The sequence below is a fragment of the Cetorhinus maximus genome, chromosome 5, assembly GCF_964194155.1.
Source record: "Cetorhinus maximus chromosome 5, sCetMax3.hap1.1, whole genome shotgun sequence".
Classification (NCBI taxonomy): domain Eukaryota; kingdom Metazoa; phylum Chordata; class Chondrichthyes; order Lamniformes; family Cetorhinidae; genus Cetorhinus; species Cetorhinus maximus.
Window position 1 is genome coordinate 19,179,950 of NC_135883.1, and position 72,089 is coordinate 19,252,038.

At 45.5% G+C, this 72,089-nt stretch overlaps 1 protein-coding gene across 1 annotated transcript; it reads left to right on the plus strand.

Annotated features, from left to right (window-relative positions):
• The first annotated feature begins 16,942 nt into the window (after positions 1 to 16,942).
• On the plus strand, positions 16,943 to 49,462 carry mep1a.2 (meprin A, alpha (PABA peptide hydrolase), tandem duplicate 2). Its single transcript, XM_078541374.1, has 13 exons — positions 16,943 to 16,970; positions 18,441 to 18,494; positions 18,689 to 18,729; positions 18,828 to 18,903; positions 19,602 to 19,719; positions 20,951 to 21,126; positions 23,191 to 23,412; positions 23,522 to 23,668; positions 37,655 to 37,870; positions 41,053 to 41,502; positions 43,631 to 43,792; positions 47,887 to 48,079; positions 49,309 to 49,462. Exons 1-13 carry the CDS (start codon positions 16,943 to 16,945, stop codon positions 49,460 to 49,462), a joined length of 2,037 nt encoding a protein of 678 aa, XP_078397500.1.
• The last annotated feature ends 22,627 nt before the right edge of the window (positions 49,463 to 72,089 follow it).

Sequence of the window (72,089 nt, forward strand, 5' to 3'; positions counted from 1 at the left end):
AGCTACTGAATATAGCAAGTATCAGTCAGTACAATTTCTGAGATAGGTCATTCATAAAAGTAATAAAATGTCCTCCAAAACGTTTTTATCACATCTGCACAAATTTGCAGTCAAGCAGATCAGGAGCCACTTGTAGGAATGTAACTTTTTTTTTTGCAAAAGTATACTTCGTTCATAAAATATCTAAAAGAACATTACAAAACATTTCAAAATGGCCATCACAGAAGTTGCAATGAAATTCAAATTATCTACTTACATGTTATACTCTGAGGTGCTTCGATACAGTAAAAACAACATGAATGACCATTTTGAAATGTCTGTACAGAAAGTGCAATTGTATTCAAATTTTCTGCATAGGTCATGTTGCACTTTGAGGTGCTTCAAAACAATTGTGATACATGTAATATTTACTGTGTACATTCAGTGGCAGGAACCTTAACTTTCACCTTCCCCCGTCCTCTACCACATGAAGTGCAAATTGAACCCTCAACCTCTTGAGTTACTTGTTTAACTCTTTCGGAGTCAACCAAATAAACTAAATTAACAAAATCAGGGACAAAATAAACACAGCCCCTAAATTAGGGAACTGCAAAACCAAAGACAAAATTCAAAGGAAACTTACAAACATCAAATCAAAATATGATTAAGAGGGTCGATAAAACACCCCAGTCCCCGCGGTGCCCACCGGGCATGGAAGGCCTCGACGGTGCCAGCAGACACTGTGTGCTCCCTCTCCAGGGACACCCGGCCGCGAACGTAGCCGCGGAAGAGGGGCAGACAGTCGGGTCAGACAACCCCCTCGATTGCCCGCTGCCTGGACCTGTTAATGGCTAACTTGGCCAAGCCCAGGAGCAGGTTCACTAGAAGGTCCTCCTCCCTTCTGGCCCCCCCTCCGCACCAGGTGCCTGTAAATCAGAGTGTGGGACTGAAGTGCAAACAAAGCATCAATAAAAGGTTCTTTAAATAACTGAAAAGGGAATGCAGCCTACAACATCCTACGTATACGTGGTCCACGGACTCCACAAGACGGCAAAAGGGCAGGTATCTTGGGAGTCTGTGAACCGACACATCCTGCGGTTGTACACGAATGCTGCTTGCAACACCCTCCACCCCAGGTCCCCAATGGAAAGCAGGAGGACACCTCCGCAGAGGGCTCCCCAATGTGGACCTCCGCCACTGCACCACAACAAGGCACGCCAGGGCGTGTCCGGGCGGCGGGCGAGGAAGTGAAGGGTGTGCAAGAGCCCATACAGGAAGCCCCTCCACGCCGTGCTAAAGGACACACAGGGCATTTCTGCGAGGCAGCTCGGGTTGCAGGGCACTAGCTCCCGAGGGAGGGTTCAGGGCTTGGGGCCAATGTGGAATTCCGTCCGAACAGGGGTTTGCTCAGATCGAAGACCACCACACACCTGCGCCACCTCGGGACCCAGTATAACGTCGGGGCCAAGCACGACCGTCCTGAGGTCTTGAATGGTATCGGCCGCGAGCCGGATGTTCATGGACGCGCGATGCACCAACTCCTGTGGAAGCTCTGCCACCAGCACGTCCCCGATCCTGGTCACCCCGGCAGCCACAGCCCTCCTCTCCACCAGCCACTGAAAAGGATGGAGGGGTGGATTCCTGAGCAGCGGCTCTCTGACGACAGCCGCTACTCCTGACGGGAGAGAGCTGCGTCGCGAGGTGACCATGTTTCAGACTTTGATCAGGTCCTGGTAAAAGATGGGCAATGCCTGCAAGGAGCCACGAAGGCCCCTCAGGTCTATAATCAACAGCTGCATGTCATAATTCAGGCCGTGCACCTGGCGGAAGAAATGCATCGCCAGGGCACACCAGCTCGGAGGGGGCTCAACGTAAAGGTATCACTGCAGGGCTTGAAGGCGGAAGGTCACCACCTGGATGCGTAGGCACACCAGTGCCTGACCACCCTCCCTAAGTGGGAGACTCAGAACCTCAGCAGTGACCCAGTGCAGTCTTTCATCCCAGAAGAAGTTGACGAGCATTCTCTGGATTTTCATGACAAAGTCCAGGGGGAGGGGTCAAAGTGACCAGCCGGTACCACAACATGGCGGCGATCAGCTGGTTTATGACCAGCACTCGACCCCGGTAAGACAGCACTCGGAGCAGTCCTGTACAGCACCGCAGGTGAGTGGTGACTTTGGTCTCCAGCTTCTGCCAGTTCGCCGGCCAGGATTCCTCAGCAGGACTGAGATGGACCCCCAGGTAGAGGAGGCTGGTCCTGCTCCAGGTGAAAGGCCTGATCTCCTCGGGTAGGGTATCCATCTGCCAAGGACCGACCAGGAATCCAGAACATTTACCCCAATTGATCCCGGCAGAAGACGCGGCAGAGTAAACCTCCTGGCACTCGCGCATCCTCCGCAGGTCAGCCGGGTCATTAAACATGAGGAGCACGTCATCGGCGTAAGCCGAGAGGACCACCCCAATGCCCGGCCCGCGGAGAAACAATCCTGACAACCTCCTCCGCAAGAGGCACAGGAAAGGCTCCACGCAGACAGAATACAATTGGCCAGACAGGGGGCAGCCCTGACGCACCCCTCTCCCAAAGTGAAGGGGCGCTGTCAGGGACCCGTTAACCTTAACAAGACACTCCGCGCAGTGTACAGAAGTCGGATCCGGGCGACGAAATGCATCCCGAACCCGAATGCTCACAGAGCCCTGAATAAATATTCGTGATCCACCCTGTTGAACGTCTTTTCCTGGTCAAGAGACAGGAAGGTGCTCGACAGACCAGCCCTCTGGGAATAGTGAATGGTGTCCTGGACCAGATGGATGTTATCAAAAATGGTACTGCCCGGGATCGTGTAGGACTAGTCAGGTTGGATGATATGGTCCAGAACGGTGCCAAGGCGAGAAGACATTGCCCTGGCAAAAATGTTATAATCTGTGCCGAGGACGGAGACTGGGCGCCAGTTATTAAGGTGGTGGCGATTCCCCTTCTTAGTTGGCAGGACAATGTCTGCTCTGCGCCACGAGAGGGGCATCTCCCCAGCTGCAATACTCTCCCCCAGTACCCCCGCGTAGTCGCTCCCCAGGACATCCCAGAATGCCCTGAAGAACACTGTCAGTCCATCCAGTCCCGGGGATTTGCCCCTAGAGAGGCTGTCGAGGGCGCCAGTCAGCTCCCCCAGACTTATAGGGGAGTCAAGCTTTCCGGCGCCCTCCGGGCTGACCTGCGGCAGGTCCTCCCACAAAACTCTGCAAGCATCCTCACTGAACAGATCCGGAGAGAACAGGGCAGTGTAGTAGTCTCGGGCAAAGGCCCTGATGCCCTCCGGATCTGAGACAAGGGATCCATTGTCGGCCAGCAGCGTAAGGAGTTGCTGACGGACCCCGTGCCTTTTTTGCAGCGCGTAGAAGAAGGAGGAGCCATGGTCCAGGAACCGGATCTGTGACCTCACAAACGCGCCCCGGGACCCGATGAGTTGCAGGTCCCGCAGCGCGCCCTTCCTCTCATCGTACACCAACCACAGGGCCGGGTCCGCGTCGGGCTGACGGAGATGTGTCTCCAGGTCAAGCACCTCCTTCTCCAACTCCTCGACCCTGGATTTCCACCTCTTTGTCGACTCGTGTACTCCTGACAGAAAACGCAGACGTGAGTCTTGCCCATGTCCCACCGCAGCCTCAAGGAGGGGAAGCCTCCCCGCTTCCTTCTCCAGCCGGCCCAGAAACGACGGAACAATTCCAGGAACCGCTCGTCCTCCAGCAGCAGGTTGTTAAAGGGCCAGTACGCGGACCCCGTCTGAGCACAGAACGGAGCGAGCTCCGCCCACACCAGACGGTGGTCCGTGCACGGCACCCACGGCACAGAAGCTGCCGGAACGCAGGACACGTACGCCCTCGAAATGTAAAGACGGTGGAGTCTGGACGCTCCGACTCCAAGTGACAAATGTGAAAACGCTGGAGTCAGGATGGAGATGTCACCAGACGTCCACCAAGTCGAAGGACCCAACCAGGTTCCGCAACCTACTCACACCGAGTGTGCGGTGCTGGGTACTGTGACGATCCCGGGCCTCGAGGGTACAGTTGAAATCCTCCCCGATGTTGATGCACTCGCCCACCTCGATGGAGCCCAGATGAGTGGACAATTCCCCAAAGAAGCTCGCTTGCTGCTGCGCGCCCAGGGGAGTGTACACATTCACAAAGTGAAGCGCCGCGCCCCCCAGGCGCACAGTCAGGTGCAGCAACCGGCCTGGCACCGGCTCCTTGACCCCCAAGATCTCCGGCTGAAAATATGGGGCCAACAAGATAGCCACCCCGCCAGAATTGGAGGCTAGGTGACTCATGTAGAACCCCCCTCGCCACTCCAGGAGCCACGTAGCTTCGTCTCCCGGAACGGTATGGGATTCCTGCAGGAAGCACAGCGCATACTTCACGTCCCGGAGGACCGAGAAGTTCTGGAACCTACGCTGTGCGTCCCTGCTGCTGTGGATGTTGAGGCTGGCTATGGTAGTCTTCACTGTCAGAAGTATGTGCTACCTTCACCTGAATAAAAGAAGGAGGGGACTTTTTTTTAAGCCTTCCTCTCCTTCAGGGGCCCAGCGAGAAACGTATGGACCCTCCGCTGGGCATTCCTGTCCAACTTGGGGACCTTGAGGGACTCACGATTGGACCAGAACACTAGAGGAAAAGAATACCATCGGTCCAAGGCCAACTGGACTCTGCCTCGGCGACTGCGATGACTCGCTAGAAAATCCTGGAGTTCCCGCACAGGGATGAGGGGAGAGTCAGTGGGGGGCACCAGAGAATCCACCCCGCCCGACAATGACTCTAAGCCATCCCCAGTGCTCACCACCGAAACTCCATCCTCCTCCAGGTCGTCGCCTCCGGCTTCCAACCCCTCCCCCCGTATTGAGTACGGGGGCTGGTTCAGAGCCGCCAATCGGCTCCACCTCCACCTCAATCCCACCCCCAGGATCAAGGCCAGAGGGGTCCTCTCTGGTCTCCTCTGTGGGTTTTGGGTCAGAGGGCGGTGGCATCTCAGATACCTGCTCCCCCCCAGGCACCGGGTCGTCCGGCGAGCTCAGGAGAATCTCCTGACCTAAAACAAGGACGCCCGGTGCTAAAGGTTGGGAGGGAGCGGGAAGGCCTTCTTCACCACTGCCACCCAATGACCCGGTTGCGGCGTTTAAAAACGGTGGTGCTGCAGTCCCCCTGACGGGCCAGATGAAAACTCAGGGGTACAAAGTGGGTCTGTGTGGGGCACCTCCTCAAGGGAGGTACCCTCAGCGACCCCCGAGGGGCTCTGCTCAGGGGACTGCAGCGAGATGATGGGGGAAACAGTGGGGATAGGGGTTACGGGGGTTTGGGCTCCCCCCAGAGGGCAAAATGAGGACTTCACCGGGGGAGGGGACACACCCAACCTCTTCTGCCAGGATGTCCCCCTCCCCCTCTTCCTCCTCCGAGGGGTGACGTCTCTTCCGGGGTAGGCCGGGGACTGGGGAGACCTCCATTTACGACGCCTCTGCTGCCTCGTCCAGCCCTCCCGTGCGCTCTGCCCTCTGGGGTTTTGGTGATTGCCCCAGCTCGGGGTCACGCACCTCAATGCTGCCGGACCAGGGAACCTGTGCAGGGAGGACGCCTGCCAGGCCCAGCACTTTGCGCTGAGGCGCACATGGGCCCGGGAACACACGAGGACACGACGTCAGGTCCAGATGTTTCTTGTTCCCCCGAGCCAGTGTTTTCACTGGGGGGTATCGGGCACCACTTTGCAGAACACCTTTGGTCTGTCCGCAAGCATGACCCAGATCTCCCTGTCGCTTGCCATTTCAACACTCCACCCTGCTCTCATGCCCACATGTCCGTCCTTGGCCTGCTGCATTGTTCCAGTGAAGCTCAACGCAAACTGGAGGAACAGCACCTCATCTTCCAACTAGGCACGTTACAGCCTTCCGGACTGAATACTGAGTTCAACAATTTTAGATCATGAACTCTCTCCTCCATCCCCACCCCCTTCTGATCCCCCTTTTTTTTCCCCAATAATTTATATAGATTTTTCTTTTCCCACCTATTTCCATTATTTTTAAATGTATTTCCATCCATTGTTTTATCTCTACCTTTTAGCCTATTTCGATCCCTTCCCTTCACCCCACCCCACCCCTCCCCAGTGCTATCTGTACCTTGCTTGTCCTGCTTTCTACCCTTAATTAGCACATTCTTTTGATAATATCACCACCTTCAACACCTCTTTGACCTTTTGTCTATGACATCTTTTGGCAATCTCCACCTATCACTGGCCCTCTATCCAGCTCTACCTGTCCCACCCCCCTTTAAACCAGCTTATATTTCACCTTTTTTCTATTTTTCTTTAGTTCTGTTGGAGAGTCATACGGACTCGAAACGTTAACTGTGTTCCTCTCCGCAGATGCTGCCAGACCTGCTGAGTTTTTCCAAGTATTTTTATTTTTGTTTTGGATTTCCAGCATCTGCTTTTATCTTATGGGTATTAATCACTTGTACATAAGTTCACTATTGTCAATAAATTCCCAAGAATGTCTCCCTGCCTGTGGCTCCTTGTTCTGATGAGCAGTATTCTTGTCACTCAGATGTGAAACCTTGGTTCCTATACAAGATAAAGGCAGGTGTCTCAGTCCAGGGCCTCTTCCCTGTGGTCTTTGCAGCCTTCAGATTAAAGTGATGGTCCGGCCTCACACTCCCTGGAAACATTACTGATGCCTGCACCTCAGTGGTGCTGGTCACTGCTGCCAGAATGTAGTCGGCAGGCACCACAGAGTTCTCTCACACTCTCTGTGTGCTCTCAGCACCTTTAAGGTGGGGCCCCCATCACACCAGAATCTGTGACCAGTGATGCTGTGCATCAGCTCCTGAAGGGCTGAGGTGCTGATGGCGGACACAGCATCAGATGCATCTAAAGTTTCATGGCGGTGTCTCTGAGATGGCCCTGATCGTGGAGCACAAGCGATCTGCCCTCAGCCAGACAGGAGTCAGACATTCTCAGAGGTTATGTGAAGATCTATGGAGTGTCCTCGCTGCATGTTGTCATCATCCTCCTGTGGTCGAGCGATTATTAGGGCCTCCACTGCGTCTCCATAACAGGAGCATTATCACAGAGGGTATTCGTGCTGCCGTAAGACAGACTGGAGTCAAACGTTCACAACTGCTGTGAGGATCTACGGTGACACCTCACTGCATGTCGTCATCATCCTCCACAAATTTGGTAGCTATGAGGACCTCCCAAGTGTGCCTGCCTCATCCAGCCAGTGTGAGAGCCACATCCCCGTCAGCGTCCTCCTCATTGGAAGATACATGCAGCTCCTCCATCTCCTCCTCAGCCAGCTCCTCACCCCGTTGCAGTGCCAGGTTGTAAAGGACGATGATGATGCATGACACCCTCTGTGGACTGTATTGCAGGGCTCCACCAGACCGATCCAGGTACTGGAACCACATCTTCAGCATCCTGATGGTCTGCTCCACAAAGTTGAGAACTGCTGCATAAGCCTCATTATAGCGTCGCTCTGCTGCAGTCTGAGGCCGCTGCACGGGTGTCATCAGCCAGGGACTCTGCCCCCAAGGAGCCAACCTCACAGCCTCCATGGACCCTGGAAGACTGCAGGGATCTGTGAGCGACTCAGGATGTAGGCATCGTGCACACTCCCTAGAAACCATGAGCATACCTGCAGGATGCGTTTCTGGTTATTGCATAGCAGCTGCACGTTCAGTGAGTGGAAGCCCCTGTGGTTGATGAAGTCCACTGAGTGTAGCAATGGAGACCTGAGCGCCACATGAGTGTAGTCAATGGCACCCTGTACCTGTAGGAATCCCGAGATCAGGGCAAATCCAATAGACCTTGCATCCTGGCTGTCCCGGTCCCGGGTGAAATGCACAAAGTTGTGTGCCATGGAGAAGATGGCATCCGTGTCCTCATGGATGCATTTGTGGGTGGCAGATTGTGATATCCCACAGAGGTCATCTGTGGAGCCCTGAAAAGAGCCACTGGCATAGAATTGAGTGCCACAATCACTTTCACAGCCACTGGCAGTGGATGCCCTCCATGTCCCCTTGGCACCAAGTCCTGCAGTAAGTGGTAGATGTGAGCCACCAGGTCCCGAGGCATGTGCAGTCATCGGTGACACTGGTTCTCAGTCATCTGCAGGAATGGCAAGCGGCGTTTATAGACCCTGGGTGTCGCTAGGCACCGACCAGCCACGGCTCGCTGTCGCTCCTGGGCAGCGTGTGTGGGAGCCCCTGCTGCCCCTTCATGAGGTTGCTGCTCCTGCCTTTGCATGACCAGGAGCCTCAGTCGCTCTCTCCTCCGTCTTCTATGGTCTCTGTAGGCCATCAGGCATACAGCTAGGTCACCAGGATCCATGATCCTCCTGCAGCATGAAAGAGAAAGAGATGTGATTATCATGGGTGTACTTAGCACCTTTCCTGGCCCTGTGTGACCGCCCCTTAATGCTTCCTGGAAGTGCTGATCACCCCTCGGATGGCCAGAGATGAGTGCGCTGCATGGCTGCCCTGTCAACCTGTGACATGGGGAACTCTGGTCCAAACCAGGATGTTGAGGTTGGAAGGGGCTGTGAGCGTCTCCAGCAGTGACTGTTACATGGCCAGCGTTGGCGAGGAGATTGTACAACGTGTGCAGTCCAACTGCTCCGCAGTCCAGTAAAGTGGTGGTGGACTCGAAGTCTGTGCCGGGGGGTGTGTGGGTGGGAGGGTAAGGGCGGGGATAAGGTATGAAGTGCTTAGTGGTCCTTTGGTGCCTCCGCTTTGCTTGTATGGGTGGGCAGGCTAGGAGCCTGACCCCAATCATATCACTGTGGTTGTGCCTGATCTGTCTTAGCTGCAGAGGCATGGTCAGTTTATACAGGTGTCCCTAATGCGTGGCCATTTTCCTCGCTTAGTCTGCCCCCCGCCTCAATTGCCTGTACGCGGGATGCAGTGCCAGGGCAGCAATTGACCACCCCCCCCTCTCAGCAGTCACCTCCGAGGCTGGCCAGCACTTGCCCGCAGACAACCCCCTCGCCCCTCAGCAGTTGCCTGTGGGGCCAGGCATCAGTTTTGCCCCCCCACCCCAAGCGTCCCTGGGGCCTGTAAACGACAGGTGAGCTGTGGAGAACATTGCTGCTCACTCTCCTCAGGTCCCTCAAAGTGAAGGCTGCTAAGTGCACGTTGCCTGCGTGCTGTTGTGAAACTATCTATTTCTCCAGTCAACCCTATCTACCAATTATTTACCTGCTTAATGGTTAAGTGCTATCATCCATGGTTGTAAAGTTAATGAACAATTATAAGCTCATGACTTCGTTGTCTGACTACTTTGATAATTGGCCAAAGGTATAGCAAACTAGTGCGACAACACCTATAGCAATTTACCCTCTCTGCCTTCGCTATTTTCTGCCATCTGCAAATTTGACCAGTAATAACATTAGTTTCATATCCAGGTCATATGTGTACATTTGGAACAACAGGGGTCCAAGCACTGGGCATTTGGGACTTCACTCAACAGCTTCCCAATCTCATATTACCCTTTTTCTATTTTTAATCAAGTTCTTATCAGTTCAAAGTTCTTGTCTCCATTCTGGAGTTAATTACAAATATTCCATGTGCAATGCTGTTGAAAGTCCACGTAGACTATACCATTTGCATGACCACTATTTGTTTTTATCCCAAAAATCCATGGCATTTTTAATGTACTCCAGGAGTTTGGCAGAAGGACTGCAAAAACGGGTGTTGGACAACCCCCACCCACCGCACACTCCCCCCCCAAAAAAAAGTGCCCTACTTCTTATTGTTATTTAGGGTTAACAATAATTCACAAATATGCCTAAAATGAAACCAAATCCAAGAGAAAATCATGATAAATGCACCAGCTCATCACAAAGGAATCATAGTACATAACGGTATACTTGGAAAGTTAACTGAAATTCAGGCTGCAGAGCTGAAACTGAGGGCACAGTTGAGTTACTGAATACCTCAGCAAAATGGGGGCATTAAATTCAAACATAAGCTGAACACCCCAGATTAATTAGAGACTGGATTTTGTATGTACAGTAATACTTGGCTAGATTTAATAACTAGTGTAGAATAGGATTTTGGACAGCAATTTACCAATTTACCATCTGTTCACATTTTATATTGTTACTAACAGGTAGTAATTAAGTAAGAGCTACTTAATGGACAACATGGATTAAAATAAACCCTTTTCCAGTTTCTGTGGGATTGGTTTTAAGTTGCTGAAATTGGTGGTGAACGAGGGGATATCTTGATACAGAGGAGATTTATTTTCATCATATCGGGGTTGAGGGAATTCAGTGATGTGGAGATACTAGAGTAGCTGGAATTGTTCTCCTTTAGAGCAAAAGAGGTTGAGGGAAAGTTTAAGAGAGATGTTTAAACACATATGGAGTTTTGTTGAATAGATAGGGAGAAATTGTTTCCACTGGCAGGAGGGTTGGTAACCAAAGGACACAGATTTAAGATAATTGACAAAACTGCTGGGTGAGATGAGGAGAGCTTTTTTTTTACACTCAGCTAGTTGTTATGATCTGGATTGCACAGGTAGTTGAAGAACATTCAATAATTGGCCAAATCTTTCAGTCTCTGGATCATCAGAGACTAGATGTACGACAGAAGGTGCGCCTCAGGAGCCCATGGACGTCCTGACACGCATACCCACGTGGAAATGCTCCCTGGGACCCTCCGCAAATGTCCCTGACACTGAGCTTAGAGTCTACAATACATACCTGGGTAGTTACCCAGGAAATGCTAGACAGATTAAAACCTAGCCTACATACCTGGATAACTATACAACTGACCCCCCCCACCCCATCACAACCTTCTGACCACCCTCCCACCTACCTGACTACCCGTAAACTAGACCTGACTAACCCCCAGACCCAACCCGACTACCTCCTGACCAACCGACAATCACCCTGACAACGATCCAACTACCCCAACCCAACTACCGCTGACCTGACTACCTCCCCACCCTGACCTGACTGCCCCCAGCAACTCAACTACCTCCCTGACCAGACCTTACTTGCCCCCTGACCTGACTACAGCCTTGACCACTCGGCTACCCCTGACCATCCAACTACCCCTTTCCGACCCGAACTGACTGCACCTCCCGAACTATCCCCACGACTGGCTGTCGACAGTTCCAACCCAATCTGACTACCCTCCCGATCACCTGACTAACCCCCAACCCAATCTGACCCGACTACCCAGTCAGACATCTCGCCCACTTACCAGCTCATACACCTGTCACCTCATTCGCCATCCCACCCTTCCCACCTCACTCACACAGTCACTAACCCACCTCACCCGCCTTCCCCGCCTACCAACCTATCCATCCACTCACCCACCCACTCGCCCATTCATTAAGTCTCCCATTCACTAACATTCAAAGACTGGACCTTTAAGCTTACCATATGGCAGTTAGTGTTGTAAAAACAGGCCATGTTCTGCCTTCCCCAGACTCTACTCCACTCAGACGGAGCCCCCTGAGGGATGCTGCACTACCCATTTCTGTGAAAGCTGGAATTGGAAGTCCTTGGAAGAAATGTGCAGCAGCATCGAATTGGGGGAATCTTCGAGCGCAGTGGCAATCCAGTCATCATTGTTGCTGCTCAGAAGATCCAGGCCAAAAACTTTCAATTTGGAATTGGATATGGGAAAGAGCAGTGGAGTGAAACTAATTGGTAGCTCTTTCAGAGACCTGAGAGATGCCTTGTGCTGCATTATTCTATAAATATTAGCATTCCCTGTGTTTACACTGCCTATGAAGTTGCTCTCTAAAGCCCAGTTTGCAAAATAGAGTTCCATTTAAGAACATAGGCCTGAATTTTTCACATGGTGGGCAGGCCCGGCGGGAGCAGGTGGGGGCGGGCGCAGACCCTCATGGCCGAGCGCAATGCTTCCTCCATGGAGAGAGTGGCGACTCTCATGGAGAGGCTCCTCCAGGAGAACAACCAGAGGTTCCTGGGGATGCGCTTGGACCTGCAAGCCCTCACACCAGCAATGACCTCAGCTGGTCAATGTCAGTGTGGGAGATGGATTGGGCACCCAGTATCCCAGCTAGGTGCCCGTCCATCAATGGTGAGCAGGGAGGTCCAAAGCGACCTTACATTGGCGCACGAGCTGCCTGTCATCTCTGTGGGCTCCTCTCAGGGCGCTCTGGATGATGGCAGCAGCTCCTCCACCCCTCTGCCAGTGACCATGGCATCTGATGAGGGTGCGGCGACTGGGGAGATGCCAGCTGTGGCACTAGCCGCTCCCTCCCAGGCGGGGCCAGCACAGGCTCCACGGGCCAGAGGATATCCGCCAAGGTCATCAAGGCCAACAGGACAGCAGAGTGAGCAGGCTGTCTCCAATATCGGTGCCAGCGAGAGATGAGCGCCTAGACATAGCACCCACAAGCATAAATGTAAAGCACCTTAGGCACAACACGGGCTTATCACTAGTGGTTTTCTTTTGCCCCACTTTTAAGTTACTTTTAAGTTGGTGTGCTGTTCAATACCTTTTAATGTACTTTGATTTCTATGTGCCCAGTTGCCAATCATTAAATGTTTTGGTTTTCAACAAGCCTCTGGGTGCTTCATTAGTTCTGCTGGTGAAGGGGAACCCATGATGTTTTGAATGACTTGTTTGTCAGAGTTTTATTGAAATGGCACATAGTTGCACCACACTGTGGGAGCTCACGTGCATGTTGTTGACCAAGCAAATGTTGCTCTCAGGGGCAGAATTTTCTGCGTGTTGGGCGGGCGGTGCAGGAGCAGGTGTGGGTGGGCGTGGACTCAATCATCGCCTGCGATCGGGTCCGCGCCACCATTTTACACGGGTGGGCCAATTAAGGCCTGCCTAGTGTGAATTGCGGATCCCGAGGACAGCGGGAGTGGGTGGGTGGCGGCCGGGCTACAGTGACCGCCGGGTCCAATGGCGACCCTTCTGGCCTGTTTTAAAAAGTTGCTGCAGCCTTTCAAAGGCTGTGAATCACGGCCAGTGGAAGGGCTCCCCAGAGCGCTGCTGGTGAGCAGGCCAAGCAGGAGTGAGGGCAGGAGGGCACTGTGCCCTTCGTTTCTCTGATGATTGCCTTGCTGCTCTCCTCGAGGAGGTGGCAGCACACGGGAGGTCCTCGTAACCCAGGACGGGAGGAGCAGGCCCCCCCCACATGACCAAACGTGCCTGGGAGGAGGTGGTGAGCTCCTGCGACGTGGTGCACCTGGATCCAGTGTCACAAGCACTTCAATGACCTGTTGATCTTTGGGTAGGGTGAGGACAATGTTGCCATTGGTCACTTAACCCAGCAGGTAGGCCTTCCCCCCTGGCCACCTGCCATCCCTCCACATCCCCCCCACGCCGAGCCTGAGTGTAGTGACTGCATTGAATCATTGATGGCATGTGTCGTTCGCTGGGTGGGCCAGCAGATATTGCCCATGCTGAGGTTGCCCTAAGAGGGTGGTGATGAAATGGGTTCTGCCCCTGCAGAATGTGGTACACTGAGACCCACATTACTGTTTTGGGGGGCAACCTGGAGGAGCTGCACCCAGGCGCAGTGCTGGAACTCCAGGACATGTCCAAGTCAGGGTGATGACATGCTGGGAGGGGAGCTTCAAGGTGGCGTGGCACCGATCGATCTGCTGCCCTCTGCGCTCCACATGCTTGCGCCTCCTTGCTATGGAAGGTTAGACCATGTGGTGCCTAATGTGATGTAGGCAGTAGGCAAGGGGCTGGGGGACAGGTCTAGCATCTTTGTGTGAGTGTTCGGCAGCAGCGAGGTGAGGAGACACTGGAGCCCTGCAATGTCCCACTCTGGTTGGGGTGGGCAAAGAGAATCCAGGTACAAGTAGCACTAATCAATGTTCTTCTCTCCTTTTCAGGAGAAGAATGCACATGATGCCACTGAGTGGGTGAGGACTGGCGGAGAGCCGGCCCAGGTGGCGATTCTCAGCCTCTTCGAGCAGGAGACCTAGATCTGGAGAGGCACCATGTGCCCAGGTCCACCAGTGTCGGTGAGGCTGGGGTGCCACGGGCAGGTATGTTTGCTCAGCAGTGAGGCCACCATTGTTCTCCCAAAAGCCATGGCAGTGCTGAATGTTCAGTGATTGAAGTTTGCTACATGGCTTGACCATTGCTTATGGAAGGATGAGCGCATAATGATCCGGGGGACAGGGATGCACATTGACATTGTCTCCATGTTAACTAATCCAATGTCCTTGTTCTTCCTTTCAGCATCAGTGGAGCAGGGCCGGGAGGAGGAGCAGCAGAGGCCCCCTCTCACACCTCAGTGCCCTGAAGTCACGGACTTACCAGTGTCACACCATCTCTGCCAGGCAGTCAATAGCGCAGATCCTAGCACCTCAGTGGGAATTTGAACATTGGCTAGTGTCCTGGGGCACAGTGGTGAGAGCACATCACCATTGCTGGAGGAACTGGCAGAGACAGAGAGTTCCCATGGAGCCAGCAGTCGGAGGACTGTAGGGGACCAGGCACATGCTAAGTCGGTACCTGATGATGTGCCTCTGGAGTCGTCTGCGACGTAGCAGCTGCAGGAAATGCGGCCGGGTGTGCGGGAGCATCTGGGGGAGATACATGAGACTATGCTTGGCTTGGTGTCCGTGGTAGAGGAGTCTACATGGACTATCACCAAAGCAATGAGCCTCATGATTGAGCGCCATGCGTCCTCCATGGAGCGAGTGGCGACACTTGTGAAGAGGCTCCTTCAGGACTTCCTGGGGATGCACTAGTGACCTGCGAGCCCTCACATTGGCATTGACCTCAGCTGGTCAATGCCAATGTAGGAAATGGTCTGGGCACCAACTTTCCCAGCTCAGTGCCCATCCATCCACGGTGAGCAGGGAGGTCTGAAGTGACCTCACATCAGCACAGCAGCTGCCTGTCGTCTCTGCGGGCTCCTCCCAGGGCGCTCCGGATGAGAGCGGCAGCTCCTCCACCCCTCTGCCAGTGACCAGGTGGAGGAACCAGAGGACGACCGCCAAGGTCATCGAGGCCAACAGGACAGCAGAGTCAGTAGGCTGTCTCAGATGCCACTCCGAGCGATGGGGCAGCACCAAGACATAGCACCCGGAAACAAAAACATAAGGCACCTCAGGCACAACACGGGTTTCTCACTGGTGCTTTTGTGTTGGCCTGCAATGAGGTCTTTGTGAGTGGGTGTGATTTTTAACACCTTTGTCATTTTGTTTTCTTAAGTTCATTTTGTTATATCATTACATTCAGACATGTCACCATGGCTGAGGGAGCCTCTTTTCTTCTGCAGGTGGGTGGTTACCAATAATGTTATGAGTGATTTGTGGAACATTCAGCTTTATTAACAAAGCCCTTAGTTAATGTTCCTAACCTGGCAGATTTGGCACTTAGGTGTCGAGTATGGAGCCTACAGCCCAGGCTTGTCCTGGAGGTCCATATGTGGTGTTCTAGCTGAAGGTTCATTATATTAAAGCCTCCTGTGTCCCTGCCTCCCTGGAGTATGCCCGGGTCAGCGTCTACCCCCTCAGCATTTCCCTGTGCATGCTCATCCTCGGACTCACTGCTGGACTCATTGTGTGCAGCCGCAGCCATTGCGTCGACGTCTTCATCGTCCAAAGTGTCCCCCCTTTCCAGCGCAAGATTGTGCAGAGCGCAACATGCAACCACTATCAGTGACACACGATCTGGGGGTGCTGAAGTGCGCCCCCTTGAGCGGTCCAGGCATCAGAAGCGCATCTTGAGAAGACCAATGGCTCTCTCCACCACAGCCCTTGTGGAGGCGTAGCTCCTATTGTACCGCTGCTCAGCTTCTGTTCTTGGATGGTGGAGAGGTGTCATGAGCCACCTTCTGAGGGGATAGCCCTTGTCACCTAGCAGCCATCCATCCAGCCGGGCTGGAGCACTGAAGAGACTCGGCGCCTGGGAGTGTCTGAGGATGTAGACGTCGTGGGAGCTCCCTGGGTACCTTGCACAGACTTGTAGAATCAGCATCCTGTGATCACACACTATCTGCATGTTCATGGAGTGGAAGCTACTTCCTGTTGACAAAGGCACCGGCTAACCTGCTGGCACCTTGATGGCCACACAGCTGGAGCTGATCTCAGGGCCGATCATCTGACAGATAGAGTTGACTGTCTCCCTTGAGAGGCAGAGCCTCCTTCGGCACTGCACCCCAGACATATTGAGGTAGCTGCTTCGCTGCCTGTAAACTCTGGCAGCAGGATAGTGGCATCTTCTGCGACCCCTTCCGCCTTGGACTTCCTGTTGGCCCTGCACCCCTTGTGCCTGCACCTGTCCTCCCACAGCTGGCTCCCCTGGAGGCTGAATGTGCACTGAATATGGGGTGGCTTTTCAATGGCTGCAGGTCTAGACCCTACTTGGGGAAGGGGAAGAAGTGGCCACAAGCAAGGGATTAGCAGGGCGAGAGCTGTACTGGGGAAGGATGGGTATCCAGGGTGTGTGTGGGGGCACATGTTGATTTGTGCAAGTGGCCTCAAGATGGTGAGGGCTGAGCAGGCAGTCTCCAGAGGAGATGAGGTCAGATGGACATGTGAGGCTGTGTGTGAAAGAGTGAGTGGTGATGTCCCTTGAGCTGCCAGTGAGTGAGATACCAGTGAATGCGCGATGGGCTTGTGAGCAGGTGAGTTTAGAGTGATGAGGTGGTTGCCATACCCTGGCAGCACAGATGAGATCATTCATCCTTTTTCTGCACTGGATGGCCCAGCTTTTGTGTGCAGTGTTGACACTGACCACCTCTGCCACCGCCTTCCAAGTCAGAGCTGTGAGATTGATATGCCCCCTGTGGCCACAGCAGGGGTAGATGACATCACGGTAGGGCCTCCACAGCATCCAAAAAGTGTCCCAAGGATGTGTCACTGAATCAGAGGGCTGCACTCTCCCTGGCTTTTGGAGCATGTCTTCACCGGAGCAGCCCTGGGCTGCGAGCATTGAGAAGTGCGCATATGGCTGCAGTTGATATATGGCGCCCGGTGTGAGGAAGTGGCGGGGTAACAGCCTGGCGGGCAAATCGGAGGCCAGCTGCCAGTTAGTTTCCTGTGGCTGCATGATTAATGGGACGGGAAGGGGACGACACGGCGCAAAAACCCGCCACTGCAGCCGGCGGGTAAAGTGTCTTTTCTCACGCCTGCTACCATACTTAGTCCAAACCTGGGACGCTTCAGAACATAAGAACATAAGAAATAGGAGAAGCAACAGACTGTTCTGCCCCTCGACCCTGCCCTGCCATTTCATATGATCTTCTACTTCAAGTCCACTTCCCTGCCTGACCCCTATACCCTTGATAACCTGAGAGATCAAAAATCTATTGATCTCAGTCTTAAATCTGCTCAAGGTTGGAGGATCTACAATTCTCCAGAATAGACAATTCCAATGATTCACAATCATAATCTGGGATAAATTGTTAAACATAGGCTACACTAACTAACCCACATGTAACAAAGGATAAAGGTGCAGGATTCGGTTCATAACGTGCTTATGAAAGTTGCACTCTAGGTGAAAGCAGGTTTGGGAAAAGGCCGATTATTCTGGTTCTTGTGGCATTATTTGAAGGAGGAGCGTTGAATAGGGAACCTTCTTCAATCTCCAACATCCCCCAGAACAGATAGAAAGAACTTGAGACTCAGAAAATGGAGCACTCTGTCAGTACTGCACAGGGGTGTCAGCCTGGACCACGAGTCTAAACTCTGAAAGGAATTCCAAGGCCACCACCTTCTGGCCCAGAGGCACACATGCTACCAATTGAACAACAACAACACACAATTACCTTAAAATCATATCTGAAATATTTCCTGGATGATGTTCAGAATTTATGCCTGCACTCTTCATTGGAAAAAGAAATACTTGTAAGCATAGCACACTTTCTCAGGTAACTTATTAATTGTTCTTTTATATTGTTTTCATAAACTACAAAAAATATCTTATGTACCCTGAAGGCTAGGATCATTTGTATAATACAGTAAAACTCTAAATGACCGTTATAATATTAGAAGTATGATTGTTTGACTATTGCCCTCTTAACATACTGCCAGCACTGCAATTTTATTGGCATGGTACAAGAATGCTGTAAAGCTAAATTAGCTGTACAAAGTCCAGGAAAATGGGAAACTAAATTTAAATGCATCTGTACAACACAGTACACCTGAGCTCTTTGGTTCTACTACTTCAACTATGAAATCCTCTGGATTGTTTTCCCTTTGCTTAATGTTACTGATCACATACTGTAACACTTTGGTGGTAAGATACGCTACTTGCACGTTAAAGATGTATTTGTTATTCTTTCACCATTTCACCAAATGTCATTCTTCCTTTTCCAGATCAGAGAGACTCCTTCCGAAAATGGTATACGTTGAGATTATTTGCATTTTATTTTATCTTTTCCTGTTATACATTTTAAAACTCTTTCGTAATTTCTCAGATTGCAATAGTTAAAGTGTTAATTTCTTGTTTTTTTAAACCAGCTTATGACGTAGATCCTGGGGATTTTCGTGATGACATTCCAAAAATAAATTTAGGTAGGTTTAAAATTTCAACCAAAAAAACACATTCTCCATCATCTTTCAGGTTATATTCTTTCAAACTTAATAAATACACCCTGCTAAAATTCTTCATCTTATTGCAATTAATATCTTGTTATTTTGTGTGACTTCTTTGATCAGGAGGCAAAGTATTTTATGTTGCTGTACTTTTCTCATTACCTTTTTGTTAGAATCCCAAAGGTTTCTGTTTCAAGGAGACATTGCAGAAAATGTAAGTGCGATACACATTAAGCTGATTTATAAAAAACCTATTTATAACGCTATGCTTCCAGCTGTGAATGTATTACTGATTTCCTCATTTTGTTACAGCTGGAACGGAATGCTGTTAAAAATCTAACATTGAGATGGAAATTCCCTATTCCGTACATTCTGGGTGACAGCCTCGGTAACCCTTTATATTGTCAATAATCGGAAGGCATTCAAGTACTATTGATTTACATTCTGGTTTGTGTACCTACTGTTGAAAGTGTAACATCATTGCCTTGAAATTACTTATATTTGAGCTATAATATACTTCTAAATATCCAATAATTCCTACCTATACAATGACTACATTAATGATTTACTTATCACAAGCTACTAGAATTCAAAGGTAAAGTCACATTAAATTAAATAAAAATAAACCATTTGATTTTAGTTTCTGCTGATATAATTATTCATTGCTGTGTTTCAATTTGAACACAAAAATATTAGTAGTGGAATAATTATTTGCACAGTAGTGAAAAGTTGTTGTTAGATGTGTTGGAGCACAGATCTAAGGCTCAATGTTTTACTGATGTCTTGGCATGAGACCCACTATTGATTCAATTGAAGCATTTGGCTCAGAATAATTTAAAAAATGGCCTGCCTGTTACAATATGCCTAGTTGTAAAACAAAATCTCACACGTAAACTGTAGAGATTATTGGGTGTAATTTTTGATCAGGGTATGTTTCTCTGTATATTTTTTTAGATAGGCTTTAATCTCTTTAAAATAATGGCTTTATACCTCAATTTTAATTACTTGGAAAATAAAGTTCACAAGGGTTTATTTTATAGCTTTATTCAAACAAATTGTTCAATTTTTTAGTGCTTTGATTTTCAGATTTAAATGCTAAGGGTGTCATCTTGAATTCGTTTGAAGACTATCGCTTGAAATCATGCATTGATTTCAAACCATATGAAGGAGAGGAAACATACTTATTTTTTCAAAAATTAGATGGGTATGTACAAACTCACACAATTGTATACATATATAAAGGTAGAAATCATGTTCTCATGCAAAAACTTGATGCCTTCTTACCAAATTGCTCTGTGTGCTATTTTATTGCAGATAGGAATTTTGTAGGAGCACGCACTGTGCTTGTGCAAGGACAGAGTAATTCATTATTTCACCCCTATAGTAGGCAAAGGTATAAAATAATGTGGCAGAACAAAACTGTATCATATTTTGTACCAAGTCCCCACAATCTAACAAATCTATTCGCACTGACCTCCAGGACTCCCCATTCTCCGGCGCATTTACTTTAAATTCCACAATTTTATTTACAAATTATCACAAGGCCTCATTCCAGCCTAACTCTTCAATGTCCTCTAATCTTACTTCCCATTTCTTCACTTTTTCTGGGTCTAGACTACTGACTGTTCAGTTGCCTCTCGGTGGAAGAACTTTCAACTGCTGTATTCCGTCACTCTGGAATTCTCTCCATAACACCTCCGCCTGGCTCCATTGCACCCTGACTGCTAAAACTTCCTCAAAATCTACATATTTAAATTTACATTTACGTCACCTTCTCTAACTCTTCTGTTAAATCTTGATAGGTGTCCCCTCCCCATTCTTTTCTGAAGTGCTTTGTTATGTTAAAAGTGGTCCACAGGGTAAATGGTCATTGATATTGTATTGTTCAGAAGAGACAGTGAGAGTCTTTCAAAGGCGGTGTCTTCATCATTTAACTAGAGAGCTTTGGTCCGAAAGGAAAATGGGCGCAGGGAGGTAAAGGAAGATGAGAATGAAACAGAAGCACAGATTGACTGCTTAGACTAGTGAGAAAAGGAGGAATGAAGAAGGGCAACTGTATCCAGAACAGAAAAATATGATCAGAAATGTAAAGAAGTAGATAAGTAATCCAAATCAATTGACTATTTTTAACAAATATGAGTATGGTGCCAACATTCAGCATAATGTTTTAAAAATTGTGTAGGTTACGTTATTACTTCAGGGAAAGTGACTTTTCTTCCAAATGTTCAACTTGCTTCAAACCTGTAAACTTTCAAGCTGTGACGATGCGTGATTTTATAACATATTTCCTACATTGCAATAGTTACCATACTTCAAAAGCACTTGATTGGCTGTAAAGTACTTTAGGACATCTGGAGGTTAAAGGTGCCATATACATGTAAGTCTTTATTTTCTTGTTTATATATAAACTACTAAACACGATCTTCATTGAACAGGTGCTGGTCTTTTGTTGGTGACTTGCACGGTGGCCAAAATGTGTCCATTGGTGAACGTTGTGACTATAAAGCTATTGTTGGGCATGAACTGCTACATGCATTAGGATTCTACCATGAACAATCAAGGACAGACCGAGATGACTATGTTTACATTTTGTGGGACCAAATTATTCCAGGTCTGATTTCAAATTCTCCGTATTTTCAATTATAGGGACATCCACTTGTTTCTAAAGTAAATAATGTAGTTGCACAGCGAATTATTTCAACATTTCAAAAGATACAATGGCCTGAATTTTTCAGGTGACAGGTGGGCTTGGAGGGAGTCGGTGGTGGCGGACACGGAGCCAATTGCGATCGGCTCTGCGCTGCCATTTTATGGTAAAACGCGAATGGGAGCGCTCATTGCTACCTGTGCGGGCAGGAGGGTCAGGGCCAGCGCTCTTTCACACATGCGCTGGAGCTGCCTCAGGGAGATTGAAGGGCTTTTGAAATTATTAAATAAAAGGTTTCAAAATTTATTTAAACATGTGACTGTGTCACATGAGATGGGACATGTCTCTATATTTATGAAATTTAAAAAAATTTATTAATAAAAGCTTTAGGAAACCTCATCGCGCTTGTGGATGAGGTTTCCTAAAAAATGCAAAGGCTGCTTGGCCTTTTTGCCTGCCCGCCAACTGTAAGGTTGGATGGGCAGCATTTACAATTACCTTATTTAGTTTCTTAATGGCCTAAATAGGCTGTTTACATATCGGTGGGCGTGCAGCCAACAGCTAAACTTACACAGTCGGACCAAATGTGAATCTAGTCCCACACTGATGTGATTGACTTTCAACAACCTCCTGTAGTAGCCTGGCAGGTAACTTGGCTTTGTCAAACCACTAGTAGTTCCAATAAGATAATCACGGTCCCCTTTTTAGGGCAACTAGGGATAGGACTTATAAATCAGTTTTGCCAGCATTTCCCACACCCCTAGAATGAATTAAAAAAATATTCTTCCCAATTTTGAGCGAATATGAATTGAAACTGCTGGCTTAATGTTACTAAAGTCACAATGCAAAACACATGTCTCTGAAAACGTTAGCTTGGGTTTTGTCTTCGTAATGCTGGCAAAACTGTTAGTGTTCAATTGTGCCTTTGAAACTGACAGCAACTTCTGGAATCTGCACAGTTGAACACAGATATCCAGAAGCTGCTTCCCTACTGGGTACATAGATGATATACCCGATATTGCAATTGCTTAGAAATCATTGCTCTGATGAGAACTCACCCTTTTATGTCAATAATCTCACTGTAAGAGCCCTTGGAAAAGTTACACCCTATTGAATGAGGATTACTGAGTTCATGCTTCTTGCTGAAAAGTATTTCTGGCCCTGGAAAACTAATTTTATATTTGTTGTAAGTCAAACTTCTCTATTACCATAAAAAAATTCCACATATTTTTAAAAAATATTTATTTTGTAAAGTTTGTTTATACTGCTTTAGCTTCTATTCCCATTCGTACATTCTAAACATTTATTTCCCTCTTGGCAAAAGTTAATTTAAAGTGAAAGATAATTGGTATGTGAGAATCCTTTAAAATGATTGGTTGCTAACCGTGCTTGATAACATCACTGCTGCTGACACCTTGAGATCCCCTTGACTTAGCACCAGATTCAAACTGATGTCTGAAAAAGGAGAAATCCATGCCAAAGAGATTGCTAGATCTTTATTGGCAGCTTTCTTTGAGTTCAGCAGGAAGTTTTGCCACTGATCGTGAAATATCACCCTTTTTCTATCTGATTCTAAGTATGGTGCGCCAAATAAATAGCTAAATAACTCAGCTCAGTTCTGCACTGAAATTGTAGGCCAAATTATAAATTCAAGGACCTGCACTGGGACTTGAACATTAGCGTCTTCAGTTTCAAAGATGAGAGCCCACACATCATTCATGAGATATTACATTGCATAGATCCACAAAGAACCGTCAACTTTATTTCAAATGTTTGCCCATCAATGTTTATCTAATTAGGGATATTGCACTGATTGAAGGCATATTATGATTCTTTTCAACTCAACTGAACCTGGAGTATCCATGAGTTGTGAAAGAAGATGGGAATGGCAATTATTGATGTAATATCTCAGATAGAGTTTAGAAAAATGTGTAATTTGATAGAGTACATCTAAAATTTAATCAATAAATTTGAACATAAAAATATTCTTCACTACAGCTGAATGTCAATTATTGCACTTTTATTTAGGCATGGAGCATAACTTTGTGGTATATCCTGACGATTATATTACTGACCTGAATACTCCATATGATTATGAATCTGTGATGCATTATGCACCATTCTCCTTCAACATAAACAAAAGTATTCCTACTATCATTGCAAAGATACCAGCATTTGATGACATAATTGGACAGCGCTTGGACTTCAGTGCTACTGATTTGCTAAGGCTAAATCGCATGTATAACTGCAGTAAGTTCAGCTTTCAGTCTTTATATGTAATGGAAATAGGACTCATCAGAGAGTTCAGCATTTAAAGTCCAATTAGTTAAATCGATTTTCACACAAGTCTTTTTCGCAGGTTCCCCTCTCACACTGCTGGATCAGTGTGCATTTGAGTTCATTAATATCTGTGGCATGATTCAGAGCAAAATTGGAGAAGCTGATTGGGTTCATGTGAAGAGCAATCCTGGAAATGAGGATCATACTGTAAATGGCAAATGCAGAGGTGGGTGCACACTCTCTAACCCTCTTTACTTACCATTACTGCTGCAAATCGGCCATAATGTCAAGAACAACAACTTGTATTTATATAATGCCTTTAGTGTACTCAAGCATCCCAAGGCACCTCACAGGAGCATTACCAAACACAATTTGACACCAAGCGGAATGAGGAGATATTAGGGCAGAGAAGAAGCAAGTTTCAAGGACTGTATTAAAGGAGGAAAATTCTTAGATAGACACAAAGGTTTAGGGAGGTAATTACCAAGCCTAGGGCTTAAAATCAGGTAAGAGGCCAGATTGGAGGAATGCAGATATCTTGAAAGATTGTAGATCTGGAAAAGATTATGGAATTAGGGAGGGGTGAGGGCATGGTGGGACTTGAAAACAAGAATGATAATTTTAAAATTGGGGCATTGCTTAACTGGGAGCTAGTGTAGGTCATCGGGCACAGTAGTAATGGATGAACGAGACTTGATGCAAATTAGGATATGAGCAGCAAAGTTTGCGATGGTCTCAAGTTTACAGAGAATAGAAAATGGGAGACTAGGTCAGGAGTACATTGGAATAGTCAAGTCTAGAGGCAACAAATGAACGTGTGCTTCAGCAGTAGGTGAGCTGAAGGGGCAGAGATGGGCGATGCTACAGAGGTGGAAATAGGCAGTCTTGGTTCCTCCACCAATGGGAGAATAGTGGTGCAAGTACGACTTTTCTAGCTTTCTCTGCCTTAGGATCATAGGAAGTAGAAAAGGGCATTCAATCTGTTGATCCTGTTCTGCCACTCAGTTAGACCATGGCTAACCCAAATCTTAACATCAGCTACCTGCTTTTGTTTCATGACCCTTAGTACCTTTGCCTACAAAATCTATCAATCTCAGCTTTGACTTTTTAAATTGATCTAGCTTCAGCAGCTTTTTGGGACACAGAGTTCCAGATTTTCATTACTCTTTGTGTGAATGTCTGCTTTCTGACATCACACCTGAATGTTCTGCCCCTTGGTCAGGATCCTCAATCTTCCGTATTCAAGGGAACATAAGCCTGTTTTGCATGTAGTGCCAAGTAGGGTGGAGGTCTAAGATGAATTGTTTTGACTGCATGATTGCAAATGGTTCCTGGTTGGCCTAGAGGTCTATACCAATCTAGAGGAAGCTTGATTGGGATACAGAACATGTCAAAGTACCGACCTGCTTGGGTGATAAGCCTGAATAGTTGCAGTTGTTGAAGACTGATAGTTTAGGAGACAGCATGTGGTTCTACGCACCTTGTTTTCTCTGTGTTCCTGACATAATTGCACCAGTGGATTGTAAGTATTCATTGGAAACTCCAGTGGTCAAAGGCCTGATAGGTCACAAACTAGGAACTGCTACAAAGGTCAACAACAAGACAAGACAGTTCTATGATCTGAATTTGTTTGTTAGTTGGATGTTTCACTTCTGCGTATTCTTATCAAGACATCGCAAAACACAGCTGGTGATCTCTATTTGCTAGTGAAACTTTACTTCTGAGGCATGTGAGTTGTGTATCAAACTCCCATGGTAGTTAAATTTGTCAGCTACCTCAATGGTTTCTATGTGCACAGTGGTGGAAACTGGAGAATTTAAGATTCCTAATGGTTCAGCCTCACCTTTAGGAGCACCAGCGCCAGATTTAGTGTTGCCTATTTCATCATTCTAAAGCTCTAGTAGAGGGGCCAAAAAAATAGGAAAAAAACGTTGGAAATATCCTTGCAAATAGAAAACTTAGAAATGCTAGCCGAGCACATTCATATCTGCTGGAGGCGGTGCCTAGGGATGTGTGCTGGTCCTCCAGCTGCTTCTGGAGCTGCCCGGGCGTCAGAGCACTTGACAAGGGTACTTACATGGATGTCCCTTGCATGTGGCGGGAACACCTAAATCGGTGCTATCCTGATGTCACACAACCCAACCAGCCCAATGCCCTAATTTGACCACCATTCAACAAACTCGTTCATCACTCAGCAAAGATCAAATGTTCAGTTGTGAGAGGGGCCAAGCACTAGTATTGTTTAAAGAGCTAAGTATCCAACTTGCAGGTAAGGCAATTTTGAAGGGCTTCTGCTATTGCAAAATGTTTGAAAGTACTCTGGAGCGTTTTTGGAGTTGGTTTCTGAGAGCTGGTGTTTACAGTCAGCGAGGATAGAGGAATACCTAACTCAGGTATGGGAGCTATGGTAGCAGTGCCCCTTGGTCTGCAACATGACCATGAAATGGAGGAGAGGATGCTGGCGGGGAAGCTCTGTGAAGGAGGAGAAGGAAAAGGAACAGCTGGAAGCAGGGAAGAGCCCTTGTATGTGGAGATGCTATTTTAAAGCAGATTATCAGGTTCTGTTTTCTGTGATACAGCTTACCCTGATCAGCATGGACCAGTATTCTCCACCCTTACATCCAACGGGGTTGCTCCATCACAGCCTGAGGCTGCTTTTTCTCTTCCTCCTGTATATGTTGCAGAAGGCCAGGTGGCAGTGCTTGGGTATTGAAAGCCTAAAAGTTCAAAGGAAGGATTGAGGAATGGGGATTGGTGAATGGGGGAGAATAGCAGGAGACCCATGGTCGCACCATCTTCAGATTTCACTTAATGTCACATTTCAGGACGAGGGTGAGAAGGAAATTGAGAAGGGGCAAAAGGCAGCAACTTAGGTCATCCTCGATGACCTCAGCATCACCGGATGCCACAGACCTGTCACAGCCAGCCCCATGATTTTCCATCATGCTCAGGGGATGCAGTAATGGTAGCCCACCATCTCTACCCCCCCACCACCCCCGAAACTCCGGGCCTCCCTCCTGATATGTGTAACCTTCACCTGCAAGAGAGAGGGCAGAATGCCAGTGATGATGTGGCACTGTGTTTGGGTGATTTGCCTGCCATGGCAGCAGAGTTGGAGGCATGTGGAGGCTGCAAGAGGAGGGTATCATCAGAAGGTGTGTGTGGATGAGGTGGAGTCTATGAATGTTAGGCATGAGTCCTGAGTGCTAGTGAATGCTTTTGGGGATGTGGATCATCAAGCAGTGTGAGAGGCTGATGGTCTGTTGGGGATGACTAGTGATGTGAAGATGCATTCACTGACCTTGGCCATGTGTGTGAGATCACAAAATTACTTGCAATATTGCTGCCAGGTCATCGTGGTCAGTCTCTGGGTATTGATCCACCCCACCCCTTGTCATCTGCTTCCACATCCTTCGGTAGGTAGGCTTGAGGTCTTCTTAGCCTCCTGCAGAAACATGGCCTTTCTCCTGAGTAGTGCATCCAGCGCCTCTCGCAGCCCTCTCTATTTCCTTTTACTTTTAATTTCTCTTCACCATCAATCTTCCAATATGATTTTATGACAGCTATCAGTTCTGCAGTACAACTTTCCAAAAGAGGGACAGCGTGCCTATAAAGAGCTGGATAGCTAGAACATGTGCTAATCTTGCATGCCCTTAAGCCTCTATTGTGCATGCAATCCACCAACAGTTTAGGCTGCACAAATCAATGTGCTGCCTGTCTCTAATGGAACCAGCATGGGCAAATCATGAACACATTGACCAAAAAACAGGGCAATCCAGTTTTTTGCTCTTAATGTTCATAAGCAAATAATAGAAATGATCATTTCTAGATTATAGAATGAACTGACAAAATTCAGGTTACTATGTTGTCAGAAGCACCCAGCTTAACCTGTAAGAGATGATTTTTTTCCATCAATGGGAGGTTAGGGCTTAAACATATGAAGTACTAACCTTCAGGAAAACCTAAGCAATAAGAAAAAAGTAGTAAATTGGAAAAATATGACCAGAAACAATAGCTCTCATTTTTTGCTCTGTACTGTTCAAAAGGTCAAGGATCCAAAGTTTTGCAAAAATTATAATCAGTGATGTTGATGAGAGCATTGGCTACTTAATTATAGAAAAGAAATGATTCCTCAGTTCCTACATACCAGCTCGCTTTCATGGGAAGTAGGAACACATAAGGCAACATGCGAAATGTACTCTCCAGTTTGGTTCATTATAAACAAGCTGTAAGCTGTTCTTTGGATGTGATTAAGGTGGTGAATTTTTCTAGTGACAATGCTGGAAAAATGTTGGCTTAGATCATTGTACGTATTATGGGTTCAAATATTTTAAAGCAGAGTCCTGGCCTACATCGTGATGATAGAGATGCTAGGCAGGTTATACTATATATTCACCGGTTTTCTGTGTATTTCACATGGGAAATGCACTTGTGCCAATAATAGGTCAATGAGTTTTCATTCATAAAAAATGTGTAAAATTAGAATTAATGGGCGGAACCTAGTGAAGCTCCTGGGAGTGTGAAATGAGGCATGTGGGGCACATAATTGTGTATCAGCTTCCCGATGGCGAATGAAAGTTGGGAAATAAGTTTGTAGGGCATTAAAGACAAATCATGGTTCCCAACAGCAAGCAGCAGGAACCTAATCTCGATGTATTAGCCCATCCTTCATATTCAGTAAAACACACGGTCACCAGATTAAATTGTACCTTTGTGATTAAGTTGGCAGCGACAGAGAAACATGTGCCTTGAAACTCAGGACTGGTTAAAGGTGGCATGGAGCTGGGAAGGTTACCTTCTTGGTGGATTTAGACTTTTCTTGTATGGGGAGCTTTGTTGGACCAGGGAGAGGAGGCTTAGCTGCTGATTTGAGCTGGGGTGTCGGCTGTCCAGGGATATCGGGGCATAGCTGTCTGACGGAGGGAAGTCGGGTTGTGGCAGCCCTAAGAAGGGTTGTTGGGGACAGAAGGAAGGAACTGGATGACAGAGGGAAGGTCAATCTCTTCTGAAGGCAGCACAAGCATGATAAAGAGGAGATCAAGGGTGATTGAGGGCAGGTCAACGGTGAGGTTGGGAGAACTGAGGGTAACCAAGGGCAGGGCAAGGGTGATAGAGAGTGGGTCCAGGAAAACGGTTAGCAGTTTGGGGATGACAGGGGCACATCCAGAGTGCCGGGGGAAGCTCAATGGTGTGGGGGGTGGCAGTTCTGAGTTGACAGGGAGTTGATAAGGGGAATTGGCTGATGACTTGTGGGACACAGAAGGCAGGGTGTTGAAGGGAAGGTCGAGGGTGATGGAGGGAATGTCAAAGGTGACTGAGGAAGGTTGCAGGACGATGCCTTGCAGCTCCAGGGATCCAAGTGTGGCAGGTAGGGTGGGAGTGGCAGCTGTTGAAGTTCAAAATCCTTCTCTCAGACAAGCAGAGTGATGATTCTGGCTTGCAGGGAGTGGATGCCATTTAAACATGGCGCCCAGATCTTCGACCACTGTGAGGTAAATTCCTGCCCACCCCTGACACATAATTGGGTGGGCTCCTTGACTGTACATAGCTGATTGGCTGGCCACCCTGTGATTGTGTGTAGCTAGACATTCCACCTCGGAGCGGAAGTCCAGCTCAATTCTGGCCTTGCCATCACGATACTCGCCGATGCAACAAGAATCCTCCTATAACTCCAATCTTAGAACAGCTTTTATTTTTATGGCATTGTATTTTCTATTTATCATACTACTTTGCCTTTTAAGATCTACTGTCCACCATAGTGAAATCATAAATATGTGTATCAAGATTTTTAAAAATTTTACTACATGTAATGGACAGTGGAAATCTTCCCCTTTATTCAGGTAACCCAGTGAATGTCAATTAGCTGTGGATTATGGAGCTCAGGGTTACAGAGGAAAAAAAGAAAGACCTTGGTCTATGTTTTCACTCCTGGGCAGTTCCACTCTTTTTGCCATGACTGAGAGGCTTTCCATCATGGCTAAAATTTGGGCGTTGCAGTTATAGAGTGCCTTTTATGTTTTCAGCACACTCCAAAGTGCTTTTCAGCTAATGTTACCCTAGAAAACTGTTGTTTTTTAAACAAATACAGCAATCAATATGTGCACATCAAGGTCCTACAAACAGAAATGAAACTAATGACCAGGTAATCTGGTTTTGTCGTTGTTTGTTGAGGGCGATGTATTGGTCATGACACCGGGAGAAATCCACTTCTCTTTTTTGAATAGTGCCATGGGATGCTGTAAAGCTCAAATGGAGCCTTGGTTTTAATGTTTCATCTGAAAGATAGCACCTTGAAAAAGAACATTTGTTCATTATTATACTTAAATGTGAGCTTAGATTTTGTGCTGGAGTGGAGTCTGGACCCAAGACCAATGGACTTGTAGATGAAAGTGTTACCACTAAGGCATTACTGGGCTTTATTTTGAGAACTGGTTTAAGAATTGGATTTATATTTCAATTGTTATTTTACACAATACCCTTATCAGCTTTCACAAGCATGAGATATGAATTTTAAATCTCATGTTGATTCAAAGTAGGTCAGTCCCAGTCATGTTGTCTATAAATGATAGAATAACATCAAACATCAGTTTTCTTGGATGACATGTAATGATATCTGATCTTCAGATATGGATGCCAATTGGTGACAATGCTGAATATTATTAACTTATCTTGTTATCCAAGTACAAATTACAAGGCGCTAGTGAAACCACTTGAGAATTGTTTTGTGGAACACCACCTATTATGAAAAACCATAAAATGTTGCCACATATTTAACGACTATTATCTAAGTGCACCCAATGAGCAGTGAAATTATAGTATTTAGTTTACTTATTGAAAGACTTTGCTCGACAATGATAATCCAAAACATTTGAAGAAACCCTGTACATTGTGTTCGCTTGTCAGCATTTTATCTGGTTCCTTCCCCAAAACATTGTGATCTCTGAGACGTAAGGGTAGACACCTGCTGTTTGAAATAATTTTTTTGTGAAATGTGTGAAGGTTTCATGGCCTCAAAGACATTACTTTGGGCTCACTTTTGTTCAAGATTGGGAAGTGCTCTGGGCCTTGGTCCCCTCTCTCACTGTTGTTCATCTTCCTCATTTGTCATGACTACTTCAAGCTGCACAGCCTCTCAGATCCTATGGCGCCATGCCCCTCTTCGTCTCACTTACAACCATTGGCTACTCTCCTGTCGATTGTCTTTTGTGTCACAGTCCAACCCTTGAATCCTTGAAAGATGAGGGCTGAACCGCCGGGTCTGGTTGGTGGCGGGTGTCATGGAGGGTGTGAGCGGACAATATGGCGAGAAGACCAAAATGGATTTAGGCTGTCGTGAAACCAGTTTGCGATTGTCCACCCCATCTGTCAATGGCTGGCTGCATTTCCTGCTGCCGCACATCGGGAATATAATTTCAATCCCTTAGCATTTCATCATAAACCCTGCTTGCAAGAATCATCCCCCCATGCTGGATCATCCGGGCACATGATTGCACGTCGACATGTTTCACAACTGTACATAAGTGACGTGCACCTGGTGAGCTGCACTTCACTCGGGACTTCGAGGTTTGTTTGCCTACTTTGATTCGGGCAGCACCCGTGGTCATCAGCGTCAGGCTTCGCAGGAAGCTTCGCATCACTTATAGAGGAGCTCACGGGCAGGTCTCTACCCTCCAGACCAGCCATGAGGCGGGGGTGCCTTTTCAAGAGCTACAGGGCTGGGACTTACATGGGGAAGCAGGAGAAGAGACCTCAGGCAAGGGAAGAGGCTGCAGGGCGAGGGCTGTACTGGGGAAGGAGGGTATCCCAGGGTGTGTGTGGGAGCGCATGTTGATCTGTGCAAGTGGCCTCAAGATGGTGAGGGCTGGGGAGACAGTGTCCAGAGGAGATGAGGCCAGGTGGACATGTGAGGATGGGTGGTGATGTCCCTTGAGCTGGCAGTGAGTGAGATGCCAGTGAATGTGTGATGGGCTTTTGAGTGTTTCAGTTTAGAGTGATGAGATGGTTGCCTTATCCTGGCAGCATAGGTGTGAAATTTCAACCATTTTCTGCACTGAATGGCCAATCCCTTTTGTGCAGCATTGGCACTGACCATCACTGCCACTGCCTCCTAAACTGGAGTGATGAGACTGATGGGCCTCCTGCGGCCAGAGTGGGGGTAGACCATCACGGCGGATCTTCATGGCATCCAGAAGGCATCCCACGGTTGCGTCACTGAATCAGGGGGCTGCACTGTTCTTGACTTTTGGGGCCGTTTCTTCACCAGAGCAGTCCAGGGCTGGAAGCGTTGAGAAGTATGCGTGCTGCTGCATTTTAAATATGGCGCCCAGCGTGAGGAAGCGACGTGACTGGAAAATTGGAGGCGCCCCACCAGCGAGATGGAGTATTTCCAGTGGCTGCAAAATTAATGAGGCGGGAAGGGTGTGAAAACCACCATTGCAACTGGCGGGTGAAACATCTTTTCTCATGCCCGCTACCGCACTTAGTGCAAATCTGTGATGATGCTCCTTAGAATTACAACATCCCTCTTCCCAACCTTTGACATCATCTCAGAGTGACAAGGTCATCCCATTGTATCATAGGGGAGGCAATGGTGTAGTGGTATTGTTGCTGGACTAGTAGTCCAGAGTAACCCTGGGTTCCAGCATGGTAGATGGTGGAGTTTGAATTTAATAAAAATCTGGAATTAAAAATCTAATGATGACCATGAAACCATTGTCGATTGTTGTAAAAACCCACCTGGTTCACTAATGTCCTTTAGGGAAGGAAATCTGCCTACATGTGACTCCAGACCCACAGCAACTTGGTGACTGTTAAATGCCCTCTTAAATGGCCTAGAGAGCCACTCAGTTGTATCAGACTGCTACAAAGCCTCAAAAACAGGAATGAAACTGGACAGGCCACCCGGCATCAACTAAGCACAGGAAACAACAACGGCAAACTTAGCCCTGTCAACCCTGCAAAGTCCTCCTTACCAACATCTGAGGGCGAGTGCCAAAATTGGGAGAGCTGTTTCACAGACTAGTCAAGCAACAGCCTGACATAGTCACCCTCATAGAATCATAACTTACAGATAATTTCCCAGACACCACCATCGCCATCCCTGGGTATGTCCTGTCCCACCGGCAGAAGTGGTGGCACAGTGGTATACAGTGGGAGGGGGTTGCCCTGGGAGTCCTCAAAATCGACTCTGGACCCCAAGAAGTCTCGTGGCATCAGGTCAAACATGGGCAATGAAACCTCCTGCTGATTACCATGTACCACCCTCCCTCAGCTGAAGAATCAGTGCTCCTCCATGTTGAACATGGAGGTTGGTAAGGGCGCAGAATGTACGCTGGGTGGGGGACTTAAATATCCATCATCAAGAGTGGCTCGGTAGCATCACTACTGGCCAAGTCCTAAAGGGCAAAGTACAGAGGGAAAACATACTTAACCTCATCCTCACCAACCTGCCTGCCGCAGATGCATCTGTCCATGACAGTATCGAGAGGAGTGACCACTGCACAGTCCATGTGGAGATGACGCCCCGCCTTCACATTGAGGATACCCTCCATCGTGTTGTGTGACACCACCACGGTACTAAATGGGTTAGATTTTGAACAGATCTAGCAACTCAAGACTGGGCATCCATGAGACACTGTGGGCCATCAGCAGCAGCAGAATTGTACTTGCACACAATCTGTAACCTCATGGCCTGGCATATCCCCCACTCTATCATTACCATCAAGTCAGGGGATCAACCCTGATTCAATGAAGAGTGCAGGAGGGCATGTCAGGAGCAGCACCAGGCATACGTAAAAATGAGGTGTCAACCTGGTGAAGCTATAACACAGGGCTACTTGCATGCCAAACAGCATAGGCAGCAAGTGATAGACAGAGTTAAGTGATCGCACGACCAACGAATCAGATCTAAGCTCTGCAGTCCTGCCACATCCAGTTGTGGATGGTGGTGGACAATTGAACAACTCACTGGAGGAGGAGGCTCCATAAATATCCCCATCCTCAGTGATGTGGGAGCCCAGCACATCAGTGGAAAAGTCAAGGCATTTGCTGCAATCTTCAGCCAGAAGTGCCAAATGGATGATCCATCTTGGCCTCCTCCGGAGGTCCCCAGCATCACAGGTGCCAGGTTTCAACCAATTTGATTCACTCCACGTGATATCAAGAAAAGGCTGAAGGCGCAGGTTACTGCAAAGGCTATGGGCCATAACAATATTTCAGCAATAGTACTGAAGACTTGTGCGCTGGAACTTGCCGCACCCTAGCCAAGCTGTTCCAGTACAGCTACAACACTGGCATCTATCTGGCTATGTGGAAAATTGCCCAGGTATGTCCTGTACACAAAAAGCAGGACAAATCCAACCTGGCCAATTACCGCCCCATCAGTCTACTCTCAATCATTAGTAAAGTAATTGAAGGGGTCATCAACAGTGCTATCAAGTGACACTTGCTTAGCAATAACCTGCTCACTGATGCCCAGTTTGGGTTCCGTCAGGGCCACTCAGCTCCTGACCTCATTACAGCCTTAGTTCAAACATGGACAAAAGAGCTGAATTCCCGAGGTGAGGTGAGAGTGACTGCCCTTGACATCAAGGCAGCATTTGACCAAGTGTGGCATTGAGGAGCCCTCGCAAAACTGGAGTCAATGGGAATCAGGGGAAAACTCTCCACTGGCTACAAGAGCAGGTCAGAGGCTAGGAATCCTGTGATGAGTAGCTCACCTCCTGACTGCCCAAAGCTTGTCCGCCATCTACAAGGCACAAGTCAGGAGTGTGATGGAATACTGTCCACTTGCCTGGATGAGTGCAGCTCCCATAACACTCAAGAAACTTGACACCATCCAGGAGAAAGCAGCTGCTTGATTGGCACCACATCAACAAGCATTCACTCCCTCCACCACTGATGCACAGTGGCAGGAGTGTGTGCCATCTACAAGATGCACGGCAGGAATTCACCAAGGCTCCTTTGACAGCACCTTCCAAACCCACAACCATTACCATCTAGAAGGACAAGGGCAGTGGATAGATGGGATCTGCAAGTTCCCCTCCAAGTCACTCACCATCCTGACTTGGAAATATATCACCGTTCCTTCACTGTCACTGGGTCAAAATCCTGGAACTCCCTTCCTCAAAGCACTGTGGGCGCACTAACACCACATGGACTGCAGCCGTTCAAGAAGGCAGCTCACCACTATCTTCTCAAGGGATGGGCAATAAATGCTGGCCCAGCCAGCGAAGCCCACACCCCATTAGCGAAAAAAAAAATCTTCTGTGCATATATCCTCCACTTCTAACCTGCAGGAATGAATATCTGCAACCTCTCCCCTAGCGCTCCTTAAATTCCTGCATCACTCGACCCTTCTATGGTGCCCATTTCATATACACCTGCAAATGTTTGCTCCCTCTGTCTATGACTTGACCCTAATAATTACTGAAACATGGTTTACTCATTCCCTTTGACTGCATCAGTTTTGCTCAGCTACACCTTTCACAGAATTCCATGGGCAGGACTTTTAGGTCGATGGGTCCAGGATCAGCCGGGGAACGGACCGCCAACCGCGATCGGCCTCCGACCGCGATTTCACGCTGGCTGGCCAATTAACGGCTCGCCAGCGTGAAGTGCGCGCACTGAAAGGCTCAGAGCTGCGGGGGTGGGGGCGGGAGGAGGGCGAGCACTGAAGTCAGTGCGTGCGCAGGCAAGCGCTCACAGGAAGTTCCCTGAAGGTAGAGGGCTGCTTCAGGGAGCTGGGGACCTGAGCAAGCTAAAATAAAGATCACAGAAACCAGAAAAAAAGTGTCCAACCTTCATAATCAGTCACTTGAAAATGTAGGTAACGAAAATGCTGTCCACAGAAATTTCTTTTTATTTAAGTTTATCACGGAAACCTCATCCCACCCACGGATGAGGTTTCATGAGAAATCCAAAGGCTGCCTGGCCAATTTGCCTGCCTGCCAACTGTAACGTTGGATGGGCAGTGAAAAATCTTAATTGTGCCTTTAATGGGCTTAATCGCCCTCTTAATTGTCGGCTGGTGTGCGCTAAACCCGGAAGTGTGCCTGCCGACCGAAATATTGCACGAGTGTGCGATGACGTCGGGATGCCCGCTTGACATCGTCATGCGCTATTTCACCCTCGAGCGGGTCGGCGGGTGCCCGCCCACTCAGCGAAAAATTCTGCCCCATGTTTGAATCCTTCCAATCAGGCTTCCACCCCTGCCATCGTACATAAACGGCCATTATCAAACTCAAAACTGACTTCCTATGTGACTATGAGAAAGATAAGCTATCCTTCCTCATCCTTCTTGACCTATCTGTAGCCAATGACGGGTTTGACCATACTACCCTCCTGAAATGCCTCTCCACTATTGTTCAGCTGGGTGGGAGTGCTCTCGCCTGGTTCCATTCTTATCTATCGCATTGTAATCGGAGTATCACTTGCAATGTCTTCTCTTCCTGCTCCCCCACCATTAGCTCTTGTGTCCCCAAGGATCCATCCTTGGCCCATCCTATTTCTCATCTACATGCTACCCTCTGTGACTTCATCTGAAGGCACCGTGTTAGTTTTCACATGTACGCTTAAGATATCCAGATCTACCTTAACATCACCTTTCTCAACTCCTCCACTGTGGCCAAATTATCAGACTGCTTATCCAAAATCCAGCACCGAACGTGCAGAAATTTCCTGCAATTAAATACTGGAATGACTGAAGTCATTACTTTTGCTCCCTGCTCCAAAGTCCATCCCCTTGAAATTGGCTCCATTCCTCTCCCTCGCAATTGTCCAGGACTAAACCAGCCTGTTCACAATTTTGTAGATGCTGCAGTGAAGTTCATGTTACCGGCTGAATTATTGTTTTACATACGGCTGAAGTGGCTAGGATCACTGGCCTGGATTCTCATGAAGTCATGGAGACTCTGCAGAGACTGCAAAATGGTGGGTGGACCCTGGATCCAGAAGTACTGCCCCCATTTCCACCAGATCCTTTTTTCACCACTAGGAAAAGGGAAGAGGAACATGCTTCTCATGAGGGAAACCCAAACTCAGTAGGACCATTTGAACTCAAACAGGCTTCATTTTCACTGTAGCAAGGGACTTAGACCACAATGCAGGATTATGACTTTTAGAGTAGTCATAAATGCACATCAAGGGAAGATATGGTCTGTAGAACTGTCAAGCGGTGAAGTTATTTAATTCCCCAGCCCTTTAAAAAAGGTTGCTTTCTACAACGTGAGGGAGTCCAAAGTTCATAGTTTGATTGCCAGCTCAAAGAGGTTATTAAAGGATCTTTGATGTGGGGTTATGTAAACAACTGTTTGTTTTTACAAGGCATTAAGTACTTGAAGGGATTTAAATATCTTGAATGGGCTTTCATGAATTGAAGTGTTTTTATATTGTGAAGTTTGTAATAGATATTTAGAACTTCATTTGATTTCATTTCAACATGGCTTCTGAGGTCTGTCCATGGTGAATGCTGGGTGAATTGGCATGGAGGTTGTAAGGGTGGGTAGTTTGGCATATGTTTTCCTGAGTTGGCATTAAGTTGGGATAGGGGCTATAAGGGGCCATGGTGGTGGGTGGGATCCATAGGTTGGTATGAGTTGGCATGGAGATGGCATAGAAAGTGGGTGGGGAGGCGAGGGGGTGTGAGGAATTGGGGTTAGAGGACCTAATATTTAACAAAACAACAGAGAACTGAGTTGAGCCTTTTAAACAGCCCGCCTTGGCACTCAGCGGCACCGGTGGCCGCCTCGTGACTGGCGTCTGGGGGTGGCGGGTCCGACTCCATCCTGCACTCACCCCACCGGAACAAAGATCCCACCACAAGTGGCCAAACCACAAATGTTAAGCAGTTGCTACCAAAACATCTTTTACATTTTTATTCTCATTATTTAAATACTGCCTTTTTTAGTGTCTTATGCTGGGCTTCTGTTACCTTGGAACCAATGAAAAATAAATGTTCAGCACAATCTTCAAGTTATATATAGGGTATTTATTTTCTTTGTCAGATGTTGTGTGTTGCCAGCTTGATTCGGCTGGGTGCTTCTTGATGGTTGTGCTTTGACGTAAATGTGTGGAACTTAACCTAGCCCCAGCCATATCAGTGACTGTTGTTACATCTTAATTTCTCACGTATTGAATCAGATTTAAAAAAAAAATATAATGTTCAAGAATAATTCAATTTTCTTCTGTTGCTAAAAAATCCTTCATGTTTTAGACGCTGGATACTTCATGTACTTTAATACTGCGAGTGGAAAGGCTGGTCAAAGTGCCATTCTGGAATCCCGGATCCTTTACCCCAAAAGGACTGAGCAATGCCTTCAGTTCTTCTATAAAATGACAGGAAGCCCTATGGATAAGCTTGTTGTCTGGATGAAAATGGATGATGGAACTGGAACTGTTCGAAAACTAGTTAAAGTCAAAACTTTAAAAGGTATGGATTTTTGAAGTTTATAAAAAGTCACTTTAAGAGTTTAACATCAATTAATTATGGCCCATTAACCGTGAAACTGTTGCTCGAATGTATTGCTATGTAAAGAGTTAAGGCTCTTCTGGTAATTGTGGTGTGTGGGATAATACCTTGGTCCAAATGTTCAGGCTGATTTGATAGCTGTTTCGTGCCATCAGATGGATGATTGCTCTAGAATGAGAGTGTCCTACATTTTCAGGAAAATAACAATATCATGAAAATTTTCCACTGTAGAGAAATTTATATGAGATAAGTATGCTTATAATTGCCGTTCATTGCTCCTTGATAATGCATCAGATAATACTATCAGTCAACCAAGTAGAAGGAACTTAGGACAGATAGTGGGGGAAATACAACAGATATGGATCCTGTCCAACAGGTACTATGTATTCAATACATCTGCTGATAAGGAGAAAGGCAGAATTTTACAGGCCTCTTCTGGTGTATTTGTAAGTGGGAGGCCCATAAAATTCCCCATGCGGCCTTCCCACTGCCTTCTTGCTGCTCCCAATCTGTCTGCAATTTTACGTTAAGCAGACAAGGCTAAGTTGGATTCCCTGCTCTCACTCCAAATCAGGCCCTTAAGTGGTCAATTAATGGTGATATAAAGGCCACTTCCCTCCTGATCTTGATTTTGAGGTCAGAAGGAGGAGCTCAGGGAAGCAGGAAGGTCTGGCAGGTTACCCTGCTCAGGCTTTGGGCTGGAGAGTTGGGGTGTGCGCCTCCCTTGCTGGTCCCTTTCCAGGTTGGGTGCCTTCCCCAAGATTTCCACCCCCCCCCTCCCCCCCACCCCCAACATCCTCTCCCTACCAGGTGCTCCCTCCCTATCTGGCCTTGCCATCAGGAAACCCCAGCCCACGGGCCTCCCCTCCCAGCTGTGAGATCCTGGACTTATCTTATCCTGTTGCGTCTGGCGCTCAGGCTGCTGGGGGCTGTTTGTTGTTCCAACAGTGTCTACCATTCCTGGCCAAACAGATTAGCCAGCAACTCTCTGAGATGGAACTTCCTCCTGACTGAGGGATGGAAGACTCGCCTCCGGGTAATCAACACTTCCTCAAGCGTTAAATGGCTGCTGGGTAGCCAACATCCCTGTCGACTCTTCAGGTGGCAGGGCGTGAAACTCTGCCACCTGTTAGATCCTGACTTATGAGAAGGACACCTAAAATGTCAACCAAGGCACCATGGAGCAGGAGGCCGTCAAGGGGAAGGTATATAGTAGAAAGATTGTGGTTGTAGACAATTCTAAAATTAGGGCTATAGGCAGTATCCTTTGTAATCAGGATTGAGAGTCCCAATGGGTGTGTTACACACCGGTTTCCCTAATAAGGACATTTCAAAACAGATGGCACAGAATCTGGAAAGGGAAAGGAAGGATGCGGTTATGCTTCTTTTCAGCACCAAAGACATGGGAAAGATGAGGGAGGCGATCCTGCTAAAGGAGTATCAGGAATTAAGAGCTAAACTGAAAAGTGGGGCCTCATAGGTGATAATCTCAAAATTATTATCTGAGCCGCATGCAAATCCACGCAGGGTCAAATAGATTAGGAAAGGGGGAGGTGGTGGCATAGTGGTATTGTCACTGGACCAGTAATCCAGGGTATGCTCTGGGGACTTGGGTTCGAATCCCACCATGGCAGATGGTGAAATTTGAATTCAATAAAAAACTGGAATTAAAAGTCTGATGATGACCATAAAACGATTGTCATAAAAACCCATCTGGTTTACTGATGTGCTTTAGGGAAGTAAACCTGCCATCCTCACCTGGTCTGGCCTACATGTGAGTCCAGACACACAGCAATGTGGTTGACTCTTAAATGCCCTCTGAACAAGGGCAATTAGGGATGGACAATAAATACTGGCCTAGACTATGACGCCCACATCCCATGAATGAATAGTGTTAAAAAAAAAGTCAACAATGAAAACTGAAAATGCTGGAAATACTCAGGAGGTCTGGCAGCATTTGCACAAAGAAACAATTAATGTTTGAGGACCATGACCTTTCATCAAAACCATTTGTATGATTCAAACATATGGATTGGAAATATTATGGTGGGCGGGGCGAGGGGACACGTGTCATGGAGAAGGCAGACAGTTCACCATCCCTCCAGAAGCAAAAGCTCCATGCTGGCAATCACCCCCCTCCCCTCGTCCCCGCACCCTACCACCACATACCCCCTACAGCATTAACGCGCTGTGGGAAGGCTAAAAAAAGGGTCAAATGGGACTTCCGCACATCATTGGGGAGGTAGCCCCACCCTTGGGAGCTGCCAGCCAATCAGATTGGCTGGCAGCTCCATCAGTCCCGCAGTGCCAAGAGTGCGTTAGTAGGCGCTGCCAGGACTGCAAGAGGAGAAGGAAGAAGGCGCATGGATTCTGGAGATAGTTAAGTCCGGGGTCTTGAGCTTGGAGCATCTGGGCAGGTCAGGGAGGGGGTAGGGGGCTGGGTATAAGGCTGCAGTGGGTAGTCAGAAAGGTGGGTTGTTGTATCTTAGGGGGACCGTTCCCAATCCACATTGGGCATTCCCCTAAGATAGGACCCTCCCTTCCTTCCTGTCCTTTGAAGAGATTATTTTTAAAAATGGGCTGCACACTCCCACCCAACTGCCACGCCAATGGTTTTATGGTGTGGGCAGCATATTATCAGGGTCAGTTGGCTTGGTAACAAGTCTAATTGACCCTTAATTATCTATTCAAACATGGCGGGCAGGCCACCAATTTTGGTGGCTGCCTAACCCCACCCCCCTCCCCCAACCCCCGTGTTATGGGGGTGAGCTCAGGGGTGGGTGGGAAAGTAGTGGATTGGATGCCTGCCCCTATTTTGCGTGCTGCCCCCACCACTGCACCGGAAACACGCCCGGTGGGGGCAAGTAAAATGCAGCCCACTATTTTTCTATTTTATTGTTCAAGAGTCACAAAGCCATCTAATTGAAAATTGATTTATGACATTCAAATTCATTCAAATCATGTCCTCTATGAATACTTTCCATACTCGAAGCTGCAAACAGCATGAAAACCCCTGTAATCAGCTTTATTATACTTTTAAGCTGTAAGTAGGTCAGGGTGCCTACAGAAGCCTGCTGAAGTTATGTGACAAAACTGGCATGTCTCAATTTTTTCACTAAGCAACACTTTCTGCTTTTCTTTAGCCGATGGTGCTCATTCCTGGAACATCGCCCATGTGACCTTTCATGCAACGGTCAAGTTTCGTTATGTCTTCCAAGGTATAATTGGTAATGCCACAAATCCTACGGGCGGTATTTTCCTGGATGACGTTGCTTTTACTGAAACACGATGCCCTAATAGTGTCTGGCAAATAAAGAACTTCACTCATGTTCTTCAAAACACTGGAAGGAATGACAGTTTAAGAAGTCCACGGTTTTATAGCCCAGAAGGTTATGGCTATGGCGTCACTTTAACTCCTCATTCTCGTTTTGAAAACTACATTGGGCTCCATTTCCATCTGTGCAGTGGTGAAAACGATGGCAACCTCGAGTGGCCAGCTGGGAACAGGCAAGCCATTCTCACAGTAATGGACCAAGATCCTGACGTAAAACTTAGAATGTCATCCAGTAGAAGCTTCACTACAAATGGAAGCCAAGTAATAGCAGGTGAGAAAATAAAGTTGTATATCTCCAAAGGAACTCCTGCACAATGCTGTAGGGTTGGAACATTACCCGCTAGAAAGGAACTGCTCATTGGGCCTAATAACCTCTCATTGTTCTCGGTTAACATGACCCATGTCTGGCAAAAAGTTCAATTAATTTTGTGTTACATGAGTGAAAATGATCAATTAACATTAAACAATGTTGTTGAGAAAAGCAAGAATCTCAAGCCAGCAAAATAATCTTTTTTGCTAGTTCTACTGAGAACTGCATAGCCCCTCGCTGTAGCCTTGAGCTTGTTCCCTTCTCTATCTCTCCCCTCATGCCCTCTCTGAACACAGCTTGTCCATGAAACCTATCTCCTGTTCCCTCAACCCTATTCCCGCCAAGTTGCAGATCATCTAATGTCCCTTCCCAATCACCATATTAACTGATATGGTGCCTAAGCTCACTGTCTTCAGGCACTGTCTCCTCCCTCTTCAAATCTGCCATTATTATAAACCTCCTCAAAAAACACAATGACTCCTCTCTCCTTTTGAAACACTGCCCACTTTCCACCCTCCCTTTCCTCTCTAAAGTTCTTGAATGCGTTGTCACCTCCCAAATCTGTGCTCAGTTTTCCTGCAACTCTACCGTTGAACCCTTCTTATCAGGTTTGTGCACCGGAACAGCACTGACATGGCCCTTACCAAAGTCACAAATGACATTCTATGTGACTGCAACAAAGGTAAAGTATTCCTCCTCATCCTTGTCAACCTGTCTGCAGCCTTTGACACAGCTGACGCTATGATTCTCCTCCACCACCTCGTCTTGTTGTGGCAAGTTGGGTAGGTCTGCCCTCACTGGGTTGCATTCCTATCTGTCCAGCACAAATGATGAGGCTGAAATATAAGGTATGCTGAGGAGTGGGATGGGAAACTGCACTATTGACACCATCAAGAATGCTGGAAGTGGAGTAACAGTTATCATTTCATTGTTTGGAGAGTTTCAGACGATAATAACAGTATTAGAGTATTCCTCTATCAGAGAATTTCTATTTTTTAAATTCTTTCGCGGGCCAACATGTGTTACCCATCCCTAATTTTCCTTGAGTGGCTTACTAGGCCATAAGACAATGAAGAGTCAACCACATTGCTATCCATGCGTGAGGCCAGTCTGATTGCACAATCTCTGAAACAAGAGCAAGCTTGCCAATTGTGCATAGTGTTATAAAAAGCAGCAACCAAACATCAGACTTTTTAAAGGTCAGTGTTTCAAGGTTGTGCTGTTGGGAAGCTCTGCTGCCAGTCATGATTATTCCGAAAATTACAGGTGAACTGACCACGGTTCTTCACCTAGAATCTTCAAAGGCAGCGCAAACTCAGAAAATTGTCCCATTGTTGTCTATTTGATGACAAGGATTGTCTAATGGCTACTCCCAAGTTGATCACCTAGTTACCTTATTAGGGCATAATTGTATTTTTCTGTTCCCTAAAATTCTTATGATCATAGAGCCATATGGTATCAGTTGAATTTTACAAATGCTTATTAGCTGTTTGATATAGAAAAATAGCATGCCTAGTATATCATCCATCAAACAACAAACCCTTAGCAACCTGTTGAGGAAAACCATTTGATTATTTTGTCAATTAGGTAACAATATAATTTCATAGTGACAATATGATAATATATTATTGCACCCGGTTGAATCAAATAAAAATATTATCTGCATGATGTGTTCCATGCAATCTTTTCTCTTATAAGAAAAGCCTCATTACTTAGCCCTACAGCTTTCTCCTCAATGGGCTGTGAAGAGAAGATCACTAAAAGTGCAATACCATCGGTGAATCTATAGGTCACCATGTATATTTGTACAAGTAACAACTGCATAAGGCTCCAACAAGCCAGCATTTCTTCAATCTAATGCAATATTTAGTTTTAACATTTTTCTGAATAGTGCAAAACCTAGGTGAATGATAAAAATGAAGACAGTCACACCATTAACTTGTCAGACATTTTCTATTTTTATTTTAGATTTCCAGTACTCAGGATTTTGTTTTTAACTATAATGTTTAATGTGGTATGGAAGTCATTTAATATAACTACAGCTGTATGAATTTAATTACAGGCAGAAATGACACCTTCCTATGGGACAAGCCTACCCTCACCGGAACCTATGATTCTACTTGCGACTGCTACTGGAGTAATATCTCCTGGGGTTGGTCAGCGTTCATATCACAGAAGCAGCTTCAACGTAGAAGCTTCTTAAAAAATGACAACCTGATTATTTTAATTGAGTTTGATGGTAAAGCAAATTTTCTTCCCTTACTTTCTTTTGCTGCTGCTAATTAATTTTTCCTCAGAGTTCATGATCTTTAAAAATGCTTATTGCTGCCTGTACCTTTTTCAGTATTAACAGTGAGTGACAGTTATTTTGACATAAAGCTCTTGCAGTGAAATCGGGTAAATATAGAACTGATAAATCCTTTAAAACAATGTGATGATCTTAGTGATAGCTAGAAAGAGAACATATGCAAGAGCTCCAATTTCAAATGCAGGTACCTATGAGGGATGAATTTCGATACATTTTGTAAGGTGAAGAGTCTCGCTGGATGGAAGTATGGACTGGAGAATTGCTACATTTAAACCAATGAATGGAAAACCTTGAATCACTGTAAATTGGGTGCACTGCTATCTGTACCTATTCCCCTGATCCGGTTAACCTGATGAACAAGACTCACAGGCCATCGCAAAATTTACCCACTTTTTATTATATAGTATTAAAAGGAAATGCACAATGATGTAACGTTGTTTTCCGAGTAGCAGCCCCTTTCATGATTTGGTGAGGCAAATGTGTGGATTAATAGTTGACCTCCAAAAACAACATGTTGCCTTAATGTGCTACTTTATCAAACACATCTATAAAGTCCTATACGAGATTGTCATATTACGGATATTGCTCTGTTTAGAGTCTCTGACCAATGAATACAGAGCTATGTGCATTGCCAATTAAATTTTAAGAGATGTTAAGAGAGAAACAGCTATCTCATTTCAGGATAATGTTTGAAAGGGGCTACTTGGGAAGATTTTGTATTTGTTTTGTGCTGTCTACAGCTGTGATGCAGCTACTGTGTTGTGAAGTGGCATGAGATGATCGTTTGGAGAGAGCCCTGTACCTCTTTCCTAAGATCACTTCAGATAGCTTCACACCTAATTGCGCAAATTTCAAGGAGGATTCTGCAATTTCAGTCGGCAATGCAGGGAGACTCACCCATGAGGGCATGTGATTTTCCTTTTTTCTTAATTTTAATGGACCAAGGAATATGGGCTGTGAGTGCCGCAATCTGTATCAAAATCACTGAATTGTTCCTTTTATGTCAGTGTGAATCTAAAACTGCATGACAATGACCCAACCTACAGACTAACTACATGACTATTGTCATAGTTTGCCAAGCCCTGCTACATTTTCCTTGTTGCTTTGCGGCAAACTGGGATATCCATAAGCAGATAAGGACCAGAGCAAATGTTATTCGTGCATTAGAGGAAAGACTTGCAGTTGCATAGCGCCTTTTAAACCTCAGCACCTCTCAAAGCACCTTATACCCAATTATGAACTTCTGAAGCATAGTCACTGCCAGAACTGCCTTCAAGCAGGATTCCAGAGCATTCCGGATGTATAGTCAATGGACATTGGTCCTTGCTTTGTGCATGGAAGCTTCTTAAATTCTCTTTGAAGTAACTTACTCCACAGAGTCTTCTGCCCAATTGCGGAGAGATGTTTTGCTAAGGACAAAATCTATGCTGTGTTAAGCTAACATTCGGTGACTCACGGAATGACTGAAAAATTCCAATCTGTTGGTTTATTAACCCAATTACCCTCGTAAAGTTCAGACAATCTTCAACTATCAAATTTTAAAGGGGACAACAGCAGTCTATGAGCGGTGCTGGAGTCCAACCACTGCCCATGGAGGAGCCACTGCAAGAGTCAGCACTTTCAAGAGAGAAAACTGGGAGATAAAAGACAAACTAAGGGGTCTAAATTAGATAGCCCCTGAAAATGGGCCTGGGGATCATGATGCGCGATTAAACTGGATCCATTATATTGGAATGCAGGCAGCATGCCAATCTTGTACTGTCTGCTCATTTAATGATTTCAGTTCATTCACCAAACTGTTCATTAGCTGCACCCGTCAGCAGGGGTTGTAAGATTGTAACTTACTTTCACCACTTAAAGCCAGACTGCACCTCTTAAAAGGACAGCCACATTGCAGCTGGAGGTGCTGGGAGTTGTGCAGCAAGAGAATATGTCCTGGGAAATAGTAAGGAAAGGCACCAAATGGAAGAGAATGGGCTTCAGATGCTGCACTGCAGACCTTGGTAGAGGAGGTGGAAGGAACGAGAGATGTCCTGTATTTGTGGGGGTGCAGGACAGTCTCCAAGCATATGGTCAAAGGCAGTGGAAGTAGATAGTCTGGAGATCAGTGCCAGGAGTCAAGTCTCCAGGACCTAGAGGGCCGTGCCACAAGTAGTTCCTTCGCCTCCGTCGCATCTGTTCTGATGATGCTACTTTCAAAAACAGTTCCTCTGACATGTCTTCCTTCTTCCTTAACTGAGGTTTTCCACCCACGGTGGTTGACAGGGCCCTCAACCCTGTCCGGCCCATCTCCCGCGCATCCGCCCTCACACCTTCCTCTCCCTCCCAGAACCATGATTGGGTCCCCCATGTCCTCACTTATCACCCCACCAGCCTCTGCATTCAAAGGATCATCCTCCGCCATTTCTGCCAACTCCAGCATGATGCCACCACCAAACACATCTTCCCTTCACCCCGCCCACCCCCCGGCGGCATTCCGCAGGGATCGTTCCCTCCGGGACACCCTGGTCCACTCCTCCATCACCCCCTATACCTCAACTCCCTCCCACGGCACCTTCCCATGCAACCGCAGAAGGTGCAACACCTGCCCCTTTACTTCCCCTCTCCTCACTGTCCAAGGGCCCAAACACTCCTTAAGTGAAGCAGCATTTCACTTGCACTTCCCTCAATTTCGTGCTCCCAATTCACTGCTCCCAATGCGGTTTCCTCTACATTGGAGAGACCAAACGCAGACTGGGTGACCGCTTTGCAGAACACCTTCGGTCTGTCCGCAAGGATGACCCAGACCTCCCTGTCGCTTGCCATTTCAACACACCACACTGTTCTCATGCCCACATGTCTGTCCTTGGCCTGCTGCAATGTTCCAGTGAAGCTCAACGCAAACTGGAGGAACAGCACTTCATCTTCCGACTAGGCACGTTACAGCCTTCCGGACTGAATATTGAGTTCAACGACTTTAGATCATGAACTCTCTCCTCCATCCCCACCCCCTTTCCGATCCCCCTTTTCCCCAATAATTTATATAAATTTTTCTTTTCCCATCTATTTCCATTATTTTTGAATGTATTTCCATGCATTGTTTTATCTCTACCTTTTAGCCTATTTCGATCCCTTCCCCCCACCCCACCCCCACTAGGGCTATCTGTACCTTGCTTGCCCTGCTTTCTACCCTTAATGTCACCTATTAGCACATTCCTTAGCTAATATCACCACCTTCAACACCTCTTTGACCTTTTGTCTATGACATCTTTTGGCAATCTCTACCTATCACTGGCCCTCTATACAGCTCTACCTGTCCCACCCCCCCTCCCCTTAAACCAGCTTATATTTCACCTCTCTTCTATTTTTCCTTAGTTCTGTTGAAGAGTCATACGAACTCGAAACGTTCACTGTGTTCTTCTCCGCAGATGTTGTCAGACCTGCTGAGTTTTTCCAGGTATTTTTAGTTTTGTTTTTATCTTATATATGGTATTTGCTGCTACCATTGTGCGTAGTGGTGGATGTGGTGAATGTTTAAGGCGGTGTATAGGGTGCTGATCAAGCTTTGTACTAGATGGTACTTCTTGATGTTGTTGGAACTGCACTCATCCAGGTAGGTGGATGAAATTCCATCACACTCTTGACTTGTGCCTTGTAGAGGATGGACAGGCTTTGAGGAGTCAGGAGGTTAGTTACTCACCACAGGATTTCCAAGCTCTGAGCTGCTCTTGTAGCCACAGTTTTTATATGGCTGGTTGAATTCAGTTTCTAGGCAATGGTAACCTCCAAGCTATTGATGGATGTTAGCGACAGAATAATGTGATGCCTACCATGCAACCTGTAGACTTTCACTATTCAGGCTCCCTGAAGATTTATACCACTGGCAAAATTGGATAGTGGCTGGTACCTGTTTGAAAACCCAAGGTAACTCAGGAGAGCAGGGAAAAAAGTAAAGAGGGAATTATTAAATTATTATTCGATAATAATTTGCACTATTATAAAATTATGCAACCCAATAACTAAATTCAAATGATTTTTTTTTAAAGATCTGACTCCACTGATTAAAACCGAAGTTCCAATTCATCCCCCAAGCTTTCATGAAAGGCATCGGCAAGCAGTGGAATATGCTGGATACGTACAAGAGCAGCAGCCTCAGAGCCCCCTCAGAGATTCGTGTGCTCCTGGATATTGCCTGAACAGGGGGGTGTGTGTTATGACAAAAGGGAAAGCAAGTTGCAGGTAGGTGTAGTTTCCTGAACTTGTTTGGAGATATTCTGAGGAAAGGAAATAGTTGTTATCTCACTCCAGTTATAGATTAACATTTATTGCACAGTGCGATTAGAGTGTATGTCCAATCATTTTTTTGCCTTAGCAAGCACAAGGTCATCTGACCTCCGGTCACACTATTCAACAGTACAGCCATTACTTCACATCAGCCAGCAATGTATTCCAAAAGTCTATGCATTTGGTCATTGAAAGTCCACAGCTTTGAGGGCAATTTTAAAAGTAAGTATCAGGGTTTGAACATTGTCCTATTCCTGGTCTACCATTATCCAGCATCTGTCTAGGTTTAGGAATTGACAATAGCTGTCAATGTAGATTTTCCAATTTTGTTCTTCAGCATTAAGTAATTGTCTATGAGGTTACACATGGCATAAAAGTGGATAAATCCTAGTGGCAGTGTTTAATGGAGGCAATGGAGGTTTCACTCACCGGCTAGAGAGCCAGTGAGAGCCCCGCATCGCCTCCTTTTTGGAAGGCCTCTCAGGCACATAACTGGGCAGCAGTGAGCCTTCCCCCCGGATCAAGGGCCCGGGGTCAGGAATCCCGCCCCTGAGAGTTGACGGCCAATCAGGGGCTGGGCAGCTTTGCATCGCTCAGCAGTGCCATTGGGAGCGGTGGCTGCTATTGTCAATGCACTCACCTGCAGCACAGGATTGTTGAGGGACCCAGGCCAGAGGTGAGTCATGGCAGGATGGGGGGTCATGGGGACAGGGTCAGCAAATAGGGCAGGGGTGTGGTTCTCAGCGTGCACCCTCCTCCCCAATGCCAGGTCTCTTGATCAGCGACTGAGTGCCTATGAATGAGGGAATCAGAACCTCCACCCCCTGAAGCCCACAAGCAACCCCAACAGGCTGTGCATTTCAGGCTTCCCAGATGGCAAGTCTCCCACCCTCTGCTAGGTTAATACCTGCGGCAGTGGGATGAGGCTCTTAAGTGGGCATTAATTGCTGCCCACTTAAGAGCCTCAATTAGCAGTGGGGTAGGAAGGCTGCCCACAAGCTTTCCCACCCCAGAGTTAAGTGGGGGCAGAGGCAGGAAGGCTGTGGGGTCTCCACCTGCCACTTTTCTGCCCAATTAAATATCCCATGCCACCAAACTCTCCACAGTGGAGGACATTAAATTCCACCGGAGAATAGTTTGAGCTTTGGTAACGGACAGTCATATTTTTCGCTATTCTATTTCAGATGTGCCTCAACTCAAACACACCTGTACTTCGGTGAGCGTTGTGAGACAGCACAGATTCATGGTTCTCTCTTTGGGGTTATGATTGGAGCAACTGCAGGTGTGATAGCACTGGCCATTGCTATTATTAGCATGATTACAAAAAAACGTAATTGATGCCAAACAAAGTGTAAAGACGTCTGATTGGAAACCTACTTTATGAATAAATCACAAACCTTTTAAAGATTTTTTTATTTTGTAAGAGTTACTGAGGGAAGCATTGCTTTATGAGTATATAATAATTCCATAAAGTTTGGACTATGCTTATGAATAATCACAGTAAACATTACTATTTCTTCTGATGGAAATAATTACTATGCTCAGGATAACCACACAGAAGTTGATACTTATTTTCCAGCCGGAACTATTCCCTGAAGTAACACTTATCACCCTTTATATAAATTACTGGAGGCCTTGCTTTTTATAGCAAAATGGTAGAATTTTAAATACTGAATTTGACTGATTTAATAAAGAGATCTCAAGAATCAATTCAAACATTGACTTTGATGAGTAGAATGATCTTTACTTGATTCAAACTTTGGTACATTTAATATCAGAGTCTTGATTTACTGCTATACTTGCCTTTCAAGTGCTCATTTTGTTCCAGCTTTCATTCTACCATTCTTAAGGCTCAGGCCATTGGTTTGCCTTCAGGTTCCTGCTCCACCATTTTGTGCTCTCAGGCTCCCATTCTGCCACTGAAATATCTCCCAGGATCATAGCCTACTGCTCCTTAATTGTATTTGTGGACATTGGTGGCAGTGCGTGAAACAGTCAATGTGCATTAAAAGCAGATTTCTGAAAAAAAATTAACTTCCCGCAACCTTTTTTTTCTCTTGAAAGGGGAAGACTGAGGGGGGATACAGTTGAATTGTTTAAAATGATGAAACCTTTGCGCTGGGTGTTGTCGATGTACTTGTGGAACCTGCCACTAGGTTTTCAGATGATGTCACCAAGGGGCAGCATGTAGATGAGAAATAAGATGGATCCTTGAGGGACACTGGAGTTGACAGTATGGAAGCAGGAAGAGAAGCCTTTACAGGTGATTTTCTGGCTATGATTAGAACAGTAAGAATGGAACAAGGTGAGGACAGACCCACCCAGCTGGGTAACGGTGGATAGGCGTTGGCGAAGGATAGTGTGGTCAACTGTGTCAAAGGCTGAAAGTACAGGTCAAGAAGGATGCGGAGGGATAGTCTACCTTTGTCACTCTGTGATAGATGCCATTTGTGACTTTGACAAGAACAGTTTCAGTACTGTGACAAGGGTCTGATTGGAGGGATTCAAACATGGAGTTCTGGGAAAGATGGGCTCAGAGTTAGCAGACAACAGCATGTTCATGGACTTTAGAGAGGAAAGGCTGGTTGGAGGTGGGGCAGTAGATTGCAAGGACAGAGGGGTCAAGAGATTTTTTTTATAAGGAGTGGGGTGTTGAGGGAAGATTTGAAGGAGAGAAGGACAATATCTGAGAAGAGAGAACCAATAACAATATCGGCTAACATGGAAGCCAGGAAGGGAAGTTCGGTGGTCAGCTATTTAGTGGGGATAGGATTGAGGGAACAGGAGGTGGATCTCATGGACAAGATGAACTTGGAGAGGGCATGAGGGGAGATAGGAGAGAAACTAGAGAAAGATGTGAGCTCAGGGCAAGGGCAGAGCACCTTAGATGAAGTTTGACCCAGTGGGCTGGGGGGAAGAGAGGGAAGTGGCAGAGGCTTATGATCGGATAGTCTCAGTTTTAGTGACAAAGAAGTCTGTGAGCTCTTCACATCTGTTGTTGGAGGTGACGGTGGAGGAGGCAAGGGAGAGAACATCGGAATGTAAGAAATAAGAGCAGGAGTAGGCTATTTGGCCTTTCAAGCCTGCTTTGCCATTCCTTAAGATCATGGTTGACCTGATTATGGCTTTATCTGCACTTTCTCCCTGTTCCCTATAACCCTTGACATCCTTGTAGATCAAAAATCTGTTTAACTCAGCCTTGAATACATTCAATGACCCAGCCTCCACTGCTCTCTGGGGTAGAGAATTCTAAAGATTAACAACCTGCTGAGAGAAGAAATTCCTCCTGATCTCCATCTTAAATGAGAGACGCCTTATTTTCAAACTGTGCCCCCCGTTCCAGATTTCCCCAAGAGAGGAATCATCCTCTCTGCATCTACCCTGTCAAGGCCCTTCAGAATCTTATTTGTTTCAATAAGATTACCTCTCATTCTTCTAAACTCCAGCCTGTTCAATCTTCCTTCATAAGACAAACTCCTCATCCCTGGAGTCAGCCTGGTGAACCTTCTCTGAACAACTATGCTGGAACTGTATAAAACGCTGGTTAGGCCACAGCTAGAGTATTGCGTGCAGTTCTGGAATCCACATTATAGGAAGGATTGTGATTGCACTAGAGAGAGTGCAGAGGAGATTTACCAGGATGTTGCCTGGGCTGGAGAGTTTTAGTTATGAGGAGAGATTGGATAGACCAGGATTATTTTCCCTGGAGCAGAGGAGATTGAGGGGGGACATGATTGAGGTGTATAAAGTTATGAGGGGCAAAGATAGGGTAGAACAGGAAGGAACTTTTCTCCTTGGTGGAGGGATCAATAACTAGGGGCTATAGATTTAAGGTTAGGGGCAGGAGGTTTAGAGGGGATGTGAGGAAGAATTTTTTCACCCAGAGGGTGGTGGGAATCTGGAACTCTCTGCCTGAAAGGGTGGTAGAGGCAGAAACCCTCATAACATTTAAGAAGTATTTGGATGTGCACTTGCGATGCCATGGCATACAAGGCTATGGGCCTAGTGCTGGAAAATGGGATTAGAATAGTTAGGTACTTGTTTGGCTGGTGCAGACTCAATGGGGCGAAGGGCCTTTTTCTGTGCTGTAGACCTCTATGACTCTATGACTCTAAATTGGATCCAAGCAAGTTTCATTGCTCTACAGAGAATTTAAACACATGGCGGAGAAATTGGCCTGCACCGTGCCCAATTTGTGGATGCTAAATTGGTAATCGGGAGGTTAATTTGGGGCATCAATTGAGGCTCCAGATGTCTGGTTTTACCAGACAGTCTGGTTTTTAGCTGAACTGGTCACTGCACTGGTATTGGCTGGCTTTATACCTGATATTTTGACCCTTAGTCTACTTCAGAAATGAACCAGCAAGGGTCTGTGCTCTTTCATTTTCCCATCTGCAGGAGCCTTGATATGATGGGGTTACAGAAAACTTTCTTTCATCTTTTTTTCCAACCTTTCCTCCCACCACCCCCCACAGCCGAATCTCCATGCATAATTATGTCACCCCCCAAATGTGATGACACCAACCCCCGTGCTTCACAAATTGGTATCCAGAATTAAAAACAGAGAATGCTGGAAATACTCAGCAGGTCAGGCAGCGCCTTTGGAGAGAGAACCAGAGTTAATGTTTCAGGTCTGTGGCCTTTCGTCAGAACTTGGAAAAGTTAGGAATGTAATAGGTTTTGAGTAAGGAGTGGATGGGACAAGGACAAAGGAAGGCCTGTGATAGGGTGGAAGACAGGAGTGTTTGAATGACGGAAGAGTTAGTCTTCTAGGACCAAAGGGAATGGTGATGGAGCACAAAAAGGAACAGAGAAACAAAAGATGTATCTAGAGCTGGTGTTCTGTTGACTGAAAGTGATAATAAGAGAAAAACTGAGACATGCAAAGGAAACAAAGTGGCCGCAGTGATTATGATCTGAAGTTGTTGAACTCAATGTCGAGCCCGGAAAGCTGTAAAATGACTAATTGAAAGATGAGGTTCTGTTCCTCAAGTTTATACTGGGTTTCTAGTATCAGTGACCTCTGGTACTGGCCACTCTGCAGCAATGTATGACTGCCAAATTGGGAGCTAGCGACTTCCAAATGTCCAGGACACCCTCATGAAATAGGCATAGCTAGAAGAGCACAAGAAATAGGAGCAGGAGTAGACCATATGACCTGATCCACCACGCAATATGATCGTGGCTGATTTGGAGCTTCAACTCCATTTTCTTGCCTGCTTTCCATATCCCTTAATTTCCTGAGAGACCAAAAATCTCTGAAGAAGGGTCATGCAGACTCGAAATGTTAACTCTATTTCTCTCTCCACAGATGCTGTCAGACCTGCTGAGTTTTTCCAGCATTTTCTGCTTTTAGACCAAAAATCTGTCTATCCCAGAATTAAATGTATTCAACGATGGAGCATCCACAACCCTTTGGGGTAGAGAATTCCAAAGATTCACAACCTTTTGAGTGAAATAATTTCTCCTCATCTCAACCCTAAACAATCGGCCCCTTATCCTGAGACTGTGCAGAAACAATCTCTCAGCGTCTATCTTATTAAGCCGCTTCAGAACTTTGTACGTTTCGATGAGATGACCTCTCATTCTTCTAAACTCCAGAGAATATAAGCCCTATTTACTCTGTCCCTCATCATAGAACAACCCCCTCATCCCTAGGACCAATTTAGTGAACCTTCGCTGTATCGCCTCCAATGCAAATATACCCTTTCTTAAATGTGGAGACCAAAACTGCACACAGTACTCCAGATGCGGTCTCACCAAAACCCTGTACAATTGTAGCAATAAGGCCTTGTGAGTATGCTTATCAGGGGCTAATTGCTTGATCTAGAACTCTGCTGCCAAATTAATCAGAGACTGGGTGGAGTAAGTGCCACACAAGCAATGCTCAGATTTTCCAGGTCTATGAACCATCTAGGAAGAGCAAACTTGCTAATCCTGGCTCTACAACAGGACTGTGGCCTCTGCTGGCTTGACCAACACGCTCCCGTGTTCATGTCACCTCCCTGTTCCTCAAGAACTACCTGTGGGTTGGCTGGGGATCTGAGCCGACAAACCTTGGGCTGCCAACTTGGGCCTTTCATTCCAGGTGATTTTCCAATTTCTTCCCCCTTTGTGTCATAGTTATGAATTAAGGGCAACAGCAGCAAAAGACAACGTGGGGCAATTTTTTAAAAACTGAAATGTAGGTAATTATGTGGACCAGGTTGCAGGCAAGGGAGCAATACATTTTAAGGAGCTTTGGAAAGGAATTAGATAAGGTTTTGTCAGCAAAAGGGATTCAGGGATTTTCAAAATGCACCAAAGGAAGATTTGTGGAGAAGTGGACTGAAGGTTTTTTTTAATGCCCCTAAAATGTTACAATGTTACTAATCTCTGGGAGGATGAAGTATCAGTTACTAATGTGTGCTGACTATTCGACATTCTGCTGACACTGTGTGCAGTGAACCTGGATCAACAGATATAGATTTAAGGAGAAATCAACAGCAAAGTGAGAAAAAAAAGCGCATGAGAAGTGCTGGAGGGTCCATAATGGATGGATAGAGCTGGGCTAGTGTGTTTGCTGCATACAATGCCATCCATTGCAATAACTCAAGACTCCACTCATTTGACCTTCAACCATGAGAGCAGTGTACAAAGTTTTTCATCTTATATGCAAGTATATACAGTATATAATGCTTTTTGTTGCAGAGGTCTCTGCAGAATGAATTAATATTAACCCTTGATCTTAAAATATGTAAAATACTCTAAAATATATTGAAATAAAGATGTGTTTGAACAGACTTGAAGTAGAGCTTTTTTTTTGCAATATCAGTCGTGTAAATGCATCATTCTGTTGGTCATCTAGGCCAAGGGAGCTCCTTTGCTTGACTTGTGGACTTTGCTGAGCTGGCTGATTTCACCTGGGGTGGCTGTAGGGAGTGCTAAAATTGTACATAACATCCTTTAGCTAGGAAGGAATAAACAAAACATAAGCCAGGATTCTAGGCACCATTGAAGCAAATCTGGAGATGCAAGTGCCCAGATTTCCTCTGCTGTCAAAGCAAACAGGGTCAAGGGAAGGCACAAAAATGTAGCCTCCAGTAGGTTGATGATGCATCTAAGACGTTTCGCCACCACCGCCCACCCAACCCTAACCCTGCACCCCCCCCATCCCACCCTCCACCCCCCCAACCCTGCCCCCTCCCACCCCACCCCCACCCCCCCGGCCTCACCTCTGCCTGCTACCAGAGGAGAGTTTTGGTAAAAAGTTTCCCGTTGGGTTTCTTGCAGCAAGACTACATTGCACTGCCAGGTGAGGTAGCTGGGCAGTGAAAGCAACAGAAGCATGTGAATGATGAAATGATTGGTATCCCAGTAAGTAGAGACCAAATCCTAAACTACAAATGAAGTAGGGCTTGGAATGGATGGCGAGAAGGCTGCTGCAAGGCTGTCTCGCTCCATAGCAGCTCCAGGAAGCAGCAGTAAGTGGGGCAAATGAGACAAGAATTCTGTTTGCTTCAGACCCAGACACAGACTCTGTCCCCTCACCACCGGTGGCTGTCTAGATAAGGCAAGAAGAGAAAATCCCATTGGGGTGGTGAGTTGGTGTTAGGCTTCATGGTCCAAATGAGCATAATGCCTACCGCACCAGAGCAATCAGAAGCTCACCAGTTTCAAAAATGATGTGAAGCAACAATTGCAGAGATGATGACAGTTCTACACATCACTCCCATTCCCAAGATGTTGAGGTTCGCTGACAAGACTCACATGTAGATTTTGTGTGCCCCATTAGCCGTAAATCAGTATTGGGTGAAGTTATGAAAACTTCTCTTTACCATATGCCACCTCCCCTGCACTGATATTGAATTTCCAGAGGGAGGAAAATTGAGGAACTACTGAACGAAACAAATTCGGGATAAGGCAGTCGCTGATAAACTGTGGATGTTATAGGAAGGAAAAAGCAGCAGGCCCAGATGGATTTAATATAATAGTTTTCAAGGAAATAGCTAGTGAAACTGATCGTGTTCTTATCACCATCTTTATAAGGGTTACCAACCCTCCAGACTTGGAGGAATTTTGAGGAAGTAAAAATTAATCACCCGAGCACTTGCAAGCAACCAGTGAGAAAAATCATAGGCCCGTGGGAAATAATTGTCCTTTTTTCAATTTTCTTTGAATGTTGGAAATGGAGAATGGATGGCAAGATGCAACCAATTGGATAATGAGGAGCCTGCCCTAATTGATGTGGAAAGATGGATTTGCCTGAGGATGTAAGTGTTGGGTGACCAATGGTGGGAGGAAGAAAGTCATGTGATGAAAGTTTTTGGAAAACAACTAAGAAGAGGTGACAAACCTGTTAGGGTGAAATGGAAGTAGTGCCCAAGAACTCTTGAAAGTAGCTGCAATAGCTCAAATCTTTTAAAAACGTGTCAGGGGAACATGCCAAGGAATTACAGCTCAGTGATCTTAACAACTGTTATGGATAGACATTTGAAAAGTGTTCTTTAAAGGGTGTAATAAAATACCTAGGTAGGATGACATGCTAAGATGGGCCATGCTCTGCTAATTTTCTGCTCCCACAGGAGGTGAGGAAGGAAGCAGATAGACTTGAAAATTTGGTGGGGGTTGGTGTCGGGACCGATACCCCATTCCTTCCTGCCTCCATAGTATTCGGAAATAGAGATAGTTTAAGCAAGTTATATTGGTATTTGTAGGTGTTAGGAATGGGTTTTAGCTTTAAAGTTTAAGCTTGATTTGTATTTCTGTTGATTGAAAGTAGCTGCCAGGTGAGACTGGAGCAAAGGGGACAGTCCAAAGCTAAAGAAAACCCCCAAAAATCCAGGGGAGCGGAACAGGAGAAAGTCCCAAGCAGACTTTCTAGTGAAAGCAAGGGCATGAACCTGGAAAATGTCCTTTTAAGTGAAGTTAAGAGTGAGGGACAGAGAGAAAGGCTCCAAGCTTCAGATTTAAGGAGACAAAAGCTGCAGAAAGCAGATTTAAAACAAGAACAGCTTGCAAGAGGCAAGAAGGTCCAAAGAGACGGCTGTAGGTCTGTTACTCTTTGCTGTGGGCATGTGACGCAGTTGTGTACTGTTAGTGCTGAGTCAGTGATAGAGAGTGCGTGGAAGGCAGCTTGACTGCATGTGGTGACCCATCGGAGAGGAACATCGAAAGGAGAGTTTGAAACCCTGGAGGTGAACCCTTGCGGAAGGCGTCTGAGAGAAAGTGTCGGTTTGGGAGAAGCTTGGGTCGTTCCTCAACCTGCACTAATCTGTGCATGATCATGGACATTGGGAAAGTGGGGTGGCCACTGACAGCCAGCCCCCTGCCTTTGCTGCTGACCCCCATGACCCCTCTTCCCGTGACTCCCCACCTTGTGAGATTCCCCCCTCCCCCCACAACAGCACTTACCTTTTTCCTTCGTCGGCCTGTGATCCTGGGACTCCATGGGGTGTTGTTCTGGCAGCAGCCACAGCCTTCTCCGTGGTGCTGCCGAGTGCAAGAGCTGCCAGCCTCTGATTGGCCGGCAGCTCTTGGCGAGTGGGAAGTTGCCTTCCGGGGTTTTCAGCCTGGAGGAAGTCCCACCGCTGTCCACTTAACTGCCTGATGAGCAGAAGATACAGTGAGCCTTCCTTCTCAGAGGCAGCAAAGGTGTTTGCCGCTTTTTTGGGCAGCGAGAGAGACACCCGCTAAGAATGGAAGGTTCCGCCCATGGTGTCATCATAGATTTATGTGAGGGCAGTTTTGACTGAAAAATTGAGTAGAATTCTTTAAGGAAATGATGGGCTCTTGATGACAGCTGAATTTATGCGGATGTTATAATATTGAGGTCAATTTTAACCCCGCCTTCTTTATGGAAATCAAGCAGTTAGACAGTTAAAATCAAGCAGGTGACTTGACTGCCTATGTTCCACTAGGATACAGCTGTTTCCAATTTTAACTTTCTCTTCAGAGTTGTTGGAAAAGGTACATCATAGGATAAGCCTGCCCCACTACACCGCCCCTCAACCACACCCGCCCCCACCCCCCCACAACCCTGCACCCTCCTCTCTCTCTTGTTCCAAACTATAAAACTTCAGAATCCTGGTCAGCACATTACCCTGAGTGCCGGTGGGCAGCTCTGGGTCATCGCTGTGAATTTCCACAGGTCGGCCACCATCTCCTCCCTATGCTGAGTGGGAAATCAGCCAGAAGTACGTTAATGATGCTTGATGATTAAAATTGGCTTGTCCTCATTTTGCTGTGGGCATGTGGAAATCTAATTGAAACCAGCCAGAAACCCATTGGCAGTGAAACTACTCCCCCAGCATTGCAAACAAGGCTTTTTATATTCCGCTATAAATTGATTAGTCTACAACATGGAAATGTGTTGAAGAGAAGTTAAGATTTTGAAAATGGTTAAAAATGGACTCAACTGGAGTTTTTTTATTCAAAGGATTAATTTAGTTCTTAAAATTGTAATCCTTTTATTATTTTGCCTATTTGAGAAATTAGATAATAGACTTTCTACTATAAGGATGTAACTATGACCTGAGTGTTACTTATTTGCTTGTCTATGTTTTGGCAAATAAATTTAGCTCATAGCTAGTATTCTTTGTTTTTTATTGCTTATCTCAGTTGTAAAGCCATGCATTCTCTCGCACAAAGATCCATGAATAAGTCATTTGATTAAGACTGAGATTAAGATTAAAAAGTATGATTAAGATGTTTTGTAGACAATACAAAAATTGGCTGTGTGGTTGATACTGAAGAAGAAAGCTGCAGACTGCAGGAAAATGGACCCTAGTTAGGTGGGCGGAACAAAGGCAATTAGTTCAATCTGGAGAAGTGTTAGGTAATGCATTTGGGAAAGACTAACAAGGCAAGGAATTACACATTAAATTGTAGGGTACTGAGAACGTAGAGGAACAGAGGGAGGCGGTGGTGTAGTGGTATTGTCACTGGACTGGTATTCCAGAGACCCAGGGTAATGCACTGGGGACACAGATTCCAATCCCACCAAGGCAGATAGTGAAATTTGAATTCAGTAAAAACTGGAATTGAACGTCTCATGATGACCATGAAACCGTTGATGATTGTACTAAAAACCCACCGGGTTCACTAATGTCCTTTGGGGAAGGAAATCTGCTGTCCTTACCCGGCCAGGCCGACATGTGACCCCCACAGCAACATGGTTGACTCTTAAAAGGGCAATTAGGGATGGGCAATGAATGCTGGTCTATTCAGCAACACCACATCCCATGGTCAAACATAACCTTCAAGTGTATATCCATTGGTCCCTGAAAGTAAAAGGACAGGTAGATAAGGTGGTCAAGAGGCATATAAGATAATTGCCTTTATTAGCTGAGCATAGGATATAAGAGCAGGGAAGTTATGCTTGAACTGTATAAAACACAGCTGGAGCACTGCATGCAGCCCTGGTCACCACATTGTAGGTAAGATGTGCTTGCAATAGAGAGGGTATAAAAGAGATTTATGAGGATGTTGTCTGAACTGGAGAATTTTAGCTATGAGGAAAGATTGGATAGGCTAGGGTTGTTTTCTTTGGAACAGAGGATACTGAAGGGAGACCTAATTGAAGTGTATAAAATGACGAGGGGTCTGAGTAGAGTGGTTAGGAAAGCCCAATCCCCTTGGTTGAAGGGTCCGTAAACAGGGAAATGAGCAAAGGAATATATTTAGGTGTAGAGGGGGTTTGAAGGAAGACATTTTCACCTAGAAGCTGGTGGGGCTGTAATTCACTGCCTGGAGGGGTACTAGAGACACAAATACTCAAAACATTTAAAAAGTATTTGGGTTATGCAACAACAAGGCTACGGACCAAGAGCTTGAAAGTGAGATTGGGTTGGATGGCTACCTGTCGGCCAGTGCAGACATGATGGGCTGAATGGCCTTCTTCTGTGCTGTCAGTTTTTATAACTCTGTGATTTTTATACACTGCAGCATTTCAGTGCCATACAATGCAATTTCTTGCCTTGTGCAGCTATTTTTCAAGGGGAATATTATATTGTAAATTATGCTCTTTTTCTGCCCCCAGCCCGGTCAACAGTGCCATCCCAAATAGTGCCTCACATAACCCAATTTCACCCACTCCTTCAGCACAGATATATTGGAGGTGAAATTGGTAAAAGCTAGTGGTGTAAAACAGGCTAATAGCTGTAGACCCATTCAGATCGCAGGGGAGAAATAAGGCAGTGTTCATGAGTTCTCATATACACTGTGCCCAATGGAGTGAGGGACAGCTTTATTTGGCATTTGGAATGAGCACATTTGGGGAATTTTGTGATGGATTAGTAGGCAAATATTTAGACTTGTGTTGCATCTGATGATTGTGACAGTCTGAGCTGTTCCGCTATCAGGTATTTCTGTTCCAGTGTTCTCGTCTTTGTAATTTTCTACCTTTTTTTCTAATGCCTGCTCTATCAATGGGGTCCTTTACAGGCAATAGCTGCAGAAGATGCAGACAGCAGCAATATCCTTATGGAGTTTGACTTGGCTATAGTGTAGAACATACCTAGCATAAAGGAAGATGGTTGCGGTTGTTGGAGGTCAGTCATCTCAGTTCCAGGACATCACCGCAGGAGTTCCTCAGGGTAGTGTCCTCGGCCCAACCACCTTCAGCTGCTTCATCAATGACCTTCCTTCCATCATAAGGTCAGAAGTGGGTATGTTCGCTGATGATTGCACAATGTTCAGCACCATTTGTGACTCCTCAGATACTGAAGCAGTCCATGTCCAAATGCAGCAAGACCGGGACAATACCCAGGCTTGGGCTGACAAGTGGCAAGTAACATTCGCGCCACACAAGTGTCCAGCAATAAACATCTCAAACAAGAGAGAATCCAACCATTGCCTCTTGATGTTCAATGGCATTACCATCACTGAATCCCCCACTATCAACATCCTGGGGGTTACCATTGACCAGGAACTGAACTGGACTAGCCATATAAATACTGTAGCTCCACGAGCAGGTCAGAGACTAGGAATTGTGCGACAGGTAACCCACCTCCTGACTCCCCAAATCCTGTCTACCATCTACAAGGCACAAATCAGGAGTGTGATGGAATACTCCCCACTTGCCTGGATGACTGCAGCTCCAACAATACTCAAGAAGCTTGACACCATCCAGGACAAAATAGTCCACTTGATTGGCACCACATCCACAAACATTCACTCCATCCACCACAGATGCACAGTAGCAGCAGTGTGTACCATCTACAAGATGCACTGCAGGAATTCACCAAGGCTCCTTTGACAGCACCTCCCAAACCCATGACCATTACCATCTAGAAGGACAAGGGCAGCAGATAGATGGGAACACCACCACCTAGAAGTTCCTCTCCAAGTCACTCACCACGCTGACTTGGAAATATATTGCCGTTCCTTCACTGTCGCTGGGTCAAAATCATGGAACTCCCTCCCTAACAGCACTGTGGGCATACCTATACCACATGGACTGCAGCGGTTCAAGGAGGCAGCTCACCACCACCTTCTCAAGGGCAATTAGGGATGGGCAATAAATGCTGGCCCAGCCAGCGAAGCCCACATCCCATGAATGATTGAAAAAAAATACCCTCTGAATGGTTCAAGCACTGGAGTTACTGTCTGAGGTTGCACCATAACCTTGCTGGGCTGCACTGACTCTTCCTGAGTGTCATGAGCCACAATTGGCAGGATGTAACCTTGGTCCCCAAAAAACATATCCCTGGATCTTGTCCTTTCTAATAAAACTGGCATGGGCACATTGACAGCTCTCAGAAAGTATTACAAACAAATGCTTTTATTTGTAACCATTTTTATTTAATATATTTAATTTGGCAAATAGTTTCTGCCATGTGTAACAAAAGAGAAGGGCAAATCATGGCAGGTTATTAACTCGTTGTTACTTCATCAATTCTTTAGAATGTTAAATATTGCAAGCATGAAACATTTTTTTGTTCCAATCATCTAAATGTTACTACATGGCTGAAGCATGCACATACATGAAATACCTAATATAATTTCACTCTGTTTTATATATTTGAAAGCTTTTACTTTATTAGCATGTTCATTCATTTGCAAAGAGTAAGAAAGGCATTTTTCATATTTTAAGTTGTTAAAATATTCTAATATTTTTCATAACAACTTTACATCAGTTAAGCGTAAACTAAGTTCTATGTGAATGATTCTATGCATGCCAAACTTTGATATGATTCTGCTTCCACAATGATGCTTCAATTCAGTTTGTATTTCTTCATTCTGTGCTGCTGATTTGTAAGTTTATTTACCTTTCCCACAATTCACTCTGCCACTAGTAATGATAGATTGAAATGATACTACTTGTGTGAAATGTAGTTTGCAGCCAGACTACTAAAATCGGTAGAGGAGTTTGGAGTTGGCCAGATGCCTTCTTTTATTTCCAGAAAAGGAACCAATTCCATGTTGGCTAATCTTCAGTTGAAGTTTTGTAGACCTCAGATGCCCTCTCGAGAGTAGGAATGGAATTTCTTATTAAACTTTTCCTGTATTTGAGAATTAACTGAGCTTTGAAAGAATTTCTATTTTTGTTTAATTTTTCTTCACTGGGATACTAATAATATAAGATGCAGTATATAGTCTTAACTCCATTTAAATTTCAAGTCTGATGGTAATAGTTATCAAATCAAATAGTTTTAATGGAGAATATTGGAAGATTTTTATGGAATTATTGAATTGGTTTCTGGTCCAAAATCACAAATTTCAATGCCCCCCTGCCACTTCTTTGCCCTCCAGTAAAACAGAACCAAAAATGTCATCCTTTTCCTTATAGTAACATATCAAATCAATGATAATTAATTAAAATACAAGCTTTAGCTCCAACAAATGATTCTACATAAATATAAAAATGATATTCTTTAACCATTCAGGAATGTCATCAGCAGTTTTCCTTCAGTTTATATTTGAACATTCATTTACTACTATTACAGATCTTTTATGTGTGTTCTTTATTCTCATTGAGTTCTAGCATTTGAACAATGTGATGTAAGATAATAACATAAGTCGACTTTAGGTAAAATGCACACGGCAATCTAGTACAAAAAGTTTGACACTTTAAGATTAGAATCAGAATTTAATAAAATCAAACTCAACTAAAAATAAGACATTTCAATTAATTCCATATTTTTATATGCCATAGCAGAAAGCTGGAAAAGATATAGCCTAAATATAGTATTTACTAAGAACTGTACTAAGGGAGTTATCAAACAAACTGCCAAGTGAATTGTTGTAGAATTTCTTGTTTTCCATTCTTCATAATCTGTGGGAGAAAGTAATTTATTTAGGGCAATACAGATAACACACTTTAAGTTATATGGTGATAGGACTCCCAGCTCTCATTGAAGATTATAACTGCAAAAGTAAAATACATAAAACCAGAAAGAAATCATTCCTGCAGTATAACAACACAGCTAGAATTATATATATATATAATATATAAACAAAAAGTGTTCATGAATGCCATCGATTTATTGTTAATTATTTAATATAAATACTGAATGATTATTTGGAAATAGTATAAGGGTGTTGTCAAATTGAAGTTTTCTAATTATCTCAAACTTATCACAGCCAATTGGCACCAGTTCTAAAGGACGACAGGACCCAGAAAATGAAACTCAGTCATAAATTCCTGCCAGTTATTTTGTATATCAAATAGTACACAGGGTTTCAAATCACAAATCCCTGAAATTCTGAACACCTATGTGGCGGTACAAAAGCAAAATACTGTGGATGCTAGAAATCTGAAATAAAAAAACTCAAAATGATGATAATTCTCAGCAGGTCCAACAGCATCTGTGGAGAAACAAAGTTGACGTTTCGGGCCTGTGACCTTTCATCAGGATTGAGAAAAGTTAGAAATCTAATAGTTTTTGAGCAAGTGAATGAGGTTGGGGGTTGGGGGAAGTGTGGGGGGGAGGGAAAAGGACAAAAGAGAATGTTTTTCATAGGGTGGAGGGCAGAAGAGCTTAAATGACAAAATTGTTTTTGCCAAAGGGAGTGGTAATGGACCAAATAAATTAACACTAGATGTGTCTAGAGGAGGTGTGAATGGCCGGATCCTGACTAATGTCTGAAAGCACAGTGGTAGATCGAGGAATCATAATGGCTCACATTATCGCATTCCACAGACAATCTGAAGGCTCCCTGCATGACCACCTTTTGTGCATAACTTAAAAGTATAGCCTGAATTCCCACCAGTACCAAACTCTCACTAAGAAATCTAAGTTACTTCCCATAAGTTATTCCGCTCGCAACGGAAAACTGCCAGTCAAAAAACAACTAAACTCTTGTAACCAATTCATTCCCTATTTCTGACTCAAACAGACCAATGGTTAAGGCACAGAGTGAAAAATGTTTAAATAGTTCCGAGCATTGAACAGATAAAATTAAATAAATTAAATTAAATTGAACTCAAAATTCTGTAAGATAAATAAATGAAAATATCCATGGTTTTGTGTCAATCACATTCACTGAATCTAAACATTACATTCTTGTGAGCTTTTACAGTTCACTGTTGTCCAACAGTTCGAGGCCAGGAACTCACATACTGTAATTTAATCATAATTTAACTCTATTTTTATATGATAATTATGTTTATATTAATAATAGAATGTGCAAGAGAACTTTAGGCCATCTGAAAGAATGAACACAGTACAAGTCAAATAGGGTTTGACAAAATGGATTTAATCCAATTTCCTTCCACATCCAACAGTCTTCATGGGGCTGATCCTGTCCATTGGAAAATCCACCACCATATCTGAATGATTGCTGGAAACAGGGATCACTAAAAATATAATGCACTCTAAATGGTTTGGGTAGCATCCAGAATACATGAGGTTATATGTTTGAGTAACAGGCCTGATGGCCCATTTTGCTATTAATGTGTTCCTAAAACTTATGTGCAGTTCCCACTAATTTTACCCACCTTATTTTCCAACTGACCGAGATGATGTTTTTGAGTAGGCAGTCTCAGATGTACTTTTAAAGCTCTGAAAAAATTAAAACCGTATTGTATTACTTACAGTATCTTTTTGATTGTTTCAAAGAACATGAATGAGACATGTTTTAAAAGACACTGTTCATCACAAAAGTGAACAGATATTGCTCTGCCTCCTGGTCTTTCAGTCACCACACAAAGATCATGGACATGCAGCTAAATGCTGTCACGAGGACAGTGCCAGGGACGCATAAGTCCGATTTAGCTAAATGGATCCCAGTGCTGGCCACCATTGCTCAGTCACCAGTCACTGTGTCACCATCTTGCTCTGTGCAACACCAGCCTTCCCTTTAACAAAGACTTGAAAAAAACCACCAAGAAAGCACCAAAACAGGAATTAAAATTCATGGAGCTTGTATCGACTCACTATTTAGATAGACAGAATTGCAGAATGCAAACAGCGTAGAGAACCACCATCTCATCATTCACCCAAAATTGGTCCCTCTCTTTGAGTTCCCGCAAAGGCACTGGACAGCACTCAACTGAATCTGCATGGGTCATGGACAATGCAACCACCTGCTCCATATGTAAAAGATGAGAGATGACCCGAAGTGCAATTGTGCCCATGGTTCTCAGACCATGGAGAGCATCACATCCACCAGCCCACTAATTCTGTTGAGGGAGGTACCTCATTCCTTCACCTGGCATCCCACTGGGGGAGGTCATCAAATAGATAGTCAAGCTAGATATCCCATTATAAGTTTTATCCTTGACCCGAAAGGAGAGTACCACTAGTCACTTCCTTACAATTCAAATACATTATCCCTACTCTTTGTCTTCGATCACCCAATCAATATCCTCACCAGTTCTATAATTTACTTCCTCAGAAATTTTCAGTTAGGTTTGTTAGGTGTGACCTACCCTTTAAAAACCTTCCTGAAATAATGGAGCTACATTTGCAATTACCCAATCTAAAGGGACACTTCCTGAATTGTAAGAGGTTTGGAAAATTCTGACTAAAGCAATTTTTTCACCTACTTCCTTTAAAACCCTGAGTGAACTGAACTATCAGTTCCTGGGAATTGGCTAATTTAATGCCCTTTTTTTCTAAAACACTTTCTTGCATACATTAACTCTAGTGAGTTCCAGTACTTGATTAATTTCCCTGGAATGTCGGATATATTATCCTCTTCTACTGTTGTGGAAACTGACACAAAGTAATTATTCAACAAGTCTGCATTTCATTTTCATTTGCAATATTACTCTCATCTGTTTTCAATGGGTCAACATTATCCTCGACTCCCCTTTTTCCTATTATAATTGTAAAATCCCTGTGTCAAACTTGATAGCCTTCACAAGTTTTTTTCCTTATTCCTCTTTTGCAGCTTTTACTATCTTTTTCATCTTTCCTTGCTGTTTTTGCTGCTTGCTCAGTCCCCTGGATTTTCACTATTCCATGCACCTTTGTATTTTCTTTAGGTTCATGATATCTCACACCTCTTGTGCCATCCATAGCTAATTTGTTTGGTAAGTAGAGTTCTTGCCGCTTCGGATATTTACTAATCCTATATTAAGGTAAGTTTTTTTTGAATACCTCCCACTGTTCACCTGAACTTTATGGAATAACAGTTATGACCAATTTGCTGTCGATTGCCTCTGTCATACCCATTCTAACATTGAGAGAGTGAGTGGAGCAGTGGGGCCATTAATGGTGAGAGAGCGAGCGGAGCAGTGGGGCCATTGACAGTGAGAGGGTGAGAGGAGCAGCAGGGCCATTAACAGTGAGTGAATGCGAGAATCAACAGGGCCATTAACAGTGAGAGAGCGAGTGGAGCAATGGGGCCATTAACAGTGAGAAAGCGAGAAGCAGTGGGGCCATTAACAGTGAGAGATTGAGAGAAGAGTGAGGGACCATTAAAGAGCGTGGAAAGCAGCTGGATGGTGAGTAGGATTGGTTCGTCATTCTAGTCTTTAAAGTAAAATCAAAGTCTTTAGTTTGTGTTTGGGTCTCTACTCTATTTTCCTTTTTTTCTCTTTTACTTAAAAATAGCTTGTTAAGATTGATATCGGTGTGTAAAAAATATTACAATAAAGTGTAAGGAGCAGGGGATTATTCACATGTAAAGAGCAGGGATACTAGAGTAATTAATTAATTAATTGAATAAAATCCATAGCGATGGCAGGATTGGGTGATGTGTTGCTGCTGCAGCATGTGGGCACTGCTGGACACCAAGGTGATCCAGAGCGAACACATCTGTACCAAGTGATTGCAGCTTGAGGAACTTCAGATCCAAGCTAAGGAGCTGGACTCCGAGATGCAGACATTGTGCCACATCAGGGAGGGGGAATGTTACCTGGACATTTTGCTCCAGGAGGTGGTCACACCCCTCAGATTAGGTAATTCAAATTTGGTCTGTGATCAGGGACAGGAGAGTGTGACTGCAGGTGAGGCAGGTATGGGGACCCAGGGATTAGCATTCGAGGAGCCTCGGCTCCTGCAATTGTCCAAAAGTTACAAGGTTCTTGCAAAGCTGTGTGGACGAGTGCAGGGACTGCAGGGAGGATGAGTGAACTGACCACGGCGCCGTGGTACAGGGAGCCATTCAAGTGGGAGGAGGATATAGGAAAGTAATAGTGGTAGGGGACAGTATAATTAGGGTGATAGATAGTGTTTTCTGCATGTGAATGTGAGTCCCGAAGGCTGTGTTGCCTGCCCGGTGCCAGGGTTAAAGATATCTCCTCAGGGCTGGAGAGGAACTTGGAGTGGGAGGGGAGTTATTGTCATCCAGGTTGGTACCAATGATGTTGATAGGATTAGAAAGGGGGTTCTGCTGAAAGAATTTGAACAGTTAGGAGCTAAATTAAAAAGCAGAACCTTCAAGTTAATGATCTCAGGATTATTACCTGAACTACGGGCAAACTGGCATAGGGTAAATAAATTCAAGGAGTTAAATGCATGGCTCAAAGATTGGTGTGGGAGGAATGGGGTAGAAGGGACTGTTCTAGTGGGACGGGCTTCACTTGAACCATGCTGGGACGTGTCCTGGCAAATCGAATAACTAGGGCTGTTGGGAGGGCTTTAAGCTAAATGTGGGGCGGGGGGGTGGGGGGTCTGCGGGTGGAGGAGGGTTCTGGAAAGGGGATAAATATGCTTACAAAGCAAATGGATACGGCAGCATTGCAGGGCAGCTATTTAGGTAATGATACCCAGAATGTGACAGGAAGGGGCAGAGTATACACACATTAAAAAAAGAAGCAAATAGAGTCAAAGGGGGAAAAAATGGAAGAAAAGCAAAATTAATGGCTCTTTACTTAAATGCACGTAGTATTTAGAACAAAATAAATGAATTAACGGCACAAATAGAGGTTAATGGGTATGATCTTATAGCCATTACGGAGACATGGTTACAAGGAAATCAAAGCTTGGAACTAAATATTCAGGGGTATGTGACCTTTTGAAAGGACAGGCAGGAAGGAAAGGGTGGTGGGGTAGCTTTGTTAGTACGAGATGGAATAAGTACGACAACAAGAAATGATCTTAATGTAGAATCCTCTGGATAGAGGTAAGAAATAACAAGGGGAAGAGGACACTTGTGGGAATAGTCTGTCAACCCCCTAACGGTAGCTATACTGAAGGACAGAGAATAAATCAGGAGATAATGAGGGCATGTAAAAAAGGCAGTACATTAATCATGGGTGACTTTAATCTTCATGTAGAGTGGGAAAATCAAATTATCAGAGGTAGCCATGAGTGAGAATTCATAGAGTGTATTCGGGACAGTTTCCCAGGATAGTATCTTGCGGATCTAACCAGGGTTCAGGCTATTTTGGATCTGGTGATATGTAATGAGGCAAGTTTAATAAATTATCTCAGAGTAAAAGATCCTCTAGGAAACAGTGATGATAGCATGGTAGAATTTAGGATTCAGTTTGAGAGTGAAAAACTTGGGTCAGAAACAACTGTGCTAAACTTAAATAAAGGTAATTACAAAGGAATGTGGGTAAAGTTGGCTGGAGTGGACTGGGAAAGGAGTTTAGCAGAAAAGATGGTTGATAAACAATGGCAGACATTTAAGAAAATAGTTCATGACTCACAACAAAGATATATCCCAGTGAGAAAGAAGGATTCTAGGAAGGGGATAAACCAACCATGATTAACCAAGGAAAATAAGGATAGTATCAAACTGAAAGAAAAAACATACAATGTGGCAAAGATCAGTGGTAAACCAGAGGATTGGGAAAGTTTTAAAAACCAACAAGAGATGACGAAAAAAAAATAAAGAGGGAAAAAATAAAATTCGAGGGTAAACCAGCAAATAATATAAAAACAGACAGTAAGAGGTTCCTTAAATTTATAAAAAGAAAGAGAGAGGCCAAAGTGAATATAGGCCCCTTAGATAGTGAGGCAGATGAAATAATAATGGGGAACTAGGAAATGGCAGAGGAGTTGAATAAATACTTTGTGTCAATCTTCACGGTAGAAGACACTAATAGCATTCTAAAAATACTAAATAATCAAGGGGCAAAAGGTAGTGGGGGTGTGGGGGTGGTGTGGGGGAGGAAATAAATGCAATAACTATCACTAGAGAAAAATTACTAGAGAAACTAATGGGGCTAAAGGTCAATAAGTCCCTTGGACCTGATGGGTTGCATCCTAGGATATTAGAGGAAGTAGCTACAGAGATAGTAGATGCACTGGTAGTAAACTTCCAAGAATTCTTAGATTCTGGAAAAGCCCCAGAAGTCTGTAAAACTGCCAATGTAACACCCTTATTCAAAAAGTGGGGGCGGGCGGGGGGAGACAACAAACAGGTAACTATAGGCCAGTTAGCTTAACATTTGTTATTGGGAAAATGTTAAGTCAATTATAAAGGATGTAATAGCAGAGCATTCAGAATTACATAATATAATCAAGCAGAGTCAGCATGGCTTCCTGAAGGGGAAATCATGCCTGACGAATTTATTAGAATTCTTTGAGGAGGTAAAAAGCAGGATAGATAAAGGGGAACCAATAGATGTAATATATTTGTATTTCCAAAAGGTGTTCGATAAGGTACCACACACAAGGCTACTTAGTAAAGTCAGAAGTGTTGGGGGTAGTATATTAGCATGGATAGAGGATTGGCTAACTATTAGAAGACACAGAGTTGGGATAAGGGAATCATTTTCAGGGTTTTAAAAAATTCATTCACAGGATGTGGGCTTCGCTGGCTGGGCCAGTATTTATTGCCCATCCCTAGGATGATAACCTGTAACTAGTGGAGTGCCACAGGGATCAGTGCTGGGGACACAATTATTTACAAAATATATTAATGACTTAGATGAGGGAAGTGAATGTACTATCGCCAAGTTTGCCGATGACTCAAAAATAGGTGGAAAGGCAAGTGGTGAGGATGACACAAAGAGTCTACTAGAGGGATATAGACAGGTTAATTGAGTGGGCAAAAGCTTGGCAGATGGAATATAATGTGGGGAAAATGTCAGGTTATGCACTTTGGCAGGAAGAATAGAGCAACTGAATATTATTTAAATGGAGAAAGACTGCAGAAAGCTGCAGTGCAGAGGCATTTGGGAGTCCTTGTGCAAGAACCCCAAAAAGCTTACAAATTCGGCAGGTAATAGGGAAGGCAAATTGAATGTTGGCCTTTATTTCAAAGGGAGTGGAGTATAAAAATAGGGAAGTCTTGCTAAAACTATACAAGGCACTAGTTAGACCACACCTAGAATACAGTGAACAGTTTTGGTCCCCTTATCGAAGGCAAGATATACTGGCATTGGAGGCAGTCCAGAGAAGGTTCACTAAGTTGATCCTGGGTATGGAGGGATTTTCTTATGAGGAGAGGTTGAGTAGGTTGAGCCTGTATTCATTGGAGTTTAGAAGAATGAGAGGTGACCTTATTGAAACATAAAAGATTCTTAGGGGGTTTGACAGGGTGGATGTTGAGAAGTTGTTTCCCCTTGTGGGAGAGTCTAGGACCAGAGGGCATAATCTCAGAGTAAGGGGTTGCTCATTTAAGACAGAGATGAGGAGGAATTTCTTTTCTCAGGGTGTAGTGAATCTGTGGAATTCTTTACCGCAGAGGGCTGTAGAGGCTGGGTCGTTAAGTATATTCAAGGCTGGGATAGACAGATTTTTAATCAGTAAGGGAATCAAGAGTAATGGGGAAAAGGCAGGAAAGTGGAGTTAAGGATTATCAGATCAGCCATGATCTCACTGAATGGCGGAGCAGACTCAATGGGCTGAATGGCCTACTTCTGCTCCTACATCTTATGTTCTTATGTCTGGAGCAGAAGCTGGGAGTCATGCAGGAAGCGAATATGACCTGAAAAACAGTGAAGAATGGCACAACATGTGAGAGAATGGGCCCCAAGGTTTTCAGATGCTGCACGGTAGGCCTTGGTGGAGGAGGTAAAAAGTGGGAGAGATGTCGTGTATCCACAGGGCACCAAAAGGCTCTCCAGAAATGTTGTCAAATTGCAGTGAGAGCAATGTCAGGAGTCAGTCCCCAAGGGCCTGGATGCAGTGCCACAAGAAGTGGCCTCATGTAAGAGATCAAGGTCAGTAAATGCATCTTCAAACGTCATGATCTACCAGCTGCACACCTAACTCAGGCACTCCTCAAATCATGATGACCTGAATTTTTAGGATGGTGCCATTCAATGAGATCATGGGCTAGTTGGTGGGGAATACATCCCACTGACTTCAACAGCCCTGCTGCCAATTTACAAATGTTGATTGGCATAAGCCGGGATTTCCTTCCTTTCTTCCCTCACTCGGGAGGAAATCCCGCCTTGGAGAGCTGCTGGCCAATCAGATTGGCTGGCAGCTCTCCAGCCCCTCCGGCAACATCACTGCAGTGGCTAGAAGAGGCACTGCACGGAGCTGCCCGAGACTAAATACTGGGAACTGGAGAAAAAAGGGTAGGCGAGGCCTGGGGGGTTCACCAGGGGGGGTGATTGCAGAATAGGCCGGAGGCAGGTCTGGAGGTCACTGGGCTTTAAGGGGAGGGTGCCCTGGTCAGAAGGGGGCTT

What these genes read in the sequence shown, in the direction of transcription:
- mep1a.2 (XM_078541374.1), top strand. Translation starts at nt 16,943, where the DNA reads ATGGCGCCCGGTGTGAGGAAGTGGCGGG. An exon ending in GTGGGACCAAATTATTCCAG is followed by an intron (nt 21,127 to 23,190) that starts GTCTGATTTCAA and finishes ACTTTTATTTAG; the next exon opens with GCATGGAGCATAACTTTGTG. An exon ending in TATTTTAATTGAGTTTGATG is followed by an intron (nt 43,793 to 47,886) that starts GTAAAGCAAATT and finishes TTTTTTTTAAAG; the next exon opens with ATCTGACTCCACTGATTAAA.